At 37.7% G+C, this 72089-nt stretch overlaps 5 protein-coding genes and 1 pseudogene across 6 annotated transcripts in view; 4 read left to right on the top strand and 2 right to left on the bottom strand.

Moving 5' to 3' along the window:
- Positions 1-230, top strand: part of LOC309401441 (olfactory receptor 4D1-like) — a gene marked incomplete at both ends in the record, with an annotated part of 951 nt that extends 721 nt beyond the window's left edge. Inside the window, one exon of the mRNA XM_081970507.1 lies at positions 1-230. This exon is cut by the window's left edge and continues 721 nt beyond it. Within this exon, the coding sequence (XP_081826633.1) occupies positions 1-230 (230 nt within the window).
- A 5329-nt stretch (positions 231-5559) lies between these two features.
- On the top strand, positions 5560-6486 carry LOC309401439 (olfactory receptor 4D1-like; the record flags this gene model as incomplete). Its single annotated transcript, XM_081970505.1, has 1 exon — positions 5560-6486. One exon carries the CDS (start codon positions 5560-5562, stop codon positions 6484-6486), a length of 927 nt encoding a protein of 308 aa, XP_081826631.1.
- A 19331-nt stretch (positions 6487-25817) lies between these two features.
- On the top strand, positions 25818-26735 carry LOC309401438 (olfactory receptor 14C36-like; the record flags this gene model as incomplete). Its single annotated transcript, XM_081970504.1, has 1 exon — positions 25818-26735. The coding sequence occupies one exon, from the start codon at positions 25818-25820 to the stop codon at positions 26733-26735; it is 918 nt and encodes a 305-aa protein (XP_081826630.1).
- A 4599-nt stretch (positions 26736-31334) lies between these two features.
- Positions 31335-32279, top strand: LOC309401437 (olfactory receptor 14A16-like; the record flags this gene model as incomplete). The annotated part of the gene is made up of 1 exon (XM_081970503.1): positions 31335-32279. One exon carries the CDS (start codon positions 31335-31337, stop codon positions 32277-32279), a length of 945 nt encoding a protein of 314 aa, XP_081826629.1.
- Positions 32280-45210: 12931 nt separating this feature from the next.
- Positions 45211-46128, bottom strand: LOC309401436 (olfactory receptor 14A16-like; the record flags this gene model as incomplete). The annotated part of the gene is made up of 1 exon (XM_081970502.1): positions 45211-46128. The coding sequence occupies one exon, from the start codon at positions 46126-46128 to the stop codon at positions 45211-45213; it is 918 nt and encodes a 305-aa protein (XP_081826628.1).
- Positions 46129-60443: 14315 nt separating this feature from the next.
- LOC309401435 (olfactory receptor 14A16-like) lies at positions 60444-61366 on the bottom strand (annotated as a pseudogene). The gene has a single exon. The product of its transcript is annotated as an olfactory receptor 14A16-like (transcript).
- Between the last annotated feature and the right edge of the window lie 10723 nt (positions 61367-72089).

Here is a 72089-nt window from a genome sequence, read left to right as displayed (position 1 = left end):
CCCAGATCATAGTTATAAGTATGAATTTTGTTCCAGGGATGTTCATTTATGATCGCCCTTTCAAGGTATTTCCAGCAGACAAGGTTATTTCGGTTCTGTACACTCTTTTGACCCCAATGCTGAATTCCATGATCTTCACTCTTCGGAATAAGGAGATAAAAGTCACCATTAAGAAGCTCATGAAAATTTTTTATTTGTCTGAAAAAACAGAAGTGCCACGTTCTGCGTGAGGGTAATATGCAGAATAACTTAAAGTTCAGTCTCCCACTCAGTAGCACCACTCTTGAATTAGTAAAATATAAAAATGTGAAAACTTGCTGAGCTCAGTGAATAAATGACTAACTTTTAGGCAGGTTTAATAACTCAAAACACACATATGGTTTGCTTCAATAAATATTGGTAGTTGAACATATTGGTTCTGTGTGTCTTTTCCCTATAAGACTTTGTTGCTCTTCATCTTCTATTTATTTTCAAATTTTATTAATAAAGTGTATGTGTGTTTAGGTGTGTGTTTTTTAGTTTGTCACCATTCTGGCATAAATGTTGCTTTATTGCATATGGTTTACTCAGTACCCCTGGATTTTAATTAGCATAAAGTGCTTGTGGGCTATTATTGTATATTAATTACTGTATTAACTAGTTAAATACTTCTAATTAAATACAATATCCTTTCCTATAGTGACCACAATGCATTCAGTGAAATTGTTCCTAAATGAAATGGCCATTAGTGACAGGGGTAGATTTCAGCCAGTTCTAACTGGTACGATAGAACCCATTCATGAAATTCAGCGTATGTTTTAGAACTGGTTCGTCCGATGGCACAGTACCTGAATGCTACCTCCCAACTACCCCCCTCACTCGCTCCCCCCACCCGACATGATCTCCTTTCATTTTTCATCTGCCCCATTCACTCATTCGGGTAGCAGAGAACGAAAGGAGATCGCATAGCTGTGGGCCAAGGAGCCTGCAGCCTCCTTCATTCAAATGGCATCCTCACACGCCTTCTTTCTTTCTCCAAAGGTGTGCAAGAAAGCAGCCCTCATTGCCCAAACATTATCTTCTTTCCTTCTCTGTCTGCCTCATTCACTCGTCCCAACATGTGATAGCTTTTTACTGGACTCCTCTCTGCCCTGCCTCCTCCAATCTCCCAAGTTCTTTCCCCAGCGTGTGATAGCTTTCTACTGGATTCCTCTCTGTTCTGCCTCCTCTGATCTCCCAAGTTCTTTCCCCAGCATGTGATAGCTTTCTACTGGATTCCTCTGTGCCTTCCTTCTCCGAACTCCCAAAGTTCTTTTCCAAGCGTGTGATAGCTTTCTCCTGGATTCCTCTCTGTCCTGTCTTCTCCAATCTCCATAATTTTGGCCCTTACTCCTTCAGTTGTCCATTTTTGGGAGTTTTACCCCTCTCTTCCCCCCCCCCTTCATTGGAATCCCAAAAATGTTTGCCACCGTGGGCATGGCTTGGGGGGGGGGATGTGACTGAGTGTGCATTAGTGATGTCAAGTTGGCCAAAACTGCCCGGCCATATGACCGCCAAGCCATACCCACAAAATAGGCCACACCCACAGAATAGGTTCTAAAAAAATTTGAAACTATCCACTAAATGAATATACAGTATATGTTCACTTAGTGAAGAGACAGACAGACAGACAGACAGACAGACAGACAGACAGACAGACAGACAGACAGATTGGAATAAGATGAAGTAAGTTCTCAATGGGCTTGTACACTGCCCAGAAAGAGTAGTTTTATCAACCTTCTTTGAAATTGGATTTGAAGATGGTGGTTGTGATGAAGTGCATTTGAATATTACAATTATTGTACTGTAACCTTTAAGACTCCAAATGTGCAAATCTACTCTCCATGAAAGAGGACTAACTCTTCAGAACCAACTAATCAGTAGCCTAATGAAAAAGCACATTGAAATAATTTATCGAATATGTGAAGTCAGTTATTGTTGCTAGAATTTTCTACTCCAGGAAGTAGCACAAGTGAAATATCAACCAAAAGTAAGCAAAGACTATCCTAGACACAATCTCTACTTGTTGTGTAAAAGGAGGTATGTGATTTCAAGGCAAAAATCAGTACCATACATCTAGGAGAGTTCTCAAATAACATACCTATTCCTTCAGGAGACTACAATCTCATCACCACCAGAACTAACAAAAAAATAGATGATTCCAATAGTAATTCCAACTTGCAGAAACTGAATTTCAGCTTGTTTCTTCCCATTCAATTCCTCACAATCTCCTAACATCAAATCAAAACTTATATAACATATTTGGTCAAGTATAGGATGGAGGTATACTGTTGAGTCTCATAAAAATATTGAAGAAATATCAGATGTCCAGAAACATCATAATGCAATATTCAAAGCTAAGCAGGAAAAAAAGAAGCCAAGTCACATGACCAGTTCATTTCTACTATGCCACTTACCAAAGCATGATAAGTACTCAAGGGAAGAAGTGACCAGTGATATGTGCTGGGAAATTTACACAATCCACAAGGGCTCTGCTTCCAGTTTGACCACTCCTAATTCTGTTTGAAGTTGATCCATCTTACCACAAAATTAAGAGAAAAGAAGCAGGAGTACTACTACTACTACTCTCCAATTCTTTCTCTTCTATGCTGATATCTCCAAGTACTGTAATACTCATTATCCAGACCTTTTAATTTTTCTTATCAACAATTAAATCTGGGAAGTCTGGAAGATTTGTATGTTTGAATTCTAAAGTTCCAGAGCACTTTAGCATTTCATTTCAATTGAATACTTTGTCTATTTTGTGGTATTATCATTTCTTGCTTGCATGTAAAGAATATTTTGTGCAGATATTCCAGTGCTCCATTGTTGCTACTTTGTCATGCTATTGTTTGTAGTAAATCTGTGTTATCTTCTAGCAGCAGTTACCTAGATGATGTACTATGTCAAAAGCACCTGAGGGTAGAAAAAGAAGCAATGGGTGGAAACTAATGAAGGAGAGAAGAACTTAGAACTGAGGAGAAATTTCCTGATAGTTAGAACAATTAATCAGTGGAACAGCTTGCCTCCAGAAATTGTGAATGCTCCAACACTGGAAGTTTCTAAGAAGATGATGGATAACCATTTGTCTGAAATGGTGTAGGGCAGCGATGGCGAACCCCCCCAGTGCACATGCATGCATGAGAGTCACTCTCCCCCATTTTTGCATGCTTTTTTCGCCCTCCCCAGGCTCCAGAGGCTTTAAAGGGACTCTTAAAAAGGACCCTATGAGCAAACTGGAAGTCACTTCTGGTTTGCTCGTAGAGCCATTTTTTTTTTGCACTCAGGAGGCTTCAGGAAAGCTCCTGAAGCCTCCAGAGGGCCTCCAGGAGGGGTGGGGAGGCTCTTTTCGCCCTCCCCAGGCTCCTATAAAGCCCAGAGTCTGGGGAGAGCGTAAAATCCCTTTAAAAAAGGCTGAACTCAGCTGGCCAGCGCGTGCATGCGTGCTGGCCAGCTGACAGGGCAATGCCTCACTTGCCCTGACAAATGGCTCCACGTGCCACCTGTGCCACCTGTGCCACCTTTACATATTAAATTCATGGGTACAGCTCTTTTAAAGCGATCCCTACTGACGGAAATCTGGTTATCAGATCTGCATCATGCCAAAATTGTGGAACACAACCTCTTAAAATCGATCAACTAATGTGGTTGATGTAGCTCTTATGAACATGTATGATACGTGATTGTATGTGGACTTTCATATATCACCTATGAATCTTGTAAATACAGGTGGTCTTTGAGTTACAAGCATTCATTTAGCAACTGTTCAAAGTTCTGTCAGTGCTGAAAAGGTAACTTATAATGGCTTCTAATACTTATAACTGTTTCAGCATCCCTATGGTCATCAGGGATGGGTTCTGGCAGCTGCTACTGCTGGTTCACTCAGGGGTGTGCTGCACACACATGCTCAGTGCACGCTGCATGCGCATGTGCAGTAGCACTCAAATTGCTCTGCTCGTGCACAGAAGCAAAAAGCAAGATGGCAGCACCCACGGTGCTGCCTGGAGAACCAGCTTGGGGGTGTAGCAGGCCTGGGTCGCTGCCAGGTCACTGGGTGACCTAAGCCACCAAGTTATGACTGGTTCGGCTGATCCGGTCTGAACCGGTAGGATCTGATGGTCATGTAATCAAAATTTGGGCATTTGGAATTTACTCTTAATGACTATTGCAATTCCCTTAACAACCAAGTAAAAAAGGTTGTAAAATTGGTTTTGACTCACTTAACAACTGCCTCACATAGTGACTGACATTTCCGGCCAAATGTAGTCATAGGTCAGGCTATTTTTCTAATGGGTTCATATAAGAATAACAAGTGTATTTCTATCTGTCTACTTCCACAACATTTTAGTAGCCTCTCTTGTGTTTTGAGTCCCTAGAGTTAACATGTTCATACTTTACACATAACCTCATGATGATTGGTTGATATAGGAATACATCTACCAATACAAATTAATCTGAGGCTGAGTCCAGAGTCCCTTTGGATATGAATCCTTTGCCACTTTTTTAAAAAAAATGTTATGATACAACTAATTCTGAATAGATTGTGCATTTTGTCGGTTAACATTTCTAAGGTTTGAGAGGAAGCATCACTAAATATCTATTTATTAGAGAAAATAAAGTATTAGTAAATCCCAGAATTGCACATTCAGAACTTTAGTAATAGATACACTTATTAAAATTAGAATAATGAGAATTGTAAAGAGGCTGAGGGGGTGGGCTTTGGCTTGTTTGGTTTTTTTTGCCAATTTTCAACATTTATTTTTACCTATTTGAGAAGGTAAGAAATGTTGAATGAAATTTGGTGGAAAGGTGTTGCTTCATTCTTCATGACAATAGTTGCCTGCAAAATGAAGTTGCATCTTCTCCTTTTAGATAAATAGAATACTTTCATGATAAAATGCATTTTATTGTTGATTAGGCTTTAATATTGCTAACATATTTCTCCATATTTGTTTTTCAATGAATTTATAGATTTGGAATGTGGTATAGTAAAGCATAAACTATCAGATTAGAATGCCCTGTAAATCCTATAAATAACTAGATTTTTTTTATTTAAAAACATAAATATACAGTCATGTGAAAAAGTAATAACACCCTTTTTGACTTCTATTGTTTTATGTGTAAAGACATAGTAAAAACAATCTGGTCCTTACCTGTTCTTAAAAGTAGGTAAACATGATCTCAGATGTACAATAATACATGACAGTTCCATGTCATGATTTATTTTATGAAAAAAGCTAAAAATGAAATCAAAAATGTATAATGTAAATTATATTAAAGGTAGATTATTAACTTTTATAAGCTAAAATAATATGTCTTGTTTATGTTTTCTCTGGAAAAAGGATTTGCTTTGAAGTATGATTTCTACACCCTTGGAATATGCACAGCAAAGAAAATTTGTTAGCATTTGACTTGATATCATTTTTAACATATAATATTTTTCATAAAATGTTTTAAATATAATGTGTATTCACAAATAATTCACAATGTTTCTTAACTATTTCAGGGGGAAAATACTTAAACTCATTAAGAGGATTTTAAATGGAGAACAACAAATCAGCTGTAGTGGAGTTTATTCTCCTAGGCTTCTCCCAGAATCCTAGGGTGCAGTTCTTTCTCTTTCCTCTTTTTCTTTTCATCTATATCACAACTTGGCTTGGAAATTTCACCATTATAATCACAGTGTTCCTCACACCTACTATGCATACCCCCATGTATTTCCTGCTTGCTAACTTGGCTGTTGTAGACATCAGTGAATCTTCTGTCACATCACTTAAAATGTTGTGGAATCTCTTCTACCACATTCATAGTATCTCCTACAATTGGTGCATTATACAGATTTTCTTCTTTCACTTAACAGGGGGAACAGTGGTCTTCTTACTAATTGCAATGGCTGTTGACCGATATATTGCTATTTACAAGCCTCTGCAATATTTAATTATCATGAAGAAAGAAATTTGCATAGGATTGGTAGCAGGAGCATGGTTAAGTGGCTTTGCTCACTCCATTATCCAGGTTGGAATTCTCCTTCAGCTCCCTTTCTGCAAATCCAACATTTTGGACAATTTCTACTGCGACATTCCTCAGCTCATCAAGCTGGCATGTGCTGATACATACACAACTGAGCTTCTGATGGTTTGTAATAGTGGACTTCTCCTCACATTAATTTTCTTCACTCTGCTTATGTCGTATACGGCCATCTTAGTAAAGATTAGGAGGCATATAACAGAAGGAAAACACAAGGCCCTTTCCACCTGTGCTTCCCAGATCATAGTTATAAGTATGAATTTTGTTCCAGGGATGTTCATTTATGATCGCCCTTTCAAGGTATTTCCAGCAGACAAGGTTGTTTCGGTTCTGTACACTCTTTTGACCCCAATGCTGAATTCCATGATCTTCACTCTTCGGAATAAGGATATGAAAGTCACCATTAAGAAGCTCATGAAAAAATTATATCTGTTTAAATAGACAGAAACAGCACATTGTGCATGTAGGATAATTTGAAGTTCAATCCCCCACTTTGTGGCACATCTCTTTAAATTAGTAACATATACGAAGGAGAAGGTGAAAACATTGTGACTCATTTTGCTATATTTCTGGACAAATGCTTGAATTGGATGCTTGTAACACTGCATTTGATTTTTATCACCACAATATAAAATGATGTTGGGACAGTGAAAGGAATGTAATATGTCAAATATAGTTCATTTTCCGAGTCCAACTTTATCCATGTGAGTTTACTATCACCTACTATTAGGATTGCATAAGAACTATGAATCCATTCTTAGTTCCATGAACTTTTGACATTAAAGAATATAGTGCAAGATTGAAATAAAGTTAATTAGTTACCACCACCCCTCTTTATCTCTCTTTTCCCTGGCATTGAACATTTCTTTGCTTTTGCCCTACCTCCGTGTCTTCATTTATCATGTAACCTTTAGCCCTTCTCCAACTCATTACATTTGATATCTAGATTCTTCTCTAGGTAAATTTGATATCTAGATTTCTTTATTCCTACTTTACCCCCTAGAAGAATCTTAGCATTTCAGGGGGGGGGGGGAGTTTCTATTGATAACGAAGTAATAAATTATGATTGTTAAGAAAGTCTTACATATTTTTTCTAAAGATAGCTAGACATGGAAAAGACAAACCCTATTCCAACTTGAGAAGGGTACCAGAAAACCCTCTCCATTATCAATACTCAGACAAATGTGTCCTAAGCAGTTACAAGATGCCAGTTATATATTTGTTCTTATTTTTTTCTGAAAATATGGTAGCTTAAATCTTGAGATACTGGCATAATCATTATTTCCAGTATTCAAATGTATTATACCCTGCTGTAATGTTATTTTGATATAACATTACATTATACCAGAGCTGTTGTTGATAAAGAATGACTAGATTCTGGGACCAAATGAAGTATGTTCTGAATAGGACCGTACTCCTTCAGAAAGGTCAGGATGTAAATGTGTTGAGGGCAACTGAATTTAAATATGGTGTCTGTAGTGGGAATATATTTGTGCAATTATGAAAAGTATGCCAACTGTGACCCTTTCCAAGCTGGCTACAACTAATGAGGGGTTACAACTGGCTACAACTAATGAGGGGTTCTTTAGACTTCCATACTTGTAATCTTTGAATAGTGCTTTGACGTTGTTATTTAAATAAAAAGCAGTGGCTAGGCTACTGGCTGGTTTAAAATGCACAGATTATTAGAGCATGACTTTACTTAAAGAGATGCATGGCTACTAAAAGCCTAGATCTGTGGAACCTCATTTCTATCTATGAGCCAGTGAGAGAGGCCCTCCTGAAGATACTTTTAGATAAATATACTTCTAATATGATTTCCTGTTGGATCCCAGACTGTGGAATGTATTCCCTAAAAAGGCTTGTTTGGCTCCCATTCTCCCACTATTTATGAAGATTGTAGACACAAATCTCTTTATACAAGTATTCAATGGTTAATTATTTACTGGTTTAAATGATTTCATTTCAATGTTGTAAGTTGCCCTGAATATTAGAACAGAAAGTTGGAGTTAACGGTAAGTTCCAGACTATATAACCAAATAAAATAGGAATAATAATATTAACAATAGCTCATGTAGTTTTCCATTTTTCCTGAAACAAACTATTGATAATGGGTTCCACATTGGGCTACAATTTTAAACTACTCCACAATTTTTTTCACAAACTAATGGAGAAGAGAAACTATGCTTTTCAAATGTGACCAGATTTGCTTTGCCTATGTGGCAATACATTGTTTTTTTCTTTGCAATAAATCACATAAAATAGAGAATTTAAAACTGAATTTAACTAGTGGTTATTGCCACAACTAGCTGCAGTTTTAGTGGCTTTGAGCCTTTTCTTCAGATTTTAAGTAACTATGATGCATGTAAAAACAAAGTTTCACAAGCAATAACAGTCAATGGTGTTGTGGCCACTTAGTATATGTAATATTTGCACCTGATAATCTGGTGTGAAATAAAATAGAGTAGCAGCATCAGAACATGCCGGAAGGTTGGGATTTTATTGGAGGGTAATTCTAAATGTATTATTATTATATACTGCATTCAGTTCTGGTCGCCACGATGTAAAAAAGATGTGGAGACTCTAGAAAGAGTGCAGAGAAGAGCAACAAAGATGATTAGGGGACTGGAGACTAAAACATATGAAGAACGGTTGCAGGAACTAGGTATGTCTAGCTTAAGAGAAAGAAGGACTAGGGGAGACATGATAGCAGTGTTCCAATATCTCAGGGGTGGCCACAAAGAAGAGGGAGTCAAGCTATTCTCCAAGGCACCTGTGGACAGAACAAGAAGCAATGGGTGGAAACTAATCAAGGAGAGAAGCAACTTAGAACTGAGGAGAAACTTCCTGACAGTTAGAACAATTAATCAGTGGAACAGCTTGCCTTCAGAAGTTGTGAATGCCCCAACACTGGAAGTCTTTAAGAAGATGTTGGATAGCCATTTGTCTGGAATGGTATAGGGTTTCCTGCCTAGGCAGGGGGTTGGACTAGAAGACCTCCAAGGTCCCTTCCAACTCTATTACTGTATTATTGTATTGTATTGTATATCTTGAAAAAAATTTTTACACTGAACAAAAACTCAATTCTCAACTCTTAAATTCAAAAATATCATGTTCTTTTGGTTACTGTTTGCATGGTGATTTTGATTCAACTTGGTATGAATAATTGCAGAGGTGATCTAATTTATTCTTGGGGGAAATCATTCTGTTAAGAACGTTTCCCATACATTTTAAACTAATAGCTCTGAGTTCAATGTCCATCATTTAAAAAAAAAACCCAGAGTATAGTCGCATTTGGATAGCAGTTTTGTTATTGTTCCAATCAATAATTCTAAATGCTCCATGATATTCCAAATTCTCTCTTATACAAAAATATACACATTGACAGATAAACATTTCTATCTGTTCTGTTCATATTGGAAACATGCAGGGAAGTATAATGAAAGAAGCTTAAAAAGTAGTAATTTATGACATACTATGATAAAGTTATTTGAAACTAATAAAGGGATGTTTGTATCTCCTTTTCCAATTCCTGCAATCCTCATAAAGGAGACAACAAAGATGAAGAATGGGAAATTATCATATTAACAATAATATTGAAAGTTCTTTATCATTTCAACTATTTTTTTTAAAAAATGAGACTTTTGTGAAATATTTGATAAAAAGGAGATTTTTCTGGAAAACATAAAAGATAAAGTGGACAGTGAAAAAACTTGGTTATGGTTAACAGCAGGTACATTAAAGAAAGAAACAGAGTCACTAATCCTGGCTGCGCAAGAACAAGCTATCCGCACAAATGCCATAAAGGCCAAAATTGAAAAATACTCTGATGATGCCAAATGTAGACTTTGCAAAGAGGCTAATGAAACTGTTGACCACATACTCAGCTGCTGTAAAAAAATCGCACAGACTGACTATAAAATGCGGCACAATTCAGTGGCACAAATGATCCACTGGAATTTGTGTAAAAATTATAATATTAAAACAGCAACAAACTGGTGGGAACATAAGCCTGAAAAAGTCGTCGAGGGTCAGATGGTCAACATCTTATGGGATTTTCGCATACAAACGGATAAAATACTGGCGCATAATACACCAGACATCACACTGGTTGAGAAAAATAAGGTTACAATCATAAACATCGCAATACCAGGTGATAGCAGGGTCGCCGAGAAGGAATATGAAAAAATCGCGAAATACCAGGACTTAAAATTTAAATTCAACGATTATGGCACAAGCCAGCAGTGGTAATTCCAGTGGTAATCGGCAAACTGGGTGCTATTCCAAAAGCACTGAAATTACATTTAAAACAGTTAAAAATTGACAAAATCACCATCAGTCAAATGCAAAAGGCCGCACTGCTTGGATCCACACACATATTATGAAAATATGTTATGACGTCCTAGGCCCCTGGTGGGGCCTGACTAGTAATTAATGCCAAATCCGGTGAAACAACTGGCTGCTGTGATACAATTCTGTTGATGCAATAATAATAATAATAATAATAATAATAATAATAATAATAATAATAATAATAATAATAATAATAATAATAACAACAACAACAACAACAACAATAACAATAACAATTATTATTATTACTATTATTATTACTATTATTATTATTATTATTATTATTATTATTATTATTATTATTATTATTATTATTATTATATGATTGTATCACAGCGGCCAGTTGTTTTGCCGGATTTGGCATTGATTACTAGTCGGGGCCCACCCAGGGGCCTAGGACGTCGTAACGCCCCTGGGTGGGCCCCGACTAGTAATCAATGCCAAATCCGGCGAAACAACTGGCCGCTGTGATACAATCATATAATAATAATAATAATAATAATAATAATAATAATAATAATAATAATAATAATAATAATAATAATAATAATAATAATAATAATAATAATAATCTGCATATAGTGCAGATGAAAATCGTGCCATAATGGCCTGTTATTACAACTCAGAGCCAAAAAAAAGAGGCTATTTAAAGCGAATGTATGATTTATGGAAACAACAATATCCAGATTCAAATGTTAGTGGACAACGACTAGCAGATCAAAGGCGATTTATTATACAGAATAAAGTGTTTAGCGAAGTTGAACTTGAGGAAATTCAGGCAAATTGCAAAAAAACAACAACAACATCACAAGAGGAAATAACTGATACTCATGACACAACTAAAGAAATCATAGGAGAACTCCCAGAGGAAGCTGCCGGAGAGGAAATAACAACACTACCACCAGAACTAGTTACCATTGAACCAACTGATGAACCAACTCAAAAACAAAATGAACTGAAGGACAAGATCATGGAGCATTTTCTGGCTAGGGAGGAAAGGCAACGTTTACCATCATTAAAAACTGCCCCTAAGAAAATTTTGGGTCCTATCATGAAAATGGTTAATGCAATGCTTTCAACAATAGAATCGGGATCCATCTTGGAAACGAATCAGTTAATGTACAGTGCAGCTGTAATAGTCACTAAAGAACTAGGCATTAAAATCAAAGTACCTAATCACACAATGGAAAAAGCATCAAAGCCAAAGTGGAAAATTCGATTAGAACAAAAAGTAAAAAAATTAAGGGCAGATGCTAGCAACTTGAAGAACATGCGTGAGCAACGGCTTAAAAACAACAAAATTATAGATCAGCTAATCAGAAGGTATAGATTGGATACAAGAAACATGAATGAAGCTGTAGAGATTGTAAAACAGCAGATAACAGCAACAGCTAGGAAAATTGAAAGATATGAGGCACGAATCATCCAATATAAACAAAATCAGCAATTTCGATCAGACCAACGGCGTTTTTATCAAAGTCTTAATGTGAATGGTGGCACCAAAAGTCAAAAACCAGAAAAGCAGGCCACAGTTGAATTCTGGAAAGAATTGTGGGAAAATGCAAAAGACTACAATAAGGAAGCAAAGTGGATACATGACTTTGAGGAAAGCATTGGTAATAAACAAATGCAAGTATTAGAAATAACAACTGAGATGGTCAAAAATCGAGTAAAAAAAGTAAAGAATTGGACATCACCTGGAAAGGACCAATTACATGGTTTCTGGCTCAAATATCTGACCAGTTTACATGCAATGTTGGCCAGGCAACTGAATGAAATTTTACAAAATGGTCAAATTGATGAATGGTTGACAACTGGAAAAACATACTTGATTCAGAAAGATGCAACTAAAGGAACAATACCTGAAAACTACAGACCAATAACATGCTTGCCAACAACCTTTAAATTACTCACAGGCATTATTGCAGATAACATTATGGATTATTTGGAAACAAACAACATCTTGCCAGTAGAGCAAAAAGGCAACAAAAGAAGGAGTAGGAGTACAAAAGATCAGCTCCTAATTGATAAAATGATATTAGAAAATTGTAAGAAAAGAAAAACGAACTTGAATATGGTCTGGATTGATTATAAAAAAGCATTCGACTCATTGCCACATAGTTGGATCATAAAATGCTTAGAAACAACTGGCATTAGTAAAAATATTACATCCTTCACTGAAAAGGCGATGAAACAATGGAGAACTGAGTTGGCAGTAGGGAATGAGAACTACGGAATGGTCAATATCAAGCGAGGAATTTTCCAGGGTGATTCACTTTCACCTCTTCTCTTCATCATCGCAATGATCCCACTATCAGTAATCTTAAAAAAAATGAAATTAGGCTACCAAACAGCCAAAGAAGCCGAAAAAATTTCGCATTTATTATATATGGATGATTTGAAACTCTATGGAAAGTCAGAAATAGAAATCCAATCATTGACAAACACAGTCCGAGTATTCAGCACCGATATTTCAATGAAGTTTGGCATGGAAAAATGTGCCACTGTATCCATAAAAAGGGGCAAAATCACTGCGTGTGAGGGAATTGAAATGCCCAATGGCCAACTAATTAAATGCAATGAAAATGAAGCCTACAAATACTTAGGCATTCTGCAGCTGGATAACATCAAGCATGGAGAAGTAAAAACGATTGTCAGGGGAGAGTACACCAACAGAGTTAGGAAAATTTTGAAATCTAAATTAAATGGTGGAAATACAATCAAGGCCATAAACACCTGGGCAATACCAGTTATAAGATACACAGCTGGTATAGTTAACTGGACACAAGCTGATTTGGACATTTTAGACCGAAAAACCAGGAAACTAATGACAATGCACTACAGTTTACATCCACGTGGTGACACTGATAGACTATACCTACCCCGGAAATCAGGTGGCAGAGGATTATTACAAGTGAAGCAAATAGTTGAAGAAGAAAAACATGCACTGGCTGATTATTTAAAAGAAAGTCAAGAACATCTATTAATCGAAGTAAAGAACAAAAATCTATTGAAGGCCCAACAGACGAAACAAGAATACAGAAAAGATGTGATAAAATCAAGAATGGAGAGTTGGCAGAACAAAGCATTACATGGTCAATTTCTGGAAAAAATAAAAGATAAAGTGGACAGTAAAAAAACTTGGTTATGGTTAACAACAGGTACATTAAAGAAAGAAACAGAGTCACTAATCCTGGCTGCGCAAGAACAAGCTATCCGAACAAATGCCATTAAGGCCAAAATCGAAAAATCCTCTGATGATGCAAAATGCAGACTCTGCAAAGAAGTTGATGAAACTGTTGACCACATACTCAGCTGCTGTAAAAAAATCGCGCAGACTGACTATAAAATACGGCACAATTCAGTGGCACAAATGATCCACTGGAATTTGTGTAAAAATTATAATATTAAAACAGCAACAAACTGGTGGGAACATAAGCCTGAAAAAGTCGTCGAGGGTCAGATGGTCAACATCTTATGGGATTTTCGCATACAAACGGATAAAATACTGGCGCATAATACACCAGACATCACACTGGTTGAGAAAAATAAGGTTACAATCATAGACATCGCAATACCAGGTGATAGCAGGGTCACCGAGAAGGAATATGAAAAAATCGCGAAATACCAGGACTTAAAAATCGAAATCCAACGATTATGGCACAAACCAGCAGTGGTAATTCCAGTGGTAATCAGCACACTGGGTGCTATTCCAAAAGCACTGGAATTACATTTAAAACAGTTAAAAATTGACAAAATCACCATCAGTCAAATGCAAAAGGCTGCACTGCTTGGATCTGCACACATATTACGAAAATACGTTACGACGTCCTAGGCCCCTGGGTGGGGCCCGACTAGTAATTAATGCCAAATCCTGCGATACAACTGGCCGCTGTGATACACTTCTGTTGATGCAATAATAATAATAATAATAATAATAATAATAATAATAATAATAATAATAATAATAATAATAATAATAATAACAACCTTCTGATTAGCTGATCTAGAATTTTGTTGTTTCTAAGCCGTTGCTCACGGATGTTCTTCAAATTGCTAGCATCTGCCCTTAATTTTTTGACTTTTTGTTCCAGACGGATTTTCCACTTTGGCTTTGATGCTTTTTCTGTTGTGTAACTAGGTGCTTTGATTTTAATGCTAGTTCATTAGTGACTATTGCAGCTGCGCTGTTCATTAACTGGTTCGTTTCCAAGATGGATCCCGATTCAATTGTTGAAAGCACTGCATTAACCATTTTCATGATAGGGGCCAAAATTTTCTTAGGCACAGTTTTTAATGATGGTAAACGTTGCCGTTCCTTATTAAGCAGAAAATGCTCCATGATCTTGTCCTTCAATTCTTTTTGTTTCTGAGTTAGTTCATCAGTTGGTTCAGTGATAACTGGTTCTGGTGATAGTGTTGTTATTTCCTCCCCGACAGCTTCTTCTGGGAGTTCTACTACAATGTCTTTAGGTGTGTCTTGAGTATCAGTTATTTCTGCTTGTGATGTTGTTTTCTTAGTTTTGCAATTTGCTTGAATTTCCTCAAGTTCAACTTCACTAAACACTTTATTCCGTGTAATAAATCGCCTTTGATCTGCAAGTCGTTGTTCACTAACATTTGAATCTGGATGTTGTTGTTTCCATAATTCATACATTCACTTTAAATAACCTCTTTTCCCAGGCTCTGAGTTGTAATAACAGGCCATTATGGCACGGTTTTCATCTGCACTATATTTTTGTCGTTTTGTTGGCTGGTCCACTTGTAGCCCACTTTTTAATGGATGTCCAGGGACCTCAATATCCGCCGCGGCCCTTGTTAACCCGCGCGATGACCAATGCAGTATAGAATTTTTATTTGTTTCTTTCAACATGTTATATGGGTTGGCGGGTTTTTTTTATGGGGCCAGGTTGCCAACCTGACCCCAACCCTCCTCCTTTCTCATCCGGGCTTGGGACCGGCAATGGCGGAGTTATTATTATTATTATTATTATTATTATTATTATTATTATTATTATTAAAATTTCTAGACCACCCCCTCTCCCCGGGGGGACTCGCGGCGGTGTACAGGAATAAATTTAAAACAAACAAACAATCATATACATAATTAAAAATCATATTAAACAACCCCTGTACGAATTATAAAAATTAAAAACATTAAAAACAGACCCTAAAAAAATTTAGAAATAAAACTGAGGTGGGAAGATGGAATTAGGCCAAGCCGGCTAGCTGGAATAGGTGGGTTTTAAGTTTCTGACGGAAGGAGTGGAGATCCATAGTCATTCTAATGTTGGGGGGAAGGTCATTCCAGAGGGTCGGGCCCATCACAGAGAAGGCCCTTCCCCTAGGCGCCGCCTGCTGGCACAGCCTAGTGGACGGCACCCGGAGGAGTCCCTCTCTGTGTGAGCGAATCGGCCGAAGGGATGTATGGGGCAGGATACGATCCCGCAAATAACTAGGTCCTGTGCCATGGAGCGCCTTATAAATGATGGTCAACACCTTGAAACGCACCCGAAAAGCCACAGGCAGCCAGTGTAGCCCGCGCAGGAGAGGTGTTATGAGGGAGAAGCCAGAGACTCCCGAGACTGCCCGCACGGCCGCATTCTGAACCAGCTGCAGCCTTCGGGTGCATCTCAAGGGGAGCCCCATGTAGAGAGCGTTGCAGTAGTCTAGCCGGGACGTCACAAGCGCATGAGTGACTGTGCGAAGGGCGCTCCGGTCCAATAGGGGATGCAATTGGCGCACCAGGCGACCCTGGTGGAACGCACCCCTGGCCACGGCTGTCACATGGTCATCCATGGACAGCCGGGTATCCAGAAGGATGCCCAAATTGCATACCTGATCCACGGGGGTCAGACGTTTGCCCCCAATGGCCAGTGATGGAGTAAGCTGGTTGAACTGGGGCGCCGGTAGCCACAGCCACTCAGTCTTGGATGGGTTGAGCTTGAGTCTGTTACTTCCCATCCAGATCTGTATGGCTTCCAGACACCGGGACATCACTTCGATAGCATCGTTGGGGTGGTTTGGGGTAGAGATGTACAGCTGGGTATCATCCGTGTACAGATGGTAATCTACCCCAAACCCACGAATGATCTCGGCCAGCGGCTTCATATATGTATTGAACAGGAGAGGCGAGAGGACCGACCCTTGTGGCACCCCACAAGAGAGCGGCCTCGAGGTCGACCTCTGCCCCCCTGCCAATACAAATTGCACTCGGCCAGAGAGGTAGGAGAAGAACCACCGCAAAACGGTGCCCCTCACCCCAACCCCCCCAATCGATGCAATAGGATACCATGGTCGATGGTATCGAAAGCCGCCGAGAGGTCTGATAGGACCAGGATGGAGGAACAACTCCCATCTCTGGCCCTCTAGAGATCATCCACCAATGCGACCAATGCCATCTCCATGCTGTGGCCGGGCCGGAAACTGGACTGGCGCGGGTCCAGATAATCATTTTCCTCCAAGTGGCATGGAAAATGTTGTGCCACCACACTCTCTACAACCTTCGCCAGAAAACAAAGGTTGGAGACGGGACGGTAGTTGGCTAACAGAGATGGGTCCAGGGAAGGCTTCTTGAGGAGGGGCCTTACCACCGCCTCTTTCAGGGCGGCCGGAAGAAACCCCTCACTCAAGGAAGCGGTGACTAATTCCTGGAGCCAGCCTCGTGAGACCTCCCAGGATACCAGTACAAGCCAGGAGGGACACGGGTCCAATAAACATGTGGTGGCTCGCAGTCGCCTACGCAACCTGTCCATATCTTCGGAAGTAACAGAATCAAACTCCTCCCAGAATGGAACCTCAGGACCCGCCTACGACGTCCCTTCCAGACCACTAGTAGGGACCAACTCGCTTTGAAACTGAGCGATTTTGTCCTGCAGATACTCCCCAAATTCCTCTGCTCTGCCCTGCAGAGGAGCTTCCCACGGCCTCTGTTGGAGGAGGGAGCAGGTCACCCCAAACAGGGCGGCAGGGCGGTTATCTGCGGACACAATAACAGTGGCACAATACTGACGCTTGGCCACTCTCAATGCCACAAGGTAAGTCCGTAAATGGGCTCTCACCTGAGTTCGGTCACATTCAGAGCGTGATGATCTCCATCTGCTCTCTAGGCGTCTCTTATGGCGCTTCATCACCCTCAGCCCCTCGATGAACCAAGGGGCCTGGTTGGTTCGCTGCCACAAGAGAGGCCGCAAAGGCGCCACTCGGTCCAAGGCCCCCGCGCCCGCACTATTCCATGCAGCCACTAGGTCCTCTGATCGGGTGTGGGTCAGGGCTACAGGAAATGGCCCAAGCTCAGTCTGGAACCTGTCAGGTTCCATCAGGCGCCTGGGGCTGAACCATCTTGGGCAATCTGGTTCCACCTCCCCGCGGTGGGGAGTAGCGGCTGGAAAGTCGAGCCGGAGCAGTGAGTGATCAGACCATGACAGGGGAGTGATAGCTAAATCCCCTACTCCCAGATCACTCCTCCATTGGCCAGAGACAAAAATAAAATCTAGTGTGTGTCCTCCCTCATGTGTGGGGCCCTGAATTATTTGGGTCAGGTCCATGGCTGTCATGGAAGCCATGAACTCCCGAGCTGCTTCAGATGCCTCCCCTACCGATGGCAAGTTGAAGTCACCCATGACCAACAGTCTAGGCGTTTCAACTGCCATCTCGGCGATCACCCCAAGGAGCTCGGGCAGGGCTGCTGATGCATAGTGAGGAGCCAGGTATACAATTAGCAAGCCCAACTGCTTCCCTGGGCCCCACTTCACACACAGGGACTCACAACCGGTTATCTGTGGGACAATGGTCTGTCTCGGCTCAAGTCCTTCCCTCACAATGACCCCTGCCTAGTGCCCGTGGCTGATGAAATGCACAGTAACCTGGCGGGCACATTTCCACGAGAGGGAGGCCTCCCTCGTGGCCCAGCCAGGTCTCCGTAATTCCTGCCAGGTCCGGCTCCCCCTCCGACACCAGGTCGTTAATGAGGGGGGCTTTGTTGACAACGGACCTGGCATTGCATAGCATCAGCCTCAGGCCCTGGCTCTGTAGGTCCTGACCACCTAGATTGCGGGGGTTGGGACATATGACCGGCCGAACCCAGCGACTGCGGTCTCCCAACCGGTGATGCGATCTCTCTCTACCCTCACACCTGCCCCTCCCCACGACCGTTGGAATGAAAAGACCCTCTTCTGGAATATCGCTACTCCCCCCCCCTTAATGGCTCCGCTCCTTTCCTTGCTAATAATATAGGCCAATCACCTGTTTGCCAAAAACATACAAGCTCCATACTGGTATCATTGCAAACCAAATTTGCAAAATCCCTCGAGGGTCAGTTGGTCAAGATCTTGTGGGATTTTTGCATACAAACAGACAATATATTAGCGCATAACACACCAGACATCACACTGGTTGAGAAAAATAGGGGGCAAGGGGCAAGTGCAAATCCATAAAACTGTAGAACAGTGTTTCTCAACCTTGGCAACTTGAAGATTTCCGGATGCCCATCTTCAAGTTGCCAAGGTTGAGAAACACTGCTGTAGAAGAAGAAAAATGAAGTCTGAATGATTATGTCAATCAAAGTACAGAAAAATTGCTGCAGGCTGTGGAAACTGAGAACAGCATAAAAACAACAGAAAGAAAGGCAGAATATAGGGAAAAACAGCTGGATGACAGATTAAATAGATGGAAAACCAAAGCTTTGCATGGACAGCACTTGAAGAACATTGAAGGAAAATGTGATGACAACTTGACATGGGCATGTCTTAAGATGGTAACTATCAAGAAAGAAATGGAAGGTTTAATACTAGCTGCTCAAGAACAAGCACTACAAACTAATGCCATGAAAGTGAAGATACAAAAATCCACTGACAATCCAAATTGCCAACTTTGCAATAACAAAGTCAAAACTGTTTCACATTTAATGTGAATCCAGCAAAATTGCATAAACTGATTACAAAGCTGTAATGAAGGTGAAGATCCTGTGGGACTTTTGAATACAAATGGACCATCATTTGGAGCACAACATGCCAGATATCATGGTTGTAGAGGGCGGAAGCTTATAGTTTAATGATATCGCTGTTCCAGGAGATGCTAGAGTCGAAGAAAAAGAACTAGAAAAAATAATGTAATATTGCGACCTGTCCATCAAAACTACACGTCTATGGATGAAGCATGTAACAGTGCTTCACAGTGCAACATTGGCATCGGGTCACTTGGTACCATGTCCAAGAATTTTATAAGATACATCAACAAATTGCAGCTTCCGCAATAATTTTTGCGGAACTGCAAAAAAACTGTGCTACTTGGAACATCTTATATTTTAAGAAGGTACTTGGTTGATATTTAAGATGCTGGCAGCAAACCGTATGAACCATTAGCACCAGTCACTGGTATTTGTAATGCATTTTTGAATGTTCTGTTGGCTGAGTTTCATGTTTAATTAATAAAGTATATAATAATAATAATACAGTCCTATGCTACATAACTGCTTATTGATCTACGATATTCTTCACTGTGATGTTTATAAAATTTATTTTAAAAAGAAATTTGGATAACCTGGTACTGCATAAAATTGAGTTGAGATTAAAAATATGATATTAAGTACTGGATTTTGGTGCTATGAATTTTATTTTTTATTTTTTAAACAAAATTTTATTGGTTTTTTAAAAAATAGTCAAGGAAAGGGGTAATGGATAAAATTACAAATTTTAACAGTTACTTTATGCAGGAAATGGCCCCCTCCCCCATTCTCATAACTATCATTTATCAATACATTAGATTGTTACTACTTGATGGTATTTTGTCAGCATATAAACTTTTATCTTCAAATAATTTCAATCATTTTATATCAAACAGATTTTCTAGTTCATTTTTGTGATCTGAGTTTTCTAAATGTTGCCTCTTCTCCCCCCTCCAGCAGAGCTCCGGCACCTCCCGTGTCCTGTATGTCTGGTGAAGTGTCATCAGGTTTATCTAGGAGGGCTTTATTTTTTTCCATGGAAGCCTCAGCCTCCATAATTGTGTTAATTCTAACTCTTGTGTCCTCCCCGAAAATTAACATACCTTCTGGCAAAAGCCATCTAAACCACACCCCTTTCTGGTATAATTTCTTCGCTAACAGCGAATAGTTTTTTTCTTTTATCTCTAACTTTCTTTGGGATCTATTTCAGAATGGCTATTTCTCTATCCTTGTATTTTAATGTTTGCCTCCTTGGTGCACTCAGAATCTCGTCTCTTGTGGTCTTTCTGAGAAATTTAATGTGTACCTCCCTTGGAACGTAGTGTGTTCTGGCATATGCTGAATTTACTCTATAAACCAGGTCCATGTCCCACCCCATCTGTTGTCTGTCTTTTTTAGTATATTCAGCCAATAAATTTGTCATAATATCCCTCAAATCTTCATCATCAGCCTCAATTGCATTTTGAAATCTAAGGAAAAAAGACATCCGTTCAAATTCCGTTTTTATCCGGTGGTTCTCAAGTTCTTGATTTCCTTTCTGCACCCCCTTCACCTCTCTCCTCATCTCAGCCATCCCCTGATCCAGAAGTTCCAGTCTCTTTGAGTTTTGGATCGCACGTTCTTGATTCTCTTTGAGCTGCTCATTCATTTCCTTCAATTGATTTTTTTAAGTCCTCCTGCCCCTTTAAGAGTTGTTGAAACATCTGTTGAAAGTCCACCTCAGGGGGCTTAGGCTAAAACAAAGAAGTTGGTGTCTGTTGTCCGCTGGGGCTGGACGTCGAAGATGCCGGGGCGGAGCCAGCAAAACCCGGTTTCCCCGGTGGTGGTCTTTTAGGTGGCATTATGGTAAACAAAGCTCAGAGATCGCAATGTCAGTACAGAGAAGGAACAATTGGGAAGGTGGATAGCCAAGAGAGATTGCGAGGCAGGGGGTCTAGGCGGATAAGGACCTTTTCTCAGTTCTAAGTCCGGGCAATAAAGCAATAAAATCATTTGTTCCAAGTCCAGGGTATAGTGTAACACGAGATTTCTCTGAGTGTCATGGAGACAAAGACAAAATGCCAGCAATTTCTGTGGGTGGAGTCAAATTTCAAAGTACATGAAGACGACGGAAGTGTGCCATCTTGCCCGGCCAGCTCCGGGATCAGAAGACAACAAGCCAAAAGTTTTCAAAGTTCAAAGGAAACAGATCATCACCTCATTTCACAATTGCAGTAGAAGAAATCTGTTGTTTGCTATGAGGGTGATTCCATTCCAGGGCTCCCACCCTCCTCCTCTGGGGGCAGAGAGCAAAACAGTTTAAAGCCGCTTGTCCAAGGGGGGGGAAATCCCCCTCCCTCCAATCACGCTTCCCAGGAGCAGATTGAAAGTTTTTCTAAAAGGCTGACAGTCTTTTGTTTTCCTTCACTCATAAAAGGGAACGGGGGGAATCTCCATCTCACCTCATCACAACTGCGTCCTTCAAATCTTGAGTTTTCTTCCAGCTGCCTCAACATGAAGACGCCGCGGCGCCTCCCCTCTTGCCTACCGAAGCCTAGGGTGATGCGGGGAGACCCCCGCCGCTGCCGACACAGGGGGTACCCCGCTATGCCGCCCCTTCAGCAGGAGCCCCTCCAGGGCGTCCTGTGCCTCCCCGATCAGAGAGGAGCCCACCAGGAGTGCGCGGGGTGAGCAAAGCTTGCCCGTCGCATACCGCAGCTGGAAGTGGAAGCTGTGCTATGAATTTTATGATGGCCAAAGAAACAGAATTGTTTGTGAGGAATGGGAAATAGACAAAGATGTTTTAAAGTCAAGTGTGATCTCCCCACACTACAGATAAATAAATTATTTTCCACACTTGTAATGGATAGCATTGTAGGACCAATTTTGACAAATTCTGATCACTTTATTAATTGATTGATTTTCTAGACTTGTTAGTAATATAAAATAATATTATTCTTAGGTTGAGGATCATTGAAGCACTTGGAGGTTTATCTGTGTCCAGAGGGTCACCTGATTAGGGCTTCTGGTTCCCTTAGTCTGCAATTTTTCCTCTGGAAATCCATTCCTACTCCCACACCATTCAAGGAGTGTTCATCCCAAATTGTATAGCTAAAGGTATGTAGAGATTCTCAGTCATCCAGGTCCAGATGCTTTTTCAGAAGTCAACTGGACTTTTTTTCCCCTTATTTGTGGAAAATAATCAGATCATCTCAAAAACCACCATACTGATATTCCAGTGGTTCTCAGAATGTTCTGACCCAATATAGAACCTACACATAATACCTTTATCTTCTGGGTTATTATTTATTATTATTTATAATTCTGGATTGTCTGTTTATCTGAATATATTAACACAATTTATTTGGATTACAGTCACACAACTATTACAGTCACACAACTAGTCCAATCTGAAACTCTATTTGAAAATGCTATTAGAATGTTTTAATGCACTAATTTGCATAGGTGCATCCATCCATCCATCAATAAATTGTTTTTGACAATTTCATCCTATTCTTCTAAAATAATTTTAATAACAAATTTGAGCCACTTATGCTTTTCAAGGTTGGACAGCTGAAGACATGAAAATCAAGTTTAACTATATACAGAATTTAACAGATTAACCTTATAGGTCATCTAGTCCAAACCCCCCCCCCACTCAAGCAAGAGGACCTACACCATTTCTGACAATATTAAATGCAGATTGTTTTCTGAAGAGTTGGAACCAATACTAATTCATTACAGCATACTGCTAGTATAGAATCTGGGGTGTTCGGTAGTTTGTATTTTGTTTAATAGCATTCTATTCCAAGCAAATAGGTAGGAAAAGAAATACCTACTTCCTGTCAAAGTAATTGGTAAACGGAGATTTACAAACCTAGAACTCATGTTTCCTTTTATATCTGAGGATCAGAGATATGGAGAACCCTATTGCTTTAGTGCCTAAGGTACCATGCTAGATACTAGGACACCATAAGTTTTAGTCCTGCCTTAGCAATGAAAGTTAGCTGGATGGTCTTGGACCATTTGTGCTCTTTCTCAGCCCAACTCATCTCATGGAGTTGTTGTTCTGGAGAAAATAGGAAAAGGAAGGTGTGTTGAATATGTTCACTGCCTTGAATTATTTGTAAAAAGTAATGAAGCAGGAAAGAAATAAACAAATAAAACTAGCCATTACACCCTGAATACTGGACAAGTCACTTAGGTAAGATGGGTGGCATAGAAATATGACAGACAGACAGACAGACAGACAGACAGACAGACAGACAGACAGACAATGCTTGACTACTGATCTATTAAGGTAACAGAACTTCAATTATTCATGCAGAAGAAAAATAGATCTTTTAATTGTTTCCTCTGAGTATGCACTCTGTCATGGAAAACTCTAGAGAATAGAAGGTTTCCATATAAGAAGAAAAGTTATTCTCATTATTCTTTCATTTTCCTTTATTAGATAATAACTGGTGAGTTGTTCTCTTCACTGTTTTCTGTATTAATAATATAATGAAAGTATATTCAAAAACAAAATCCTAATATCCTAGTGCTATTGATAAATATTCTTCAGTAAAGAAGAAATTGTTAATGTAAGTAATATATTCTGCAGGGTTTTTTAATATTTCTGAGGGCACATGATTGGTATTTAATTGTTCAAACTTCTAATAATTTTGATTATTCTGTATCTTCACATGAGTATATAAAATAAATACTTGAACTTCTTAAGACAGCAACCAATGAAACAATAAATTTATTATTTAATTCAATTTATTTTATTTCCAAGTATCAATGGTTAATGCTACAAATGAACTCTTTGTACATAATGTGAGTGAGTAGTTTATTAAAGGAAGAAATGAGGAAAGATTTTGTTTTATTTTGTTTTTTCCTTAACACATCCAGATGATTTTTTTTAAACAACAGAGATCGCAAAATACACTTGTATGATACTTGAACAAGTATTGAAAATTTAACTGTAAACTAATATGTATATAGGTTTTACAGAGAAAGAAAATACATTCATATTATGGGATCGAAACTGAAGTGTTTCAATTTCTAATCTCTAATTATTTGGGGTGTCTTTTTAATATGAACAAAACTTCTGTAATTTAGAACATACATTTAAGGATTTAAGATTTTACTTTGAATTATTTACATTTACAATTGAAAATTGTGTGATAATTATATTAATAGTTAACTTCATTTTCTCTATTTTTGTCATACCAGTGGGAAAAGAATGATCTGTTTCAAATATATTTGCCAAATCAAAAATGTACATGAGAAGTATATTTAACAAGAAAGACCAGAGCCTACATCTTGATAAGATAGAAAAAATGTGAAGTAGTCAGTATCACCACCAAAGGGATTTGTAATTGGCTGACTAGCCATGTTCAGTTTGTGGAGAGAAGCATGCAGTAGAATGACACAAAGTTTTGTCTTGGGTCCAGTATTCTTCAACATCTTTATAAATTGTTTAGATAAAGATATAGAAGGGAAATTCATTAAATTTTCAGATGACACAAGCTGGTGATAATAGCCAACATTTTAGAAGACAGGTTCAAGTTCCAAAATGATCTTAACAGGTTTGAACACTTGGCCCTATTCAATAAAATGCAATTCAGTTGTGAGAAAAGTAAGGTCTTACAGTTAGAGGGTGAAAAACCCTAAATGCACAAATGTAGAATGGGTGGTACATGGATAAGCAGCAATAACTGTGAAAAGGACCTATGAGTTTTCATATAAGTATGAGCCAGCAATGTTCGGCAGCTGCCAAAAAGGCCAATACATTCCTAAGCTGCATAAAAGAGGATAGTGTCAAGATGAGAATAGATACTACACTTTAATTGTATGTGTGAGAGCATACTTGGAATTCTGAGTGCAATTCTGGTTGCCATAATAAAAAAATGTTGAGACCTTGGAAAGTATGTAGAGAAGATCAATAAATAGGATAAAGGGCCGGGAGCTTTCAATCAGTAAAATCATTAAAACCAATGTATTTTAATTGTATTTTATTTGTTTGATTAAAAAAATAGTCTACTTTAAAAAATGGGAAAATGTATATAATCACAAAAATACACACATACAAACATAGATACTGGAGTGGTACAGATTCTCTTTAGACATGTTTTTGATCAAATGCTAGATTCTGCCTTATAAAAATTCCAGGTAGGCTCAATCACTTTATACTAAATAATCAGTATTAATTATTCATTTATTACAAAAATATATTTGCTTTTGTTCAAATAAAAATAATTTCATAAAACGTATAATCTCATAAATGTAATTCAGGTTGAATTAAAGATTGTAAGGATGAGTGAAATATTCCATGTTTGAATTCATGTCATTGAGTTGAAGTTTATACTATTCAATTTATTAGCTATTAGTCTTAATATCTAGGTTTAAGAGTTACAAAACTGATTATAAATTGGGAGGAAAAAAGAATTAAAATATTATTTTCCTAATAAAACATTTTTTTTCCTTTCAGAATTTTTTATTAAGAAAGGAAATGTTCAATGAAACAACTGTAACAGAATTCTTACTTCATGGATTTTCTGATGTCCGAGAACTACAAGTTTTACACTTCATAGCATTCTTTCTCATTTACCTTGTGACCATAACAGGGAACATTCTGCTCATTGTAATTGTTGCCCAGCACCCAAAGTTTCATAGCCCCATGTATTTCTTTCTGGTCAATTTATCCTTTCTGGATGTCAATTATATTTCCACTACTGTTCCCAAATCCATTTTTTATTCTTTCTTAAACAAGAGACAGATTTCATTTTCTGAATGTATCACCCAAGCTTTCTGGGTTCTCACATTTACAGGTACTGAACTGTCTATTCTCACTGTCATGGCATATGACCGCTATGTAGCAATTTGCCACCCATTGCAATACAGGCTCATTATGAATTGGAATGCCTGTTTTCAGATGGCAGCTGCTTCTTGGATTTGCAGTGCAATAAATAGCCTGGTACACACTGCAAATATGTGGGGCCTACATTTTTGTTCCTCAAATGTGCTTGAAAATTTTTTCTGTGATATTCCACAATTATTGGTGTTGTCCTGCACTGACACAACAGCAAATCAAGGGCTCCTTCTTGCTGTTGCTGTCGTCGTAGGTTCCTTTTGCTTTTGCTTTGTTTTTATTTCCTATGCTTACATTTTTTCTGCAGTGTTCAAGATTCAGTCTACTCAGGCCAGGTACAAGGTCTTCTCCACTTGCACTCCACACTTGACTGTTTTTTCATTCTTTGTTAGCACTGCCTCATTTTCTTACTTGAGACCAAAAGCCTGGTCCTCTCTTCCTATGGACATGATAGCTACCATTTTATATACAGTTTTACCACCCTTAATGAATCCCATCATTTATAGCCTGAGAAATAAAGATATACAAAAATGTCTGATGAAAATGTTAAATTGGTAAAGTTTGGATAATCATCTCAAGATCTTTTCTAGAGAAGTATATGAAGTTGGTAGAGAAAACAACTGCAATGATCGATATAAATAATACAAATATGAATATTTTCCACATAAATGTATGGTTAACAAAAAAAATAGAAAAACAAAACAAAGCTTTGATTTTTATTTTTAAAACTGACTGTATGTGGAAAGCTAGATAGATGATAGACATCTAATTTTGTTCTTCTTAGAAGAAATTACAGAATAATAGAAACTCAATAAATTACAGTGTTTTTCCTTTCTGCAGGATACACATTTGAAGTGTACAAATATTAACTCTCATAGTCTTGTCTTGCATTATTTTAAGGTAAAAATTCACAATACTTTAATTATAAAATATAGAAAATAGTCAGCTTCTATATGTCAGGCACCTGAAATGAGTCAAGGCATCCAAATTCTTCATTTTAATGTATAGGGTAAGTTGAGTCTATATGCCATTACAATAGTAGAAGGATGTATATGGAGATTTTCAGTCATCTAAATTATGATTGCTGCATATTGCTGTAGCTTGAAGAAATTTTGAAGTATCTTTAAGAGCCGTATCAGCCACAAAGGGCACACCACATCCAAGGACATGATCTCAATACAATTACAATGTCACCAGTAATATCAGTTGTGAAGCAGTCCAAATGGACTTGCAGCTATTTTTTTCTTCTATATCTCTGTATTGGGAGAAATGTGTATTCAAATTCCTGTATTTTGCTTCTACCTTCACCCCTATCCAAAATTGGAAAGGAAATACTGACTTTTTAAATCTTGTGTTCCGTCTCTCAATTTCAATCAAAATAAATGAAGATAAATGAAAATAATCTTCCAGAATCCCCTTTCATATGTGGGAAGATGGCTACAGAAATTATTGAGGAGATATGAACCACACACAAAAAAGGAACTCCTTACTTCTGAGGATATTGGTCTATAAATTATAAGATGAAGGAAGGAAGGGTTTCTATTTCCTTTTTCATTTTAGAAGTCTCTGGATGGGGCATCAAGCCAGGAAATCCAGAAATGGTGAGAAGCAAGGAACTTCCTTAAAATTTAGACTTAAATTTTAAACTTCCAGGCCAGCTAATATAAGCAAGGGCAATCAACTTTAGGGACAGTAATAAGGGTGAAGGAAGAAATATTCCAGCCTCCTAGTATGTAAGCTACAGCTTGTGAATGTAAGTGTTTGCAGATTAAGGCCTGGATAAGTTTAAAGGTTGCTCTTTCAAAAGATCAAGTGTGGGGTTGAAAAAAGAAAGTGGAGAAGTATGGCAAATATCAGAAGTCGATGAAAGATGTCTAGAATATTGCTTAAGCTCTAGGATCTTTAGTAATATGAGTATATAAATGAGCTGAAATTTATAACAAGAACCAGAAAGTTCTATTTGGACTAAAAGAAAAAGAAGAAAAAAACCCTTTCAAGGGCAAGTTACAGCATGGTCAGAAAAAGATTATGTGAATAAAGATAAAGGTAACTGTTGTTGAATTGATTCTTTCAGAAGCTTGCTCTCCAATTTCAAGAAACTGAAAAAAAATCATAACTGGAACAACTGGAACTGGAACAAAAAAATCTATCCATCTAAAATTCTAACTTGAAATGAAGTTCCATTTAGACACAGACACAGAAACACACACACACACACACACACACACACACAAACACACTGTGTGTGTGTGTGTGTGTGTGTGTGTCTGTGTATTCTTGGCAACGTTTCAGCGAGGTCTCACTTGCCATCTTCAGGCTGGGTTTTGGGCTTAAAGCTCATGAAAATTTACACCCGTGAAAATCTACGAAAACACACACACACACACACACACACACACACAGTATGTATAGGCTTTATAAATACCTTTTCTGATTGGCAGTGAATATAAGTAATATTATGAAAAGTTTAGTTAGTTTCCATCCCTGGAGTTAATTGTGAATTCTTTGTTATCTGAAATATATATTTTCCTACTTGTATTTTAGAAACTGACCTATTTTTCGGGAAAAAACAAGGTGCTATGCAGTCATAGCTACCATTTGGCTATTTTGGCCCATCCTTTAAGTAAACAATTTTCTCAGAATTGAAATAAAACTTCATTGGTTATGTTGTACCAATGAAATCAAAGACTACATTTATGGTATAGATAATCAGTGAAGGTTTATTTCAACTCTGAGAAAATTATTTCCTTAAAAGATGAACCAAAATTTACAACAGGGTTTTGAAATTAGATTGAAAACATTTAATTTGCAGAAAACATGGACAACAGTGTTGTTGCCTGGTAATTTACAACCCAGATATCATTACGCAATCTGAAATATTTTCAAAGGATTGACTCCCAGAGGTATGGAAAACAGGATTATTTCTACTTCTACTAGTTCTCCATAGCATATATTTCCTATATTAAAGATGATGCATGATCAAACATATTGGCATTACCAAAATTTCAAGGAAAAAAATAGAGATAACATTCTTCTATAGCACCAACTTATAAAATGTAAGGTTATGGCCACTTAACCTTAATTAAAACTTAAGTTTCAATTAATACAAAAGGCTGTGGTACAGGAAAAGAATGAATACAGAAAATACATTTATGTTATGTTGTTGTTTTTTTGAAGAATCCCCAACAAATATTACTGTTTTAGAATCAATACAAGCTTCATTCAAAAACCCAAGAATTTTCCAAATTAATTCATAATATATATGTGTTTCCAAGGAAATGTGGTAAGATAAAATAATTCTAATTTTGTGAACGGTTTTGTAATTTAGTAGCTATAAATCTTGATAGCTCCAAGAGTTATGGAAAAAACACTTCATTATTCCATAATATCTTCTTTGCTTTTTTAAATAGTGATACTTTATAAGTTTTTCCAGTTTCTTTTGAGCTACTCTAATCTTAGCATATATAGCTACATTTATAAATAACATTTGTTTTCTTCATTTGCTAGAATTATCTTTCTCTGCATAATCTCATTTGGGGTTGTTTTCAGGATGTTTTTTTTAAAAAATTGACATTTTTCTAGCATTTTTTGGTAAATGTCCTTGTGATGTAAATGTTAAGCTTTCTGTTTCCTACTTCGTGTATCTAATCTGAAGCCACTGCAAGTCATTTTCTTATTCTTCTTTCCTTTCATTTCATTTCAGGTAGTATTCATACAGAGGTTCATCTGTCTATGTAACACTTAATTTGCTATTGTAACCATTCAGTTTTACATGCCACCTTTGATTCCGTATCATTCAAAATATTTTCCTTTCAGATATTTTTTAGCCATGTCTCTTTCTTGCTGTTATGGAATCGCATAGATCTCTGATTTCATCTTCTACAGCCTGCTTCAGTTGCAACAAACCACATCCACCAATTTTACTTGGTAAATACAAACAATCTTTATTGCTTTTGGAGTGTAGTTCATGATCTATTATCATAGGTTTTGGTCTTACATTGTAAAGCATCTAGTTCCATCTTTTTCCAGTGAACAATATCTGCCATGCAATGTATTAGAATAGTTTGAGTATTGACATTCATTATATAAGCCACTAGCTATTATTATTATTTTTTAAATTGAATGCATATTATTTATTTACTGATTGTTTCACTTTCACGTGGTTATACAAATATTGTTTGTTTCTAAAATGCCCAAACACTAAAAACCTGTGTCTATTTTCAATGCTTTGTTTTTATAGCCATCCCATGATTCAATTTATTCAGTTATAATTAGATGAAGGACACTTTATTAATTACTAAATTAATTATTTCCAATATTACAAATGAATATGCACTAAATTCTTCCTTGAATTATCAGTTGCATTTTTTTAAAAAAAATATGGGTTTATGAAATAAGATCTAGGAAGAAATTACCCCATTCACTTAAAAGTATATCCACTCACTTGAAATAGGCACAAAGCTTAGTTACTCTCATTTTTTAAAGGCAGATACATTCAAATTATGCATGAATGTATGCATAATTAATGGTATGATTTTGTACTATTAGTGAGAAACAAAACTGTGGACAAATGAAAAAAGATAGAAAAGACTGAAAGAGACTGAAACATGTTTCCTTTTTGTTCAATCTATTCTGTAAATCCTCAGTTTTAGTTACTGTTCACTTTCAATAGAGGGAGGAGAACTTACAAAAGCAATAAGAACAATAACAATAATATTAATGGAACACTTTGTAAAAAATCAAAATCAATATAGTAAGCTACAACATTGCTCTTAATTTTTCAAACTGTTTGACATTCCATTAGTGATCATTATTATTCTGAAACTTATTTTATTTTGCTACTCTGTTTTCATACCCTGATGTTCCAAAGTAATAGTTTGACTTTTCCATGTGGAATCAGAAAAAAACGATCCTTTATTCTGTACTGTGCATCAAATATTTTGATTTTGCTTTCGTGAAAATAACACTACAATGCAATCCAAAAGATATAATAATTTACTTCTACCATTGCAAAGACAATCTGTTATTCTAAATTCCCATCATTATCTCTTTCATAGGGAGTATGCTGAAATTTAGTAATTTAGATGATTTGATATTATCTACTAACTATATTCCTTTCTTTTTCTCAGAATTTCTCATATAAATGAAAAACATGAAATGGCCAATGAATCTACTCCAATAGAATTCCTTCTGATGGGATTTTCTGATAACTATGATGTACAGATTATGTATTTTGTGATGTTTCTCTTCATGTACTTAATAGCCATAATGGGGAATGTCCTCCTAGTTATTACTGTGGCCCTAAATTGCTCCCTTCATACCCCAATGTACTTCTTTCTAGTCAACTTGTCATTTTCAGACATTTGCTTCATCTCAACCACCATTCCAAAATCCATGCTCACTTTCTTGACAGATAACAGAGTGATTGCCTTTACTGGATGTGCCACCCAAGTCTTTTCGATTTTCACTTTTGCAGGTTCTGAAATTGCTTTGCTCACCATCATGGCTTATGATCGTTATGTGGCCATTTGCCATCCACTGCAATATAACCTTATCCTGAACTGGGATGCTTGTATGCAAATAGCAGCTTCATCCTGGATCACCTGTATGACTCATGCTTTGCTAGAAACTGTAATTGTATTTCAGTGGGAATACTGCAGGTCACGTAGGATTGAACAATTGTTCTGTGATATCCCTCAATTACAGAAGATTTCTTGCTCTGATACAAGACCTAGTCAAACACTGATTTTTGTGACAGCAATCATCGTTAGTTTAGTGTGTTGTGGTATTATTTGTGTTTCTTATGGTTACATCTTCTCAGCTGTGCTAAAGATTCAGTCAATACAAGGCAGACACAAAGCCTTTTCTACCTGCACTCCCCATCTGATTGTCTTCTTTTTGTTTCTCAGCACTGCTTTATTTTCTTACATGACACCAAAAAGCCATTCATCTCATAGTGTAGAATTGCTTTCTGCTGTTTTTTACACAGTTTTGCCACCATTACTTAATCCTATCATTTATAGCTTCAGGAATAAGAACATGAAAAAAGCCATGTTAAAAACAGCAATGAAATTATTTTCACTTTTTAAAAAAGAGAATTAATGTACTATTTAAAATACATTTTGCAGTATATCTACCAATTTAAATGTCTTGTGAAATGTTTCCAATGATTTCCATTCTTCAATTACAAGTTCTTTCTCACTAATATTTCAGAATGTTCTTTGAGCTCTTTACACAGAGAAATGCATGTATTGATTATATTTACAGGAGGCTTTTCCCCCCTTTGGAAAATTTGCTTCTGATCACATAATTGACATTTCTATTCTTAATTGTTATGGATATTTGTATGTAACTTACTGTTTTCAGTTCTTTGTACTCACTTTTTTAAAATTAGTGAATAGCCAAATATATTTGGTTATGAATGACAAACTTTACATAAAAAGGTTGGTTGTCTGGCTGTTGGCTTGAACAATCAGTGCATGGTCTATGGATTGTTAAAGATATATCCATTATATAGGTGATATTTGAAAATATTACTATTTTTATTTATACACTCATTTTTTATTTGGAAACATTTCACTTCCTTACTCAAACAACTTGTTTTTGCTAAGAAAATTAAAAACTCAGAATTGCAATAAATTGAAAAAAAATTACTAATAAATTTGTTGTTTGTGAGGGGATAAATACTAGGTACTTAAACCTGTTCTTCTCCAGTCTTACACTTTATCTATAACCGTGCTTCCAAAGAGGAGGAGGAGGGGAGCATTGCTACAAACTATAATATATTTCAATCATATTGGGCACTATTTCAATGGTCACACAGGATTGAGCAATTTTTTTTTCAGTTACAGAATATTTCCTGCAACAGTACAAAACTGAACTTTCTCTGATCTAATGTTGGTCTTATGGAACATTCTGTACCCCGCCACAGGGTGATGTCTGCCCCCAACCTTCTATCCTTTACAAGGGCCTGAGGACATGGCTATGCTTGTTGACCTGAAGATCTAAGGGCAGAAGGCCATATCAGAGATGTCTTCTGCATTAATTAACTCCCTCTTGTACTTTCTCCCAACCTTTTGTTTATTTGTACTATTAAAATTTCATTGTTTATTTTTATCACTTCATTGCTTTACTATTGCTATGTTTACATTTTATTATTTTTTCCATTTTAGTGCTATAAGCACTAAACACAGATTGAGGTGGACAACAAATAAATTTGGCAAATAACAAATAAATAAATTTATAACTTCTAGATATGAAAAATGCTTGTATTTCTTGTGACTTACTTAGAATGATTTCACATGTCCTACTGTATCTTCCTCTCATGTCTTCAATAATATTTTCAGTAATATTCCAGGCTTTTACAAGGAACATTACTATGTAAGTGCACTGGTGTTCAGCAAGTTATGAATTTGCTTTTTCAAGTGACAACTGGGCTTTCTTTGTTTTTTTCTTAAAGAAATTTCACTTCTCATCCAAGCAGTTTCTTCAGTTCAGAACTGAAAACGCTTCTATGATAAGAAGTGAAATGTCTTCAAGGAAAAACAAGGAAAGTCCAGTTGCCTTTTGAAAAAAACACTTTTGGAACAACTATGACCTGGATGATTGAAAAGTTCCATAGACAGGAAAAATTTCTAGGAAGTGACCCGTTTCTATCCTTCTTCTTCCCCCATCTCATTGAACTATTTGTGTTTTAAATTTTACTAGTCACAGTATTAAAATTGTTGCCTAATGCTTTTAGTATCCTAAAGTGATGCACGTTATCATTACTTTCTTTATTTGTCTTTCATATAAATTTGCATATCATATAGCTGAATTATTTGCTTAATCTTTTCATATTCCAGAAACTTTTGAACTAGAGACTATGTCCATTCTGCTGGTTATATTTGAATTTATTTTTATGTATGTATATTTATCTTGTCTGTACCATAAATAGCTCAATGCAATATATTTCAATATCACTACCTTTTCTTTTTAGCAACACAAAGAAATCTCTTCAATTTATTTATGTTCTGGAGCCTTCTACTCAGGTTTCAAGCTCAAGTTTCTGCATTTGAATCTGCTTATCAATGACCTCTGTAAATCTGATAATGTGTTAATACTAATTGTCTTAATCATTTGTTAATTTTCAATGCTATTGATCATGGTTTCCTTCTGGACTGTTTGGGGGGATTGGAACTGAGGGGCAATGTGCTATGGTACTTCCACCAGTTTCAATTGAGGTTGATAGAAAATGGAGAAATGTAACCCAAGGACTCTTCTTTATGAAGTTATTCAGATACTTTTTCTTCTCTGTTTAACATCTATAAAAAACCTGGTTAGCAAAATCTAACATTAACCCGATAATATTCAGTTATATATCTCCACTATGAGTTAACTAAATGATGCCACTAAAGTGCTTTCTCAGTGAATGAAAATTGGAACGGTCTGAATTGGGATAGTGTTAGATGTTAACTCTGTCTGCTGTGGTTTCCAACAAGGTCCTCTGTTCAGGCGGGAACAGATTGAATCCCATTGTTAAGAGGTCTGACCGCTCCCTATAAAAGGGCTGCTGTCAGACCAAACAGTTGCTGGATTGTACAGACTTGTTCCACTACAATAAAGAGCTGTTGTTACATTAAGCCTGTGTCTGCCTTCTCATTACCTGATCTAACACTGGCGATGAAGGTGGGATTGAGAGGCAGATAGGTGACGAACGAACAATGAGACATCCAGCAAGTAGATCCAGCCCGGAGTTTGGTGCGGCAATCAAGCTACCATTTTGAGTGGCAAATTCGAATTGCCTCAGCCAAGAATGGCCATGCATGCCCCGCCAACTCCGTATGACCTGGTGGCTGAACACTGGGAATCGTATATGTTACGATTCAAATGCTTCCTTGAGGAAAACGACCTCATGGGCATCCCTGACACCCCAAAAAAGAACCTTTTTCTGTGGTTCTGTGGCAGAGATGTTTTTGAAACTGCAAAAGACTTATCAGAGCCAACTCTGCTCCAAGCGGTTCCTTGGGTGGTGTTGCAACAGACCCTGAAGACCCACTATGCCTCCAAGCCATTGAGGCACGTTTGCCACCACGAATTCAACAAGAGAAATCAGAAGGAAGGCGAATCCATCAATCAATACGTAGCGGCACTGCGGAAGGCGGTGACTTATTGTGAGTTCCATGACCTGGACAACTTAACATTAGACCGCATAATCTGTGGCGTGCGGGACATTAATCTGCAGAGACGTTTGCTTGCCAAATCAAACATGTCTCTGCAGATCGCGATGAGGCCAGAGTGTCCGAATCCACTGACAAGTCCGCGGAAGCCTTGCAGCGTCAACATAACATGCCACAAACTGCACAGAAGCAAACGCGCGTCCATCACAAGGCTGCAGAACAAGAACCCTCTGACAGTGAAGAAGATGACAGCTACCACATGAGCAGTAGCTGCACAAAGCTGGCACGAAAATTCAACTCACGAATGCTGCACTACGCAACTGCGGAGGGGACCATGCCCAGTTTACTTGCAAGATCTAAGATGCAACCTGTAGGCATTGCGAACAAAAGGGGCACATTGCCAAAGTGTGCCGGAGCGAATTCCCTGCCACCACATGGCAGCCTAAAGACACTCCTAACCTCCAACAGAAGCCCACCCCAGGGGCCTGGCACAAATCGCAAGGGCACCCAGAGAGAGAAACAAAGGTTACCTATCACACTGTAATAGGACAAGTCCGCACTAGGCAGCCAAAAATACTGAAGGTCACTGTCCTCATAGAGGGCGCTCCCTGTGAGCTTGAAATAAACACTGGATCATCCTTAATGATCATGTCTTGGTCAACCCTGAAGCAAACCATTCCTGGTTTGAAGAAACGGCAACTTTGCACTCTAGACATCAGCCTGCGAGACTATCAGGGGAATCAATTCCCCATCGTCAGCCAGGGCACCTTCCGTGTAAGGTTCAAGGAATTCCACGTCAGACTTCCCGTGACCGTGGCCAGGGACAGCCTGCAGAGCCTCCTGGAGCTTGATTGGTTCCAAGACCTGGGGTTGGAGGTTGACCAGAATCAACTCCGTGAAGGAAGACGGTGCAGAGGCCATCTTTAAGGAGTTTGAGGATGTCTTTGACCCTGGTCTCGGTAAGTATGTGGGGACACCAATCTCTTTCAGCTTGGACCCCAACATAGTGCCTATCAGGCTGAAGCCCAGGAGAGTGTCTTTCCCTCTCCGCCCAAAAATTGATAGGGAAATTGACAAGCTCGTGAGCAGGGAATCCTGGAACCAATCAACCATGCTCGCTAGGAGACTCCTATTGTGACCCCGGTCAAATCTGATGGGTCAGTCCACATCTGCGCAAACTATAAATGCACAATTAACAATGCGCTACAACAAAGTGCATACCCTGTATCCATTGTACAGCATTTATTACATTAGACCCAGGAAAAATCTTTGCTAAATTGTACATGGCGCAGGCATACCAACAGTTGCCTGTAGATGGCGCTACAGCGTAGGCTCAAACCATTGTGACACACAGGGGTGCATTCAAATGCCACCGCCTGCAATTTGGAGATAGTATTGCCCCTGGTCTGTTCCAAACCATCATGGAATGACTTTTGCAGGGGATACCAGGAGTCATCCCCTATTTTGACGACATCTTGGTATCGACTGCAAACGAGGCAAAACTTTTAAAAAGAGTTCGAATGGTTTTGGCTAGAACTAGAGAAAAGGGCCTCCGGCTTTGTCACTGCATTTATTTGGTTTGCCAGCTGGGCCCACATTCTGAGTTATATGGCAGAATGAACTGTTTCTTCATTCAGCAATGATTTATTGCGCCTGTCACACATTCCATACCTTCACTTTACTTTTTCCTTTGTTCATCTGCTAAGGCAGACAGGAACTCTCTGCCAAGATGTAATCATTTAGTTAGTAAGTTTGTATTTTTACTTTCTTTACAATAAAATGTTTTTCTTAGAATATACCTCGGATTTATTTTGCTTATTTCAAAAGTATGCTTCAAGGATATGCCAAGATCCATACCTCTTTAATTTTCAGGGTGGAATTCATACCGTAACAAATGGTAGCAAGACGATGGTTAATTTATGGCTTTTCCTTGCTTGTTATTTTTGAAGATAAGCGCTTAGGCCAATTAAGACAGAATGATTTATCTAGCGACTGAGGAACAATGATTTAAATTGCTTCTAAGATGCCAAAGAAAAAAAAGAAATTAAGAGAACTTTTCTGTTACCTACAGAAAGGAATTGTTCACAGAGATGCATGAGCCTGAACCTGAATTTCATGAACTTTATTCTTTCTCCAATCATCCTTGTAAGGTCATGGGAAAAGGAACTGTTTATGTTGAAGAGCTCAATGATTCATTCCTGATGTTTATTACATACCTACAGCAACTAGTAATTTGCTTAGTCAAAGTCACTTGTCTAGAGTGTTAAAGTTCCAGGTTCACCACCTCGAAAAAGCAAGCTACATAGTTAAAAATGGAGATATTGTTGCTGAAACCATGCTAATTGGTGGTGTTTATTACATAAAACCAAAGCCTAAACCGCAAACACAGGCAAGTATACAAACTCCAAAAAAGGAGAACACAGGCCCAGAGAGAGAAGTTCCAGTGAGAGATACTGTAGCTACTCCAAAGGCTCCTAAAGCCAACAAACAGAAAATAAGGAAACATGTTGCTCAGAGCAAGCCTGAGGTTCCTCACAAAACTGTTAATGTTGAAAATTCAATAACTGGTAAACCTTTTCATTCCAGGTGTATCCACAAGTGGCATAGAAGATTGGGGCATGCCAGTTTCCGTGTCCTTAGGGAAATGCCGGAGTTCGCAAAAGATTTGGATCTAAGGGGGTGTAAGGTATTTTTGGATTGTGCTGTCTGCAAGAAGGCCAAATCCAAAGCAGCAGCCATTCCCAAACACGCTACATGCCTGTCAACATGCATTTTTGATTTGGTACACACTGACATAGTGTGTACCAAACACTTGGTGGTAAAAATATTTTCTAACAATTGTTGATAAGTACTCTAGATATGGATTTGTATATCCTATGAAAGAGAAGTCTGAGACCTTTCAGATCTTTAAAGACTTTGCAGCACTTGTTTCTACCCAACACCAAGTTCACATTGCCAGAATCCAGAGTGACCGTGGTGCCAAATTCATGTCTCAGCGTTTCCAGGACTGGATGCGTAAGAATGGAATTCTTCATCAAACATCCATTCCTACACACTGTCTCATAACGGAGCCGTAGAAAGAAGACAAGGGGTTCTACAAACCATGATGTGTTGTCTCCTAGAAGATGCCAATCTCAGTAACCCATACTGGGGTGAAGCTATCAAATATGCAAATTACATCGTCAACCATACTTGGAGCAGTGTAATAAATCAGACTCCTTTCTTCATGATGTATGGCTACAAACCCGATCTCAAGAACCTCCATATTTTTGGTTCATATGCTATGGTGAACATTCCCTTAGCTCAAAGAAGAAAAGAAGATCCAGCAGCAAAGAGAATGAAATTTATGGGTATTGATGATAATTCAAATTGGAACAAATTTATTGACTCTAAACATATAATTGTAATTTCCCAATTGGCTAATTTTCAGGAAGATGCTGACTGGTCCAGGATTCCTTCCAATGATCCTGGAGTTTATTTTCCTAGAGATGATGTTGTAGATGCCATGCAACCTGATGACCAAGATTCATAGGCAGATATTTCAGCTACTAGTTCTTCTCAACCTGATGTTCCGTCTTCGTGAGCCGTGGATGCTGATGCTAGCGACGAATGTGAGGATGAGGACGAAGCAGAAGAATGGACTGTTGTTCTGAGACGTTCCAAGAGGATCACAAAGGGAATCCCTCCACAGTGATATTTGTGGCAACTGACAAAAACACCCTTGCCTTTGATTTGCAGTTACATTTCCTCCTGATACGTTCATACAAATCAAGCATCTTCCTGATTCAGAGCAAGAGAAGTGGTATGAGGCAATGGAGGATGAAATGGACAGTTTAAAGAAACTTAATGTATTTACACCTGCAAAACCTCCAGCAAACAAAAAAGTCATTGGCACTCGATGGGTCTACAGAATTAAAAAGAAACCAAATGGTGAGTCATTACACAAGGCCAGACTTGCAGCTCAGGGTTTCACTCAATGTTATCCTGAAGACTACACAAACACTTACTCACCAACAGTCAGAACTGAGAGTGTAAAAATTGCTTTAGCCGCTGCAACTATTCTTGATTTAGAAGTTTTCCAGTTCGATGTGGACACAGCTAATCTACATGCTGACCTAAATGAACAGATCTACGTGAGAGGCCCTCCAGGATTCCAACAGCAAGAAGGGGATGCCTGGTTTCTAAACAAAAGTCTTTATAGTTTGAAACAGTCAGGTTTAATGTGATACTTATGTCTTACTGACAAACTAAATTCAATGGGCTTTATTAAGTCCGAAACTTAATACGTATTGACAAAAGATCCAACAATGCATATGAGATAATTGTGTTCGCAAAAGAGTGTGTGTTTACAAAAGATCCAACAATGCATATGAGATAATTCTTGTTTATGTTGATGATATTATTTATATTGGTCCAAATAAGGAAATGAGTGAGATTTTTGCCAAATCTTTGCAGATATACTTCACACTGAAATCTTTAGGTCATATTAGCACTTATTAGCACTTATTTAGGTGTTCAGATTGACATATTAGCACTTATTAGCATTTACTTAGGTGTTCAGATTGACAAAACACAGAAGGGGTTTAGTCTTTCACAAGAGGAGAAAATTGACCACATTCTACATCATTGCAATATGAAGGATGCTAACACAACAAAGACACCCATGCAAACAGATTTTCACAACTTGACACATGAATCAAGTCCTGAGTTCAAGGATCAAACACTTTATCGTTCAGTCATTGGGTCACTGTTGTACATTAGTAGTTGGACCAGACCCAACATTGCACTTAATGTTAATCTCTTATCACAACACGTAGGTAAGGCAAAACAGTTTCATTGGACATGCGTTAAGAAGTTATTGAAATACCTGAAACACAATAAACATTTGAAGTTATTGTTAGAACCAACACATACTGATTATGCAGAAGTATGTTGTTATGCAGATTCTGATTGGGCAAGTGATAAGAAATCACGTAAAAGTACTTCAGGTTATATTATCCTAAATGGATGTCCTGTTTACTGGCAAGTGAGAAAACAGAATTTTGTTTGTTGTTCCTCTACTAAAGCTGAATATGCTTGTGTTTCAGATGCTTGTAATTCTCTAACGTGGTTTGATGCTTTGATCACAGATATCTGGACACGTCCAAATCAACCAATCACCGTGATGGAAGATAATGAATCGGTGGTTTATATTTCTGAGTCACATTTCACCGGTTCTAGGTCCAGACACATTGACATCCGTTATCAAAACATAAAGCAATTAGTTAAACAAGGTTTTGTTAAATTGCAATATGTATCTACACATGATCAAATTGCTGACATGCTCAACAAACCGCTTCCAGCAGCTCAACACGATTATCTGCAAACGAAGATGTGCCTTATTTGATGATTTCATAATATCCACTCAACTGGCAAAAGAAGGGGTGTCACTGCATTTATTTGGTTTGCCTGCTGTGCCCACATTCTGAGTTATATGGCAGAATGAACTGTTTCTTATCAGCAATGATTTACTGCACATGTCACACATTCCATACCTTCACTTTACTTTTTCCTTTGTTCATCTGCTAAGGCAGACAGGAACTCTCTGCCAAGATGTAATCATTTAGTTTGTAGGTTTGTATTTTTACTTTCTTTACAATAAAATGTTTTTCTTAGAATATACCTCGGATTTATTTTGCTTATTTCAAAAGAATGCTTCAAGGATATGCCAAGATCCATACCTCATACCTCATACCACAGGGCGGAATTCACACCCTGACAGGGCTTAAAAAAGAAAAATGCAAAATTAACGTACCAAGGGTTGAGTTCCTAGGGTACATGATCGATGGGTCTGGGATTCACCCGACATCACAAAAGATAAAAGTTATCCACTAAGCCCCCACACCCCGCATGCAAACTGAGCTGCAGGCATTCCTTGGGCTTCTTAATTTCTACATTGTCTTTCTTAAACAGAAAGCCACCATTGCTGAACTGCTCCATCGTCTTCTGGCCAAGAACGCCAAGTGGTCCTGGGGCTGAGCCGAGGCTGCCGCATATGCCGTGGTAAAGCGACTGCTGACAGCTGATTCCCTACTAGTCCAGTACAGCCAGACCCTACCACTGGTGTTAACCTGTGATGCATCGCGCTTCAGCATGGGTGCCATCCTCAGCCACCGCATGCCCAATGGCACAGAAGCCCCTATTGCTTTTTACTCGTGAACCTTGTCTTCAGTGGAAAGAAACTACAGCCAGATGGATGCAAGGCTCTGGCTGCAGTAGTAGGTGTCAAAAGGTTCCACGAGTACCTTTACGGCCAGGACTTCGAACTTGTGACTGACCACAAGCTGTTGATGGGACTACTGGCTGGGGACCGACCTACCCCAGTTTCGCTATCCCCTTGCATGACCAGGTGGACTATTTTCCTGGCTGCATACTCCTACAAACTGATCCATCTCCAGAGCTCTACTCTGGGACATGCAGATGCCTTGAGCCATTGCCCCCTTTCAGAACTATTGGCTGACCCTACTCCCGAGACACCAGTCTTACTTATTGACTGCTTTGACACTGAACCTATCTTGTCCAATGACATTGGCCGGGTTTCGGCAAAGGACCCCACCATCAAGCAAATCTTGAACTGGGTATGGAGGAGCCTGCTGGGGATGTTGGGGCAGATTGTAAATTGTATGTTGCAAAACGAAATGAATTGTATGTTGCAAAACGAAATGAATTGTCTATAATTAATGGCTGTCTGCTGTGGGGGGGCCTAATGGTTATTCCAAACAAACTGCAAAATTCAGTATTGGAGGCTTTACATGTGGGGCATCCTGGCATTGTAAGGATGATGTCTTTGGCTAGGAGCTATGTCTGGTGGCCTAACATGGACAGGGAGATAGAAGAATGGGTGGCTACCTGCACACTGTGCCAGGAGTCCAGACCAGCTCCCCCAGAGACACCCGCTAAGGAGTAGGAGCGTCCTCAAGCACCTTGGTTTGGGGTTCATGGCCAAACTTTCCTTGTAGTTGCCACACATACTCGAAGTTGTTAGAGGTAGTCCTGATGACTTCCACCACTGCAGAGGTGGTCACCAAGGTGCTACAGAGACTTTTCTCCATGCATGGCCTGACCGACATCTTGGTCTCTGAAAATGGGCCCCAATTCACAGTCATGCAATTCGAGACCTACTTAGCAAATCAGGGCATCAGGCATGCCCTGGTCGCTACATTCCATCTGACTTCCAATGGTCAGGCAGAGAATGGTGCGATCTGCAAAAGAGGCCCTCGCTAGGATGGGCCCAGGAGATTGGCAAACACGGGTTGATCACTATTTGTTAATCCAACACATCACGCCAAGTGCCACTACCGGTACAAGCCCTCCGGGCTTCTCATGGGTCGCCGGCTAAGGTCCCAATTAAATCGGCTACACCCAAATTACTCTGCCACATCTCCCCCTGACTCCACAAGCAAAATTCAAAACTTTAGCATAGGGCACTCAGTATATGCCCACAACTATGCTGGTGGGACTCTGTGGATCCCTGCCACAATGATAGGCATAACCAGGCCTCACTCTTATCTGTTAGAGCTAGAGGATGGTAGAAATTGGAGGAAGCATGTTGGTCAACTCTGTGGTCGCCTCTCCCATTCCAATCTCAGATCACCAGATGCAACTCCTGAACAAATCAGCCAAGGCCCTACCCAAAAGGAGCAAGCGCTCACTCCTTCTATAGCCATCTCAAACCTGAGGGTAGCGGGGAATTATCTGAATTTGTTGCAGGCACACAGTGAGCTCCAAATGGGCAGATCCTAGAAGCTCCAGCCGTGGCCTGGGAAAAGTTCCAGTAGGTTCCACCAAGCGGAGCTGGAGAGCAGACAGCCCCATCCGACCTGCCCAAAGAACCAATTCCAAATGAACTGCGCAGGTCTGGTAGGACTAAACAAACTTACAAGCCTACCTGCTTGATTACGTCACTAATAGAAACATCCTAACTAAGAGGGGAGGGGTGTTAGATATTAACTCTGTCTGCTGTGGTTTCCAACAAGGTCCTCTGTTCAGGCGGGAACAGAGATTGAATCCCATTGGTTAAGAGCTCTGACAGCTCCTTATAAAAGGGCTGCTGTCAGACCAAACAGTTGCTGGATTGTACAGACTTGTTCCACTACAATAAAGAGCTGTTGTTACATTAAGCCTGTGTCTGCCTTCTCATTACCCGATCTAACAGATAGCATCAACTGAATTGCACTGCTTTTTAGTGTTTCCTGAATCCAATGGTTTGCTATTTGTGTTCTTTTTGGGGTGGTGCCTCACCAAAAACTATGTGATCTTGAAAGAGAGAAAAGCAAGCAGCTTCTAGTCCTCAAATACTTTCAGCATTAAACAACCCAATTAAAGTCAAATAATTGTAGTGGCTATTATTATAACCAACTGCAGAATACAAAGTTGCTTGTAACATATAAGAAATACATGAAAGTTCAGAAGTACTATTTGGATTCCATTTCCATTATCTGTTTCCCAGTGTTTAATCATAGCATAGGATTCAGCACTAATTGAAACAAATCAAAATAACCAGAACAATTTATTTCCTGCCTCCTAGAACTCTTTATTGTCTTTGAAATAAAAAAGAATCTAGTTTTATTTCAATTCTCTAAGATCTTAGTCACCACTTTAAAAAACACGTTCAAATTGTGATCCACCTTCATCAAGTGCACTCTGTGATAAATACATTAGTTTCTACAACAGCCACATATGCAAGAGATTACAAATTGAAAATGAGTTTTCACTCATTTACACAAGTTTTAATAACCACATTCCAAAAAATTAGATACAATTTGTCAAAAAAGAAGAGAAGGAGTGTTATTACTGGACACAATAAGCATAAAAGTGAATTCTCAGTTGTGTTAATTTAACTTGGATGGGGATTTCTGTCACTTACAATCTAAAAGCATGACCCAATTCTTCGACTGGTATAATTCCTCCTAATAACAAGAATCTCTCACAGAATGTAGAGCCATGTTGTTTAAACTGTTATTTACATAGCCCAGATAATTTCCAAGACCATCATTTAAAATTGCATAATATTCTCTTGATTTTGAACAATGAGTACACCCATCCTATGTGAGACATACCGCACTCTGTTGTTTTAGACTTATAGAAGAATATACTACATAGAACTGTTCTTAAAATCTGGAATGCAGACACAAAGGTCAGTCTGATAAGAATCTTTGTATCACCTTCAAGTTCAAGGAACTGGGAAAATATTATTATAACTGGAATAAATCATAACCTTTTTTCAAAATATGATTCAATAATTTTGGCTTCATTTAGATATAGATGCCTGGTGAATTGATCAAAAGGACAGTCTGTTACTTTTCCACCTAGGGCCATTCAAACATACAATTAAGTTAATCAGGTTCTTACCACCTGAAATATTTTTTTTTCTAAATGACATAGAATATCAAAACATCCATAAAGGTAGTTTCAGTACTTTTTATTACATTTATTTTGCTCATGAACCATCTTGATATTCCCTCTCCTCCTGAAATGCAGAAACCTGATTCAGGCTTAAAATATATTTGGAGCTCAAAGCAACAGTTGTTTTATTATTTTATGCTGGGTTACTTTCATGTGTATAGGATAATATCTATGAAGCAGGCTTCCAAACATCTTTTCTACCTCCTCTTCCATTCCAAGAGACAACTGGTATAGATTGTTCCATTCTGTATAAATTCCAAGAGTTGGTGGTTAAAAAATAACATGAAGAACAGACTTTAAAATGAAAAATTCAAAATCCTTCAAAGATGAAAAAAATGTCAATATTTTCTTTATTTTATTTACATCTAATATGGCAAATTTAAACAAAATTTCTGCAACCAAAAGTGTTTGAAGAAAATACAAGTTCTAATTTATTTTTTAAGCATTTTCCACACAGCCTTTTGGATGTCCTTATTCCTGAAGCTATAAATGAGAGGATTGAGGAGTGGAGGCAAAACTATGTAGAGAACAGCAGAGAGTAAGTCCAAAGTACGGGAGGAAAGACTTTGGGGCCGCATATAAGCAAACACAGCAGATATCAAAAATAAAGAAAAGACAGTCAGGTGGGGAGTACATGTAGAGAAAGCTTTATATCTGCCTTGAACTGAAGGAATTTTCAAAACAGCAGAAAAGATGTAGCCATAGGAAATAAAAATGAACCCACTACATAATGAGCCTACGATAATCCCTACAACAAAAATCAGAATTTGGCTAATTCTTGTATCAGTACAAGAAATCATTAATAGGTGCGGAACATCACAGAAAAATTGCTCAATTCTACTGAATTTGCAGAAATTTAACCTGAATGTGAGAATGGTGTGCAGCAAAGCATCGATCAAAGTGCTTATCCAGGAAGCAGCCACCATTTGTAAACAGGCACCCCAGTTCATCATTAGCATATATTGCAGAGGGTGGCAGATGGCCACATAACGATCATAAGCCATGACAGTCAGCAAGGCAAGTTCAAAACCTGCAAAGGTAAAAACTGAAAAGACCTGAGCAGCACATCCACCATAGGAGATCTGCTTGTTATTTGTCAAAGAAGCAGCCATGGCTTTAGGAACTATAGTTGAGATGAAGCAAACATCAGAGAATGACAAATTGACCAAAAAGAAATACATGGGAGCATGAAGATGGGGATTCAAAATCACAGCAACACTAAGAAGTAAATTCCCAATTAAAGCTAGTAAGTAAATGACAAGGAACATCACAAAATACATAATTTGCATATCACGATCATCAGTAAATCCCATCAGAAGGAATTCTGTCACAAGGGATTGGTTGGCCATTTATTTTCTCTGATTCCTTCTGAAGCGAAAGAGGATATCCTAGGAAATTTGTCTGTCTAGGAAATAAATAATAGGCATGGAATTATTCTTTGCAATAGTAACATATGAAAACTAATGTTATAATTATCATAATTATAGTTAAAATAAAATATATTATCTGTTTGCAAAATGTAAAAGGGAGTTCATACATTTAAAAATACAAAATAAATGATATTATTCTCCTTCTGCATTATTCAAGCCAATTTATAATAAACCCCTTTTGTGTTTCTCCTGCCTAAAAGACATTTTAAAAAATAACAATATAGTATTGAATAAAGTAAACAAGATATAGAAATCTGGCATATACTACATATTTGACTCTTCATAGATAATTTGTAAGAAGACTTAGACACTAAACATTGTAGTGCAGTCAATGGTGAATGGATCCTCACATTTTCCATGAAGCTGCATTATTTAGCAGATACAGTTAAAGATGCTTAAAGATGACCCAGAAAACTATTCATAGAAAGTAGTTGACATTAACTTTTATAAGAATATAAAGTTTACTACTAAATGTACTAACATAGCTTTATGTCTAATATTTTGTTATTTACCAGTTACCTTTGGGGTTCACAAGTCATGAAATAAAGAAAATTAATTAAGATTATTATATTTGCCATAAAACAATATGATATCCAACATATAGTATGGATAATTCCAAGAATGGAATGTAAGCAGGAAATGTTATCTTGGAGAATCAGTGAAGGTTCTGTCTTAGACCTGATACTCTTCAATATTTTCCTCAATAATTTAAAAGAGGGATAGATGGGGAACTCACCAAATTTGCAGATGATACCAAGCTGGCAGGAATAGCCAACACTTAGCCTTAAGATACAAAAGGGACTTGACAGACTTGAACATTGGGCTTGTAAACAAGTGAGGTTCTACATTTAGGCAAGAAAAACAAAATGCATAGGTATAATACAGATGATACCTGGTTCAATAGTCGTAATTGAGAGGGATCTTGGAGTCCTAGTTGACAATCATTTAAATATGAGTCAGCAATGTGCTGCAACTGCTAAAAAAGCCAACACAGTTCTAGGCTGCATTAACAGGGGGATACAATCAAGATCAGGTGAAATGTTAATATCACTTTATAATGTCCACACTTAGAATTTTGCATCCAGTTTTGGTCACAATAATGCAAAAAAATATGTTGAGACTCTAGAAAGAGGGCAGAGAAGAGCAACAAAGATGATTAAGGGACTGGAGGCTAAAACTTATAAAGAAGAGTTGCTGGAATTGGGTATGTCTAGTTTAATTAAAAGAAGGACTACATGATAGTAGTGTTCCAATATCTAAGGTTGCCACAAAGAACAGGGAGTCAACCTATTCTCCAAAGCATCTGAGGACAGGACAAGAAACAATGGGTGCAAACTAATCAAGGAGAGAACCAACCTAGAACTAAGGAGAAATTAATTAGAGGAATGAATCAATGGAACAACTTGCCACGAAAATTTGTGAATGCTCCAACACCTTAAGATTTTTAAGAAGAGATTGGACAACTACTTGTTTGAAATGGTATATGGTTTCCTGCCTAAACAAGATGTTGGTCTAGAAAACCCCCAAGGTCCCTTCCAACTCTGTCATTCTGTTATGCTCTGTTAAGGACATAACATACATATACATATACATATACATATACATATACATATACACATATACACATATACACATATACACATATACACATATACACATATACACGTATACACGTATACACGTATACACGTATACACGTATACACGTATACACGTATACACATATACACATATACACATATACACATATACACATATACACATATACACATATACACATATACACATATACACATATACACATATACACATATACACATATACACATATATATATATACACACACACACATATATATATATATATATATATATATATATATATATATATATATATATATATATATATATATATATATATATATATATATATATATATATATATATATATATATATATATATATATATATATATATATATATATATATATATATATATATATATATATATATATATATATATATATATATATATATATATATATATATATATATATATATATATATATATATATATATATATATATATATATATATATATATATATATATATATATATATATATATATATATATATATATATATATATATATATATATATATATATATATATATATATATATATATATATATATATATATACCGGTGGTGTGGTGGCTAGCAAGTCTGCCTAATATGTAACACATCCCAGGTTCAAATCCCAGTAAGGGTATAGCTAGCTGATGAGAGCTAAACAGCTTGAAATGGATCCATACTAGTCTCCCTTTATTTTATCAGCGCACACACACACACACACACACACACACACACACACACACACACACATATATATAATCCATTCTCAAAATGCAAAAGGCACTTCACACATGTAAGACATGTATACAAACTTTGTTTCTTTCTATATTATATTGGGCAACTTACATTGCGGGGTTCCATTGACAAAAAGTCATTTTGGAGAATGATGCCATAGGGTTGAAAAATTGAAAAAAAAAAAAGGGTACTAACTTCGTAGGGAATCAAATACACATCTGAATCATAAGTAGCAATACATTTTTTCTAATCATTTCTGTTTTCCAAAAATAATTATTTGACTACCATAATAAATATATACAACCACACTTAAAGATAGGAGAGATGAGATGGAAATGGAAATTGGGTTAGGGACAGGCAGAGATGGAGGCAGAGAGACAGAGAGAAACAGTATAATGTTAAACATTTCTGTTCGACAATAACTTAACTTTAAATTTTGATTTAAACTGGATATAAAATTATCATCCAATGCTTCACATATGTAATTGTAATTGTAAATTAACCATAATGACTTTATGTCTATTTAAGATCTGTTTTAAATTAAATAAATATTAAACAATATAATCAAATCATTATTTATTATGTGAGGAAAGCAAAATTATATTCCCTTTATGCTAAGTTGTAAATAAATAAATAATACCTTTGAATGTTTAAAAGGGTTCTTTTCTCTTATTGTGATATCATTAAGAATCAACATTCCAGACATATTTCTTATAATAATCTGATTTATGAAAACTGCTTACATGATATACTATTGGTGTAAAATTCAGTTATTTTTCCTAAGTGAATATTTGAAAACAAGTACATACACGTCAAGTCATATATTACCAACAGGCTGAAGCAATAGCTTACTTTTGCCATATTTCAGACCTTAAGACTAATAATAAGATCTTGAAAAAAACAGTATTACACACTTACCTAAAAATCAGTGATAGAGAGCAAAGATTTATTTCTATCATGCTGTGGATTACATTATTCCTATATGCAGCATTTCTCGATTATTTCAAAACTGAAATCTTGAATACATAGTTATGATTGTCTTTACTTACCACTGTTTTTTTGGTGTTAATTTTTGCCTGGAAGACAATCTGCTATATGTTGCCTCTTCTCATGTGCTACGAAGAATGAAAAAACAAACAAACCAGCAATTATGTCACCCTTTGTTTTCTATTGTGTTTCAATATAATTCCTTGGAGACTAAGTCCAATTTTCATGTTGATTTAAAACAAAGAAGAAAAGATGCAGATATCTTATACCCATTTCTTTTATTGTTGTTTTGCATTTGGAGAAATAGATAGTACATCAAAATATCTAGGAATTGTTTGTGAGTGTTCATTACAAATAAAGCTCTGCAATATGACTTATTAATTTGATCTTCTAAGTGATTTTCTAATACTACATGTGTAGAGGTGGCTGAGTTTTATTCCATGTGTGTTTCATATACCTGCATTATTTCAAAAAGAATCCTAGTGACATTTATTTGTGAATTTAGAGACAAGCTAATAGTAACAAGATATTCTACCTTAAAGAATGGTTGCTTGACACTTGCAGTGTTTGGTCTTTTTTCTTGTATGTACCTCTAACTTAAATAATATTTATTCCATGTAGTCACATAGTGTTCCTTAATGCGGTATGCATCAGACATCCCTAATTAAGGAACATATCAATCCTTTATACTGGATTAAGATCCTGTGCCTTAGATAATACTAATTTATTTATTTATTAAATCTCTAATTTAAATACTATTTATTCTGTGTAGCTATATAATGATCCAATTGGCACCCACTGGTTCATTTAATAAACAAATTTATATAGCTACCCAAGACATATATAATGATTCTGGGTAATGCACAGCATAGAAAACCCACTGTTTAACCTCACCCCATCCTGTGACAGTAACAACAGAATCAGAGAAGCCACTTAATTGGCTCCAAATGGGGGTCCCCAAACCTACTGACAAAACCATGCCTTCAAGGCCTTGCAAAAAAGCAACAAGGTGGGGCTGGTCAATTTTAAATCTAGGGAAATGGTGTTCAAAGGGTGAACATCACCAAAGAGAAGCCTCTTTTCTTAGGTTTCCACAGGAACTAATTTCTTGCTAGTTTGAACCTAAAAAATGCCTTGCCTTCCTGCTTTGATGGACCAGTAGATGTATTTAGGAAGAGACAGTCTGTCAAATAACCTGATCTCAATCCAAATAGGTTTTTAATATAATAACCAGCACCTGAATTGCAACCAGAAGTCAATCAGTAACCAGTACTGCTCCTGCAAAAGATATGCAAAAATGGAACGTACACAAAATCATGTGAACTGCTTCTAGATACTGTTCAAGTGTAGCCCCGTGTAGAGCACATGAATCCAAATGAGAGGTGATCAGGGTGAGGGTGACTGTGAAAGTCTTATGGGCGCATAACATTTGTGTAAAAGCCATTTTGACCATGACTGCCACTTGCTCCTCAATCAAGTCCAAGACAACCCTCAGATTACACCCTGGGTTTGTCTGGGTAGCACTTTACTATTCACAATAAAAAACAGTAATATTCCATGAACCAAGAAGCCCTTGACATAAATTGTGGCGATCCCAAAGGAATGAACAGTAAGATGGCAAAAATTTTCTGCAAAACAAAAAAAGGCTACAAAACATTTATATTTATACAGATTGGAAGAGTCATATTTTCAAAAAATAAGCTTCAAGGTAAGAGAATTTCCTTATTAAAATGCTTAGAAAATCATTTATGAAATGATACAATATGAAAATATTGTTTAATGTTGTATATTTATAATTTGTGCAGAGATTATATTTGCTTACATAAGTTTATCTCTAATGGAGCATTTCTGACTCAATTACAAATTTGTAATAAAAATAAATTAATTATATTTTCATTCTAAATCAAATAAAATTTAACGAAAGTGTACCAAAAGCATTAGGCAAAAACTTTAATAGTAGATGGATATACAAAAATTTTTTGCAGCTACATCATGCCGAAAGTAGAAACCTCTCCAGATCTCAAAACTTTTACAGAAAGAAATACAAAAAGTAAAAGATAAGCAAAAATAACATCTTGTTATACATTGTGTCAGCCAATATTGCTACCTCCCCCCTGTCCTCTGGGGTAGCCACAGCCCCTCCCTCTCTTATATCTTGTGTATTGTCACCTTTTTCACTACCTCTAATGGTTTCATCCTCTAGGAGCGTACTGTGTTTTTTCATGAAGGCCTCTGCCTCCACAACTGAATTAATTCTAATTCTGTTTCCCTCCCAGAAGATCAATATTCCTTCTGGCAATAACCATCTAAACCAAACTTCTTTATTATATAGTTTCTTTGATAAGGAGGAATACTTCCTCCTCTTGTCTCTTATTCTTTTCAGAATTTGTTTAAGAATCGCTATTTCTTTATCTTTGTATTTTAGTGGATCCCCCTTTTGGGCTCCCAAAACCTCATCCTTCATGGTCTTCCTAAGAAATTTAATGTGGACTTCCCTTGGAACATTATGTGTTCTGGCATATTCTGATTTGATTCTATAAACCAGGTCCATATCCCACCACAACTGTTCTTTATCTCTCTTAATATATTCTGCTAAGATTGTACACATAACATCCTTAAGATCTTCATCTTCTATCTCGGGTAGGTTCTGGAATCTGAGAAAAAGTGACATTCTTTCAAGGTCCATCTTTACCATGAAATTTTCCAATTCTCTATTCCCCCTCTGAGTTGCCTTCACCTCCTCCCTCAACCCAATCATGCCCTCCTCCAGAACACCAACCCTCTATTTATTCTCTAATGTTTGCTATTGTACATCACTGAGCTGCATTTTAAAATCTGTCACCTCTTTTTTCAGTTCCCTGTAAATGTTGAAAAACCAATAAAATTCTTAAAACAAAACTTTAATATTGTGGCTAGTACAATTCTAAACCACAAATAGTTCAAATAGCTGAAAAATGATAAAAACTGATCACTTCCTAGAAATTGTTCCTGAACACCGATGTCTATGGAACTTGTCAATCATCCAGGTCACAGTTGTTCCAAAAGTGCTTTTTCAAGAGGCAACTGTACTTTCCTTGTTTTTCCTTGAAGACATTTCACTTATTATCATTGAAGCCTTTTCAGTTCTGAACTGAAGAAGCTTCTTGGATGACAAGTGAAGAAAAAACAAACAAAGTCCATTTGCCTATATGCAAGCAAGTTCACACATTCCTGAACACCATCACACATACACAGGTATGTTCCTTATAAAAGCCTGGAATATTACTGAAAATATTATTGGGGACATGGGAGGAAGATACAGTGGGATATGTGAAATCCTTCTAAGTAAGTCACAAGAAACACAAGCATTTTTCATACCTAGAGGTTATAACTTATTTATTCAAGCATAGCAATAGTAAAGCAATGAAATGATAAAAAATAAACAATGAAATTACAACAGTACAAACAAACAGAAGTTTGGCAGGTGTAGAAAGTACAAGAGGGAGTTAATTAGTCCAGTAGCCATCTCTGATATGGCCTCCCCCCACCCCCGGATCCTCAGGTCAACCAGCACAGTCAGGTACTTAGGCCATTGCAAAGGATAGAAGGGTGGAGACAGACCTCAGTCTGGGGTGGGTGGACAGAATGTTCCAGAAGGCCAGCATTATAGCAGAGAAAGCTCTTCTCCTGGATTCCACCAGTTCCTTGATTGATTCGATCTACATCTGGTCTCTTTTGCCAACAAATTATATTAGTAAAATACAGCTTATGTAATCATAAATTCCTAACAAGAGGTTGCATCTAGCTCCTAAAGTGCTGCATTTTATCATTATTTTCTTTATTTGTTCCTCATATGGGATTGTATATCATACAGACTAATTATTTGCTCAATCTGTTCATATTCCTGAAATTATTAAACTTGAGACTATGTCCATTGTGCTGATCACATTTGAATTTATTTTTACTGATATATGTATATTTATTTTCTCTGCATCATAAATACATCAATATGCTACATTTCAATACTCCAGCCTATTTTTAGCAAGACAAAAATATACTTGCAATTTACTAGATGTTGAGGAATATAGAACGCTGCATTTCTTGATTGATACATATTTTGTCTCAAATGATAATAATGCTACAACGATCCTCCTTGTTAGTTCAATTGCTTATACTCATTTATTAGCATAGTTTGATCAATTTTAAATAATGAATTTTTGAGTCAATTAGGGATTGTTGTACCACTACTTCAAGTAACCATTCTAGGACTCAACCATAATAGATAACCTTCATCCTGATTTTAGTGGATTTTTTTTAGTTTACTTTATTGTCATTGCACCTCGTACAATGAAATTAAATGCCATCTTCAGTGTACATCAGACATAAGAAAACTATAAAAATAAAACAAAAACACACATCCTTTGCATTCTATCCAATTGAATTGAACCCCCTGATATGGCATTAATATTAACTATACAGTAGAATTCAATATAGTTACTGCTCTGCAATAGAAGCTGTTTTTCAGCCTCCTTGTCCTTGTTTTTATTGTCCTGTACCACCTGCCAGTTGGTAATAGTTCCAAAAAAGGGTGCCCAGGATGAAATGGATCTTTAAGAATGTTTTGATTAATGACTTCCTATAGTGATGTCATCGTGCTTGGAAGTGAGGAATGGGAGTTCATGTAACCTCTGACTCTAACTTCTTCCTTTGAGCTCATTTCTGAATGCTGCAGATCCTGAAGGGACCGGCAGATTAAGGGGGAAACTCTGAAGACTCTGGGGTGATAAGGCAAATCCCCCAGCAGGTAGGAGAAACCCACTAAATAGACGAGGATCTATCCTGTCACTTGGTCAGGACCAGAGCAATGGTGACCACATAAGAAGGAAGCAGAGAGAGAAAGCAGTTTAAATCGAAACATCTGTTATTATTATTGACAACCTAAAGAAAAGGAGGACAATGCGAAATTGGCACAGAGGGTGAGCTGGAAAGAAAGAGGCCCTGGGACGGAGACTGTTTTTGTAGTCCAGATTTTTGTGGAAAAGTAGTGAGAGCTGAGACGCTGAGTTGGAATTGACAGCGTGAATAATTTGAATGAGAGTGGCCACAGTGAGAATGAAAACCTGACATGGAAAATAGGAGTGGTACATAGTAACTGCTGAGAAGACTTGGAAAGCACATAAAGGATTGTTTAACAGTCGGGGTTGATTGTTGTTGTTCCTCTTCCTTCTACTCTTTTGTCTTTCCAAAGAATAGCTGAACTTTGAGCTTTGAACAGTTTCAACCGTGAACAATAAACTCAGGTAACAAAGGGAGTAAGAGCTCTTTTTCTTTTTCTTTTTGGAGGGGACACCTTATAAATATATGGCATTCATTCTCCTTGGAACTTGGAACGGTATTAGAGACAGTAGAGAGAGAATTGCTTTGGAATGATTAGAAGGCTTCTTTACCCACCCCATTTATTTTTTCCTTTGCCACTGCACTTGTTGTACTAACTGACTGCCACTAACAGTGATACTGAGGAGAGGGTGACACCTAGTGGATTATAAATTTGAACCATGAAGTCTGATGCAAGAAAATCAATGGTGACATAAACTGGAGTGTGTGTGTGTGTGTGTGTGCGCACGTGTGTGTGTGCGTGTGTGTGTGAGAGAGAGAGATATGATGGCAACTTCAGTGAAGTCAGGGAAAAAACAACATCCAACCCTCCTTCAGCAACATCCTCCCCCTCAAATCAAAGATCAATTGAGAGCACATTGGGGCTGGAGAAAGGCGGAATGAGGGCAGGAATAAAGGGACCAGCACCAAAAATGCACAGTATGCAATTGATGCTCCAGATGATATAAGAGACATTGATGAAAAACCAAGATGTGACAGCTACAAATCATGAAGAGACAAGGAGGAATCATGAAGAAATGAAAAATGAAATAGGAGAATTGAAAGGAAATATCAAAAATGTGGATGACAAAATTGAAAGGATGCAGAGTGCCTTAGCAATCAATGAACAGAAAATCCAGAACATTGAAACAAAAATAGAACAAAAAGATCAGAAGATGGAAAAATGAAGCTGAGATATAGACAAGTCAATAAAAATTAGAGTTATCAATAATCCGATTTGAAAACAAAAGAGCTTCATTTTATCTAAGATTCCAAAACATACCGGAAGAGAAGGAGGAAGACCTGAAAGAAAAAATGATCGAAATCTTCATCAAAATATTTCAGAGAAAAGAACAAGAGAAAAGAACAAGAGTTGAGAGAGGACATTGATGAAGCTTACCATGTACATACTAATTGTGCCAGAAGATGTAGGCTCCCGAGAGAAGTGCACATTAGATTTGCCAAAAAAAAACAAAAAAAAAAACCCACAACTAGAGACAAAGTGTACAAAAAAACCAGAGAAGGGACGATTACATTCCAGGGAAAAGAGTTGATCACACTTAAACAGATTCCACAGAGAATTCGTGAACAATGTAGACAATGCCAATTTTTAACAAATCAGTTAAATAAAAACAGAATAATGTACAGATGGTTGGTACCAGAAGGAGTACTGGTATCTTGGCAAGGAAAAAGATATAGAGAATATAGAAGTGCAGGAATTCTATGAAAAATACTGCACATGGGGAAAAAGAACAAGGAAGTAAAGAGGACCTAGAAAGTAGAAGTCAAGAGGAAGAAACAACAGAAGTCAAGGAAAGAAACAGGAAAGAAGACCAGAGTCAAGAAAGAGAGAGAGCAGAAAGGGAAGGTGCAAGAGGGAAAAATCAGATACAAACCAGAAGCAACAAAAACCACCCCATCTAAAGATGGACCAGGATATAACAATTATCTTGATAAACTTGTATGGACTGAACACACCAAAAAAATGAAAGAGCGCAATTGTTTAATAAACTTAAGAAACTGAAGGTGGATATAAACTATGTACAGAAAGTGCATATTAAAAGGAACATAGGAATTTACTGGAAAATAAAAAAAAATAGGGAAAATATACACAGCACTGGCAGATTAAAAAAAAAGAGGGATAGCAACCTATATGAAGGAAAAAATAAACTCCAAAGCAGTCCACTCTGATGAAGAAGGCAGAATGCTAATGATTGAATTAGAGACAACAGAAAAACTGATATTTTTTAATAGTCATATATGCACCAAATCAGAAACAATAGGAATTCTATAGGAAATTACACAACAAAATAAACAAATCAGAATATGAAAATATTTGCTTAATTGGGGATTATAATGCTATAGTGGATAAAAAAATAGACTATGAAAGCAAAAAGAAAAAGAAAAAAATATGTTACCCAAATCCTTTTTTGAGATGGCAATGGAATATAAACTACATATATTTGGAGAGAAAGGCACAAAACAAGAAAGCAATATACATTTATTCGAACCCCCACCAGTCCCTATCAAGAATTGACATGGCTTGGATTTCATCAGGTCTATGCAATCAATTAGATGAAATTGAAATAGAAGCAAATGAGTGGGCAGATCATAATCCGATAAAATTAAGATGGAAAGGTCAAAGAAGAAGAAAAAGATGGATGATGAACTCAAATATTGTAAATGAAATAGAATACACTCAAATGCTGGAGAAAGAATTTAAAACTATTTTTTTAGGATAAATAAAAAAGAAGACCCCACAATTCAAAATTTCTGGGACACTATGAAAGCATACACAAGAGGCCTCATGATTGCCTACATTGCGAGAAAAACTAGAAAATTAAAAGAGCAACAAGAACGTATGCAAAAAGAACTTATGAAAGCCGAAGCTGAACTATAGAAATTCCCAAAGAATAAAATTAAAAAGGAAAAAAGAGAGATGATAAAACATAAGATCAACTTAATAACTCGGAATTAGCACAGAAAATTAAAGTGGCCAGACAAAATTACTTTGAACAAGTCAACAAACCTGGACGATGGCTGGCATACCGATTGAAGAATGAAAGAGAAAAAAGGACGATATCCCAATTAAAAGATGATGAGGGATGAATTCAATACAAAGTGGAAGAAAAGAAGCATATTATTGATAAATACTTTGCAAAACTATACACGAAAGATAGTATGGAGGAAATCAAGATAAAACACATTATTTAAACATAGAAAAGATGACACCAATTTCAAAAGAACAAAGGGAGGCAATAAACAGGCCAATAACATTAGCCAAAGTGGAATTCGTCCTGAAAAACCAGAAAAATAATAAAACCCCAGGACCAGATGGAATACCGGTGGAGCTATACAAATATAATAAAATAATATTGGAAGAACTAGGAGTGGAAATGTTTAACAAAGTTTTAGGAAAAGCCAAGATGCCTGAATCATGGAAAGAAGCAATAATATAGCTAATCCCGAAAGAAGAAACCAATCGACAAGAAATCCAAAACTACAGACCAATTTCATTACTAAATTCCTATTATAAAATATTTGCAGCAACTATGACAGGAAGAATTAAACAGGTTTAATTCTGTGTAAATGTGGTGCATGTCTAAGTTTTGTGTGTGTGTATTTCACATATTTGTAAATAAAATTTAATTTACAGTTTAAAAAAAGAATGTTTTGAACTTTCTTAAGGCAGCGGGAGCTATAAAATTCTTCCAATGAGAGGAGAGAGCAACCAATGATCCTCTGGCTAATTATATTTATCTTCTGGAGTGCTGTCCTAACTGCCAATGTGCAATTAGCAAACCATACACAGGCACAGTAAGTTAAAATACTCTCCATAGTGCAGCGGTAGAAGGTCACTAGCAATTTTTCTTTCAGTTGCTGTTTCCTAAGAAGCCTCAGGTAATATAATCTCTGCTGGGCCTTTTTGACCAGTGCTGCAATATGAGCGCCCCAGATCAGGTCCTCTTCTATGATAACACCCAAAAACTTAAAACTGGCCACTTGCTCCACTTGGTCGCCATTGATAACCAAGGGCTGGATGACTGATCTATTACTGCTGTGATCCATTATAAGCTCCCTGGTCTTATTGTTGTTAAGGAACAAGTCATTGTCTCCATGTCACAAAAGCAGCCAGTCCACCTGATCTCAAGAGGTAGACTCATCCACCCAGAGATGAGTCCCACTACTGTCATCATCATCTGCAAATTTAATAAAAATAATATTGGCGTCAGTGGGAATGCAGTCATATATAGAGTAAGGGACTTAACACACAACCTTGTAGTATATCAGAGCAGCAGAGGCAAAGCGGCCTTTCTCAGCTCATCTGAAGAAGTCCGTTTCCCTCCTTGCATTCCTTCTCTTTGAGAAGCGGTTTGCAAAGTCCTGGTTTTGCAAGGCACTTGTCAAAGAGAAGGAAGTGTGGGCTTCTTCCAACAGCTGAGTCCTCTGCTCCAGCAAAGGAAGTGGGTTGGCAGGGCAAGCATGATGCAGACAGGCGTGGCAAGAGAGAGAGAGAGAGAGCAGTGACCAGGAGGGTGGGGGGGAGCGAGTAGAGGGCAGGCCAGGGGAGGGAACATCCCGGTATGGGGCATCCAGAGTCCCCGTTATGCAAATGCACACTGGATTTCTGGCATGATCAATGTGTACCAGACCAGACCAGCTAAAACCCACCTCTGGGTTGATAGTGAATGGAGAATATAGGCCAAGGACTCTTTTTTATGAAGTTATTCAGATATTTTTTCTTCTCTATACAATATCTATACAAAGATAATTAGCACGTTTATCAAACATTATTCTGTGAATGGAGAGATGTGGTAGTTCAGTGGCTAGGATGCTGAGCTTGTCGATTAGAAAGATCGGTAGTTTGGTGGTTCGAATCCTTAATGCCATGTAATGGAGTGAGCTCCCATTACTTGTCCCAGCTTCTGCCAACCTAGCAGCTGGAAAGCATGTAAAATACAATTTGAAGAAAAGAGAAAGAGTGTTGTCATTGGACACAATAAGCATAAAAGTAAATTGTCAGTTGTGTTAATTTAATGTTGGATTGGGAATTTTGTCACTTGCAATCTAAAAAATGGCTCTAACTGCTTTAATTCATCATAGTAACAAGAATCTCTCACAGGATATAAAGCCATGTTGTTTAAACCGGTATTTTATATAGTCCAGATAATTACCAAGACCATTATTTAAAATTGCATAACATTTTCTTAAAGGGAGATTTTGAACAATGAGTGCACCAATCTTATGTGAGACATACCACACTCTGTTGTTTCAGATGTATAGAAGAATATATCACGTGAAATTGTTCTTAAAATCAGGAATGCAGACAAAAATCTCAGTCTGATAAGAATCTTTCTATCATCATCAAGTTCAAGATACCGGGGAAAATAATATTACAACTGGAATAAATCATAACCTTTTTCAACTTCTGATACAATAATATTGGCTCCAATTTACACAGGGATGCCTGGTGAATTGATCAAAAGGAGAGTTGGCTGCTTTTTCACCTGGGTCATGCAAACACAGAATTAAGTTAAGAAGGTTCTTACCACTTAGAAATATTGTTTTCTAAACGACACAGAATATTTAAAAAAAAACACCCATAAAGGTGGTTCTTAATAATTTTTGTTACATTTATTTGCCCATTAACCATCCAGATTTTTCCTCTGCTTCAGAAATGTAAAAACCTGATTCAGGCTCAAAATATATTTAGAGCTGACAGCAACAGTTGTTTTATTGTTTTATGCTGTTATTTTCATGTGTGTAGTGTATTGTATGTGAAGCTGCCTTCCTAACATCTTTTCTACCTCCTCTTCCAGTCCAATAGACTTTATAAATTCCAAGAATAACCACCAAGAGGTGATTAAAAAAAATAAAGAACAGACCTTTAAAGTGAAAAACAAAAGTCTTTCACAAATTGACAGATGGAAAAATATCAATATTTTCTTTATTTACTTCTAATGTGACAAATTTAACCCCAATTTCTGCAAACCAAAAGCATTTGAACAAAATGAAAATTCTAATTTTATTTTTTAAGTGTTTTCCACACAGCCTTTTGGGTGTCCTTGTTCCTGAAGCTATAAATGAGGGGATTGAGGAGTGGGGGGAAAACTGTGTAGAGAACAGCAGAGAGTAAGTCCAAAGTACGGGAGGAAAGACTTTGGGGCCGCATATAAGCAAATGCAGCAGATATCAAAAATAAAGAAAAGACAGTCAGGTGGGGAGTACATGTAGAGAAAGCTTTATATCTGCCTTGAACTGAAGGAATTTTCAGAACAGCAGAAAAGATGTAGCCATAGGAAATAATACATAATACATAATATTACATAATAAGTCTACAGTAATGCTTACAACCAAAATCAGAATTTGGCTAACACTTGTATCAGTACAAGAAATCATTAATAGGTGCGGAACATCACAGAAAAATTGCTCAATTATATTGAATTTGCAGAAATTTAACCTGAATGTGAGAATGGTGTGCAGCAAAGCATCGATCAAAGTGCTTATCCAGGAAGTAGCCACCATTTGTAAACAGGCATCCCAGTTCATCATTAGCATATATTGCAGAGGGTGGTAGATAGCCACATAACGATCATAAGCCATGACAGTCAGCAAGGCAACTTCAAAACCTGCAAAGGTGAGAACTGAAAAGACCTGAGCAGCACATCCACCATAGGAGATCTGCTTGTTATTTGTCAAAGAAGCAGCCATGGCTTTAGGAACTATAGTTGAGATGAAGCAAACATCAGAGAATGACAAATTGACCAAAAAGAAATACATGGGAGCATGAAGATGGGGATTCAAAATCACAGCAACACTAAGAAGTAAATTCCCAATTAAAGCTAGTAAGTAAATGACAAGGAACATCACAAAATACATAATTTGCATATCACGATCATCAGTAAATTCCATCAGAAGGAATTCTGTCCCAAGGGATTGGTTGGCCATTTATTTTCTCTGATTCCTTCTGAAGAGAAAGAGGGTATCCTAGGAAACTTGTCTGTCTAGGAAATAAATAATAGGTATGGAATTATTCTTTGCAATAGTAACATGAAAACTAATATGTTATCATTATCATGTTTAAAATAAAATATATTATCTGTTTGCAAAATGCAAAATGGAGTTCATACATTTAAAATGCAAAATAAAAATGATATTATTTTCCTTCTGTATTATACATGCCAATTTATAACAAACCGATTTTGTGATTTTGCTACCTAAAAGACATTTTAAAAAATGACAATATAGTACTGAATAAGGTAAACATGGCTATAGATATCTGCCATATACTGTTTATTTGATTCTTTATAGATAACCTGTAAGAAGACTTAGACACTAAATTTTGTGGTACAGTCAATGATGAAGGGATCCAATTATGTTTATATGTTCCATGAAGCTGCATTCTTTAGCAGATCTAGTTAAAGGTTCGAATTATCATCCAGAAAGCTCTTCATGGAAAGCACTTGACATTAACTTTTATAAAATTAAAAAAGTTTACTACTAAATGTACTAACATAGCTTTATGTCTAATATTTTGTTATTTATCAGTTTACCTTTGGGATTCACATTAAATAAAGAAACTTCTTAAGATTATTATATTTGCCATAAAACAATACGATATCCAACGTACAGTATGGATAATTCCAAGAATGGGATGTAAGGAAGAACTGTTATCTTGGAGAATCAGTGAAGGTTCTGTCTTAGACCTAGTACACTTCAATATTTTCATCAAAGATTTAGATGAGGAGATGTATGGGGAACTCATCAAATTGGCAGATGATACGAAGCTGGCAGGAATAGTCAACACTTAGGCTGAAGATATAGAAGGGTCTTGACAGACTTGAACATTGGGCCCTCTGTACTGTAATAAAATAAAATTCAATGGTGAACAAGTAAGGTTCTACATTTAGGCAAAAAAATTGCATAGGTATAGTATAAGTGATACCTGGTTCAAAAGTAGTAACTGTGAGAGGGATCTTGGAGTCCTAGGTGACAATCACTTAAATATGTATGAGCCAGCACTGCCAAAAAAGCCAACACAGTTCTAGGCTGCATTAACAGAAGGATAGAATTAAGGTCATGTGAAATGTTAATACCACTTTTTAATCTCCACATATGGAATTCTCCATCCAATTTTGGTCACCATAATGTATAAAAGATATTGAGACTGTAGAAAGAGTGCAGAGAAGAGCAACAAAGCTGATTAGGGAACTGGTGGCTAAAACATATGAAGAAGAGTGGCTGGGATTAGGTATGTCTAGTTTAATGAAAAGAAGAACTATATGATAGTAATGATCCAATATCTCAGGGTTGCCACAAAGAACAGGGAGTCAACCTATTCTCCCAAGTACCTGAAGGCAGGACAAGAAGCAATGGGTGGAAACTAATCAAGGAGAGAACCAATCTAGAACTAAGGAGAAATTAGTTAGAGGAATGAATCAATGGAACAATTTGCCTCCAAAAGTTGTGAATGCTCCTACACTTCAAAATTTTTAAGAAGAGATTGGACAACTATTTGTCTGAAATGGAGGCTTTGCTGCCTAAGCAGGAGAGTAGTCTAGAAAACCTCCAAGGTCCCTTTCCATTCTGTTATATTCTGTTAAGGGGATCTTTTAAACTGTTACATATATAGGAAGAGAGAAAGAGAGAAACAGTACAATGTTAAACATTCCCGTTCGACAATAACATCTTTTGATTTAATTGGATATAAAATTATCATCCAATGCTTCACATACTGTATGTAAATGGGCATATAATTGCAATTTAACCGTAATGACTTTATGTCTATTTAAGATCTGAATCTAAATAAATCTAAATAAATATTAAACAATATAATAAAATCATTATTTATTATGTGAGGAAAGCAAAATTAGATTCCTTTTATGCTAACTTATAAATAAATAAATAATACCTTTGAATGTTTAAAAGGGTTTTTCTCTTTTATTGTAAGATCATTAAGCATCAACATACATGACATTCTGATTTCTTCTGATTATCTGACATATAAACATTTCTTCTGATTATCTGACATATAAAATTTGATTCCTGCTTACATGATATACGATTGGTATAAAATTCAGTTATTTTTCCTATGTGAATATTTGAAAACAAGTACATGTCAAGTCATATATTTCCAATAGGCTGAAGCATTAGCTTACTTTTGCCATATTTCAGACATTCAGGCTAATAACTAGATCTTGAAAAAAAGCAGTATTATACACTTACCTAAAAATCAGTGATACAGAGCAAAGACTTATTTCTATCACAGTATGCATTACATTATTCTTATATGTAGTATTTCTCAATTATTTCAAAACTGAAATCTTGAATACTCAGTCATGTTGTCTTTACTTAGCACTGTTTTTGTGGTTTTAATTTTTGCCTGGAAGACACCCTGCTATTTGTTGCCTCTTCTCAGGCACTACGAAGAATGAAAAAGAAGAGCAGTTATGTCACCCTTTGTTTTCTACTGTGTTTCAATATAATTCCTTGGAGACTAAGTTCAATTTTCATGTTGTTTTGAAAGTCTAAATTACAAAATAAGAAAAGGAGCAGTTATCTTGTACCCATTTCTTTTACTATAGTTTTGCATTAGGAGAAATTGATATTACATCAAAATATGTAGGAATTGTTTGTGAGTATTCATTACCAATGAAGTTCTGCAATATGACATATTCATTTGACCTTCTAAGTTATTTTATGTTAGTTCATGTGTAGAGGTGGCTTTATTCCTTGTGTGCTCCATATACCTGCACTATTTAAAAAATAAATATAGTGTCATTTATTTCTGTATTTAGAGACAAGCTACTGGTAACAAGATATTCTACATTAATGGATGGTTGCTTGATACTTGCAGTGTTTGGTTTTGTTTCTTTTATATACCTCTAACTTATTTATTCCATGTAACCATAGTATGCATCAGACATCCCTAATTAAGGAACATATCAATCCTTTAAATTGGATTAAGATCCTGTGCCTTAGCAAATAAACATCAAGGTAAGAGAAACTCTTACTCTTGAACAATTTGTGCTTTAGAATTTTATTAGCTACAGTATTAAAGTTGTTAATTAATACAGAATAGCATACAGAATAATTATTTGCTGAATCTGCTCATATTCCATAAACTATTGAACTAGAGACTATGTCCATTGTGTTGATTATATATGAATTTATTTTTACTGATATATGTATATTTATTTTGTCTGCACCATAAATACACCAATACACTACATTTCAATACCCCTGCCTTTTTTAGTATGACAAAAATAAATCATCAATTTACTAGACGTTGAGGAATATAGAACACTGCATTTTTTGACTGAATATTAGTGTCAAAGGTTCCAAATAGCATCCAAAAATAAATCAGAGTCTGAGGCAAAATATTCCTCAAAGTTCCAATTTATTAAAAGAGCCATGTTGGTACATCTGGGAAAACCCGAATCTCTAAGCTTCCAGGGTTTCCCACTCAGTTGAAAGTTCAATATCCTGCCCCAACAACCACAAGTCCATCACATGGTCCAATCTTCCACTGCCACGCTGGCAGCTTCCACCAATCCAGTTCCGGCCAGGTGCAGAGACAAAGGATGACCTTGGCTTTCTAGGAAGAATGTTATTATGGCTACATATTACCCAACTCCGTATAATCCCCCCTCCCATTTTCCCACATAGAAAATGAATAATAGAAAGTGGGGCAGGCCTGAAGTCCAAAAAGAAATTATGGCTTTCAGGCCTGACAATTGGTTTGTACTTGGATCTATTCATTTCCAGTCCAAACCTCTAAATATTTTGTCTCAAATGATAATAATGCTACAACAATCCTGCTTGTTAGTTCAATTGCTTATACTCAATTATTAGCATACTTTGATCAATTTTAAATAATTAAATTTTGACTTGATTATGGATTGTTATACCACTACTTCAAGTAACCATTAAGTACTCAACCATATTAGACAACGTTCATCCTGTCTTTTTAGTGGTTTTTTTTTAGTTTACTTTTGTTGTCATTGCACCTCATACAATGAAATTAAATGCCATCTTCAGTGTACATCAGACATAAGAAAACTATAAAAATAAAACAAAAACAAACATCCTTCACATTCTATTCAATTGAATTGAAAACCCCTGATACGGCATTAATATGAACTATAAAGTAGAATTCAATATAGTTACTGCTCTGGAATAGAAGCTGTTTTTCAGCCTCCTTGCCCTTGTTTTTATTGTCCTGTACATTTGTCAGATGGTAATAGTTCCAAAAAAAGGGTGCCCAGGATGAGATGGATCTTTAAGAATGTTTTCTTAAGGCAGCGTGAGCGATAAAATTCTTCCAAGGAGGGGAGAGGGCAACCAATGACCCTCTGGTGTGCTGCCTTATCTGCCACTGTGCAATTTGTAAACCATACACAGGGACAGTAAGTTAAAATACTCTCTATAATGCAGCAGTAGAAGGTCACCAGCACTTTCAGTTGCTTTTTCCTGAGAAGTCTCAGGTAGTATAATCTCTGCTGGGCCCTTTTGACCAATGCTGCAATATGAGCATTCCAGGTCAGATCCTCTTCTATGATAACACCCAAAAACATAAAACTGGCCACTTTTTTCCACTTGGTCTCCAATGATAACCAAGGACTGGATGTCTGATCTATTCCTTCTGTACTCCATTATATGTTCCTTGTTCAATATATATATATTGTTTTTACATTTAAAACAATGCAATGCCGCGGAGTCAGGGTGATCATATATTCACATTATGTACAGCTAGTTTCAACCATTAACAGTTATTCTACTTAATACATTGTCTGTCCTTCTGCTCGATCACAATATATACATTTGTTCCAGTCTTGTCATCTTAATTTATACCAATCATAAAATCTATTCCATACCTCAAACTATTCTGATTCCCCTTTATTTTTAAGTTCCAAAGTGAACCTATCTGCTTCTGCACAGGCCAACACTTTTCTGATTATATCTAGCTCTGATGGTGTATTTTCTTTTTTCCAATGCTGTGCATAGGTTATGCACGCTGCAGTCAGTGTATGTATAATTAGATAGAGTGTATCTTTCTTAAACCCCTCTGGTATTATGCCTAGGAGAAAAGTTTCTGGTTTAAACATAATTTGTTCTCGCACCATTTGTTCTAACCATGATTGAATCATTTTCCAATATTTTTTTGCCTCATTGCACGTCCACCACATATGGTAGAAAGTGCCTGGTGTGTTTTTACACTTCCAACAGTTTGGGGGCAGATTTTTGAACATTTTGGAAAGCCGTGCTGGGGAGAGATGCCATCTGTAGAACATCTTATAAAGATTTTCTTTATATGCCATAGCCAATGTTAGTTTCTGATTAAGTATCCAAAGTTTTTCCCACTTAGCCAATTCCACATTGTGACTGAATTTTTTCGCCCAGGCAACCATGTTTTGTTTGACATGTTCTTCTTCTAGTTTATATTCCAACAAAAATCTATACAGCACTTTGATCATGTTTTCTGTCTGTATCAAAAGTTTATCTAATATTGTGTAATCTTTGGCAATACCGTCATTCTTCCTATCCTGTGCATACCTTGATTGCACCTGTAAATAAGACCACCATTCTACTTGTACTCCTAGTGATGTCAATTCTGATCTAATTTTGATCACCCCCCCCCCCGTCTGTTCAATAACTATTTGTATGTGACTATATTTTCCATATTGATTAAATTTGGGTGTATGTATGCTTCCATTGCAGATAGCCAAATAGGTATTTTGGTATAGTGGTCATGTTTAATTTTGTTCCATATTAGTAACAGAGATTGTCTGATGTAATGTCCACTAAAATATTTGTGTGCAGATCCTTTTTCATACCAGAGGAAGGCATGCCAACCTGCTTGGAGGTCATGGGCTTCCAATTTGAGTAATCTTTTTATTTCTCAGCATTATCCATTCCCTTGTTAGAGTGGCCGCAGTATAATAGAGTTCCCAATCTGGTGCGCCAAATCCTCCCTTTTCCTTAGTGTCTTGCATAGCCTTAAGTTTTATTCTTGGTTTTCTTCCCTGCCAGATAAATTTTGAAACCAATTGATTCAAATCTTTGAAGACACCTTTTTCTAATTTAATGGGTATATTCTGAAATAAGAAAAGAAATTTTGGTAATATATTCATTTTTATAACTGCAATCCTGCCCATCAGGGGCAGTTGTAGGTTTTTCCATTTTTCTAGATCCTTCTTAGTTTTATTGATCAGGTTGGTATAATTGTCTTCTTTGATGGTCACACACCTCGCAGATAAATGTATACCAAGATATTTAACTTTTTTGACAATTTGGATACCCAATTGCTTCGTTAATTCCTCTTTTGCTTTTGATGTCATATTTTTAGTCAGCATTTTGGTCTTTGTCATATTTATCTTTAGACCCGCTATTTTCCCATACTCTGTCAGTTCCTCAATGAGTTTCATACCAGACTTCATAGGATCTTCTAGCACAAACACTAGATCGTCCGCAAAGTCCTGTAACTTAAATTGCTCCTTTTTAATTTCTAGTCCCTTTATCTGTAGCTCTTTACATATGTTCCTGGCTAGTACTTCTAGGGTTAGTATAAACAACAGGGGGGACAGGGGGCAACCTTGTCTTGTACCTTTCTGGATTACAATACTTTGTGTTAGTTCACCATTGATTATTACTTTGGCTTTTTGGTTTGTATAAATTGCTCTGATCGTGTTTATAAATTTATCCCCACAATCCATGTATTCTAATTGTTGGTGCAAAAATTCCCAGTTGACATTATCAAATGCCTTTTGGGCATCGAGAAAGATTAGTGCAACCTGTTGTCATTGTGCACTTCATAATATTCAAGAATGTCCAACATAATTCTCATATTGTTTTTAATTTGTCTTCTGGGGAGGAATCCATCTTGATCTGTATGGATGAACGATGTAAGAAATTTTTCAACCTTTCTGCTATTATTGAGGCAAAGATTTTGTAGTCTGCATTTAGCAGTGATATTGGTTTGTAGTTTTGTATAAACACCTGGTCTGTGTCCGCCTTAGGTAACAGTACAATGTTAGCCTCTGTCCATGATAACGGTGTCTTTGCCTCTTTCAATACAGTGTTGTAGACTTCCAACAACGTTGGGACAAGTATATCCTGCAATTCTTTATAAATTTCCGCTGGCAACCCATCCGGCCCTGCAGCTTTATCATTCTTTTGTCTTTGTATGGCCTCGGTTGTCTCTGATGTTTTAATGTCTTCATTGAACATGTCCTTAATCTCCTCTGGTACCTTTGGCAGATCTGACTTTTCCAAATACTGTAATATTCCTTCCTTTGTATGGTCTCGGTTTTGTTTATATAATTGATCATAAAACTCTTGGATAATCTTTTTCTTTTCCTCTAGTTGGTAGCAGATCTCGCCTTTTTCATCTTGTAGTTTATTGATCCAGTTCTCTTATTTTTGCTTCCTCAACCTATAGGATAGCCATCGCCCCGGTTTATTTGCATTCTCAATGAAATTTTGTTTTGCTTTTTTTATAGATTGTGCCAATTTTGCTTTTTCAAATATAGCCAATTCATGTTTAATCAGTTCCATATTTTCTTTTATACTTCTGTTCTGCGGTTTCTTTTGCAGTTCACTCTCTAAATTTCTATACCTTTCTTTCAGCTCTCTTATTTTTAGATTCTCGGTTTTTTTCTTCCTGGCTGTGGCCGATATTGTGACCCCTCTTATAAATGCCTTAGTCGTATCCCATAGGTTTTGTATGGATGTGTCTCCTGGTCCGTTTTCTTTGAAGAAGAATCTTAATTCTTGGTTGACTCTTTTAATATATTCCTGGTCTTTTAGAATTGATCTATTGAGTAACCAACGATAGCTGCCCTTTTGTTTTTTCCAAATAATCCTCATGGGATTGTGGTCAGCCCATAGATTGGGTTCTATATCTATCTCCTTCACTTCTTTTTTTTTTCCAGAAAATTTTATTGGTTTTTTTAACACATTTACTAGGAAAAGGGTATGTGGAATAATATACAAATTTTGGCAGTTGCAAGTATGGCAGACGCCCCCTCCCTCCAAACTCATAGTATACATCTAGGTATAAAACATTAATACATAATCATGTAAAATCAGCATATAGAAATAAAAGTTTTCAATCAACTTATATATTATAACATATTTTCTAAATATAATTTCACTATTACTATCGGTATGTTTATGGCAATGTGGTTTTCTTATTCATTTTTGTGATCTGAGCTTTCTTGGTATTGCCCCTTCCCCCCCCCCCCGCTGGCAGAGCTCCGGCCCCTCCCGTGTCCTGTATAACCGTTGTAGAGTCTTCTGTTTTTTCTAGGTTTACTTTATTTTTTTCCATAAAGGCCTGAGCCTCTATGGGTGTATTAATTCTAATTCTTGTCTCCTCCCAGAATATCAACATCCCTTCAGGCATCAACCATCTAAACCACACCCCTTTCTGGCATAATTTATTCGCCAATTGCGAATAGCTTTTCCTTTTCTCCCTAACTTTTTTTGGGATCTGCTTATGGGGGATTTCAACCTGCCGTCGACGGGAGCAGCATCTGAGGTGGCTCGGGAGTTCATGGCTTCCATGACAGCCATGGGCCTGACCCAATTAATTCAGGGCCCCACACACGAAGGTGGCCACACACTGGACCTTGTTTTTGTATCTGAGCAGTGGACGAGTGATCTGGGTATAGGGGACTTGGTTGTCACACCCCTGTCATGGTCAGATCACTCATGTCTCCGGCTGGACTTCCCTGGCGCTACCCCCCACCGCGAGGAGGCGGGACCAGACGGTCCAAGCTGGTACCGCCCCAAGCACCTGATGGAACCGGATAGGTTCCAGATGGAGCTTGGGCCATTACCTGTAGCCCTGACCCGCGCTCGGTCGGAGGACCTAGCGGCCGCCTGGAATAGGGCGGCGGCTGGGGCCTTGGACCGGGTTGCGCCTTTGCGACCTCTCCTGCGACAGCGACCCACCCGGGCTCCTTGGTATACCGAGGAGCTGAGGGTGATGAAGCGCCATAGGAGACGTCTAGAGAGCAGGTGGAGGTCCTCACGCTCCGAATCTGATCGAACACAGGTAAGAGCCTATTTACGGACCTACCTTGTGGCATTAAGGGCGGCCAAACGTAGATATTGCGCCGCTCTTATTGCGTCCGCGGATAACCGCCCTGCCGCCCTGTTTAGGGTGACCCGCTCCCTCTTGTCACAGAGGACGCGGGGGGCACCCTTGCAGGGCAGAGCATAGGAGTTTGGGGAATATCTGCAGGACAAAGTCGCTCAGATCCGGAGTGGATGGGCCCCCCTCAGTGGACCAGACGGGCCGCCAACAGCGAGTCCTGTGAGACCATCCTGGGAGGAGTTTGATTCTGTTGCCCCCGAGGATCTGGATAGGTTGCGTGGACGGCTGCGACCCACCACATGTTTAATGGACCCGTGTCCCTCCTGGTTGGTACTGGCATCTTGGGAGGTGACCCGAGGCTGGCTTCTGGGCCTGGTGAATGCCTCATTGGGTGAGGGATCCTTACCAGCCGCCTTGAAGGAGGCGGTGGTGAGGCCCTTACTTAAGAGGCCTTCACTCGACCCAATGGAGCTAGCTAACTATCGTCCAGTCTCCAACCTTCCGTTTTTAGCGAAGGTTGTCGAGAATGTGGTGGCGCAGCAGTTTCCACAACACCTTGACGAATCCGAGTATCTAGACTCACGCCAGTCCGGCTTCCGACCCGGGCACAGCACAGAGACAGCCTTGGTCGCGTTGGTCAATGATCTCTGGAGGGCCAGAGATAGAGGTTGTTCCTCTATCCTGGTCCTATTAGACCTCTCGGCGGCTTTTGATACCATCGACCATGGTATCCTATTGCGCCGGTTGGAGGGGATAGGAGTCGGAGGTACCGTTCTGCGGTGGTTCGGCTCCTACCTCTCCGACCGGAAGCAATGTGTGTTGACAGGGGGACAGAGGTCGACCCCGAGGCCACTCACTTGTGGAGTGCCACAGGGGTCAGTCCTCTCGCCTCTCCTGTTCAACACATATGTGAAGCCGCTGGGTGAGATCATCCGTGGTTTTGGGGTTGAGTGTCACTTCTACGCTGATGATACCCAGCTGTATATTTCAACCCCAAACCACCCCAACGAGGCTGTCGAAGTGATGTCCCGGTGTTTGGAAGCCGTCGGGGTCTGGATGGGGGACAACAGACTTAAACTCAACCCCTCCAAGACTGAGTGGCTGTGGCTACCGGCACCTCGGTTCAGCCAGCTGATTCCATCGCTGGCCATAGGGGGCGAACAATTGCCCCCTGTGGAACGGGCGCGCAATTTGGGCGTCCTCCTTGATGCCCGGCTGTCAATGGATGACCATGTGGCAGCCGTGGCAAGGGGGGCATTCCACCAGGTTCGCCTGGTGCGCCAATTGCGCCCCCTACTGGACCGGGATGCCCTACGCACGGTCACTCATGCGTTGGTGACGTCCCGCCTGGATTACTGCAACGCTCTCTACATGGGGCTGCCCTTGGGACGTGCCCGGAGACTGCAGTTAGTTCAGAACGCAGCCGCGCGGGCTGTGATGGGGAGTACGAGGTACTCCCACGTAACACCTCTCCTGCGCGAGCTGCACTGGCTGCCTGTGGTTTTTCGGGTGCATTTCAAGGTGCTGATTACCATCTTTAAAGCGCTCCATGGCACGGGACCTAGTTAC

This window comes from Natrix helvetica, assembly GCF_964273705.1.
Source record: "Natrix helvetica genome assembly, chromosome: Z".
NCBI lineage: Eukaryota > Metazoa > Chordata > Lepidosauria > Squamata > Natricidae > Natrix > Natrix helvetica.
This window is presented reverse-complemented; position numbering and strand designations above follow the sequence as displayed.